We start from the raw sequence: 72,089 nt of genomic DNA, 5'->3' as shown, positions 1-72,089 counted from the left end.
ATAGTCTGTGTCAGTTTATCTACAATGTGTCACACTGGGGGTAAATACCAGCTGGTACATGAAAAAGGTCCAGGCAAATGTAAGCCAACAGAAGTAAGCATGGACAGCTTGAGGAATAGAGTCTGAGAAAATAAGTGGAGTTTGCAGCAGCCACAGCTCTCAACTTTCCTGGTGGCATTTGTTGGGTAGAATATGATTAATCTGTCTCTTCAAGAAAAGATCTCAATGATTGTTAGAAGCCAGTCCCTCTCTGCCTTTACTATAAACTAGAAAGAATAGTTTCATGAGCCTTTGATCTTGCCAACTCTTACTCCTGACTTGCTTTACTCATACGAGCAGTCCTGTTGAGCTGCTGGGTACAATTAAACATGAATGAGCTTTGTCAGAGTCTTTGCAATTATACATGACCTTAGCATATGAGGATTTCAAAGTAGTATTTTGCAGGGTTTACAAGACTTTTTGTCAAAGAATATTTTCTCTGTGTTTCATAAAGATGAAAATTTAGGCAATAAGCAGCTTGAGGACAACTTGAAGTACTACGAAGTCCAGGGCAGAGCACATATAATTGTACAGACTGAGCCCATTAGGTGGGACAGAGCAGGATGCTGTAAGCCTGCGTGAAGCAACAGTCACAGTCAGCACCTGGCTTAATTTCGAGTGGCCTGTTTACAGAATGTCATGCTGATAGGAAGATACAGTACTATGGCTATGAGCCCTAAATGTCTGTCACAAGCTCTGTGGTCCTCCCTCTACAACTCTGGGGAAATTCCTGAGCTGTATTTAATTAAAGCATGATAAATGGTGCATATGAACAAATAAGTCTCTATCCCCCTTTCTGTCTCTCCCCTCAAGTTCTGGCCAAAGCCTGAGGTCACTTCATATCTCTTCTATTCTGCAAAAGTAATATGAAGAAGAGGGCAACCAAGTTGGCGAGGGCCCTGGAGCACAAGTCTTATGAGGAGCGGCTGAGGGAGCTGGGGCTGTTTAGGCTGGAGAAAATGAGGCTGAGGGGGAGACCTTATCGCTCTCTACAACTACCTGAAAGGAGGTCGTAGTGAGGTGGGTGCTGGTCTCTTCTATCAAGTAACTAGTGATAGGATGAGAGGAAATGGCCTCAAGTTGCAGCAGGGGAGGTTTAGATTGGATATTAGAAAAAATTTCTTTACCAAAACAGTTGTTAGGCATTGGAACAGGCTGCCTGGGGAAGTGGTGGAGTCACCATCCCTGGAGGTGTTCAAAAAACACCTAGATGAGGCACTTCAGGACATGGTTTAGTGGGCATGGTTGATGGTTGGACTCAATGATCTTAAAGGTCTTTTCCAACCTAAATGATTCTATGATAAGAGCTAGCTAGCAGGACTTATGACCGTTTAATTTGAGTGTCTTACATTTTAGCTAAGAGGCAAATCAAATTTGTAGCTACTCTGGATTTTTTTTTTTTTAATAATTCCAGTTTGAACTTACTTGTGTTTTGTGCAAATACGGTACTGTTGAACATAGTTCATCTTAAAAAGGCTGAGCTTTGAGGCAGCACTTTACAAAGTTTTCCAGAGGGACCTGTTCCCTCTGGGAATCTGACAACATGCAGCACGGTGGCAATAAGGAGAGCACTTGCAGAGGAGCAGAGGTTCTGCTCCCTCCTGAGAGTGAAGCAAAGAAGTAGCTCTCACATCCAGCGCATACACCTGCACCTACCTGACCTGAATGAACAACCCTCTCAAATGACGCATGCCTGTAGTTGGAATGTGGCATGTTCGGAGAGCTGCACAAACAGAACTGTTTTTATTTGACATTATGGTAATTAAATAAACATTTAAAATATACTTTTCTGACTCACTTGACAAAATATGTCTTTCTGAGCAGAAGGTTGAGACCTGACAATTGGCTTTTAGCATACATGTGAAGAAATCTGGTTTTTCTATTTAATCTGTATGAGATTCAACTGTTTGTGAAACGTGAAGATAATGTGTCAATGTATTATATAGACCACTAAGTCAGAAGTCACAACAGTGCATTGGCACAACTGCCCTGTCACTTATGCACAAAAATACTGAGCTCTGCAAACATACCTGCCTGACTTCTGCCCTTGTTTAGTAGCTGCCAGAATAGACAGGCTTAAACTTCTCTCCCGTACCCTCGCCTCGCAATCATTATCCTCCCTTTTCTTAGCTCCTCCTGCAGCCAACTACCAAAACATGTTGGACAAGGTCAAACTCTCAAAGGGTGCTTCTAACTCACAGAAAACACATTTATTCAACCAGAGTCCCAAATGAAAAATCTTTAGTTAATCTACCTCCTGGTGTTTCTATGCTTTCCATCTTTTAGATTTTTCAGTACAATATTCTGCGCCAAACTTAGGCAGACCCAGTCTGGCAAAGCCTTTCTTGTGTGAGTGGTTATTAAGCTGAAGTTAATGAGAATAATCATGTAAGAACTTTCACCTAAGGCAAATTATTTTTTTATTGCTATTTTTTAAGTTAAGTATATTCTATAGGACTTTGACAAACAAAATCCATTTTGGGAACCTATTTAGACTTAAGAAAAGATTACAAGAGCTCCTCTTCTTTCAACTTATACATAGCTAATATACATAATTTGTATTTGGCACATCCTTAACCTTTTCAGAACATGATTTCTGTTGTGATGATAATCAAAGAGAGTCAACGTATTTTTTTCAGTATTAGAAAATATTTTTTAATTCGATTAGGACAGGAGAACAATTTACCACAGTATCAGGCAAGTCAGGAAATCAAAGCATTGATTTTTTTATACAGTCTGATGTCTTCCAGAAGTAAAGCAAGCTGTGCGCAAGCTTATAACAAACACAAGACAGGAAGGCACAAATGGGATTGTCATTCTTCCTCGTACACTGGAAGTAAGAAAGTTTTTGAAGAGATAGATTTGAATTAGGTAACTCAGGCATTTTTTTGTGGGTTTCAACATTTGATTTCCACTTTCTGTGTATGTAATTCTTTCTGTAACTGATGTCATAGGTCCTCTCTGGCATTTTCCTTTTTTCCATAACAGTGAAGCCTATTCAGTTTAAATATATGGTCATAAAGGTATGTGGAGCTGAGAGAACATAGCAAATATGTTAGTAATTTTACTAAATTTGAATATTTTGTCAATTTTTTCTCTCTCACCCCCTATCTTGTGTAGAAAATTACTATTTTCTTACATTTGAATGTCAAAGGACTGCATTTTCTAACTCGGACAATATCACATATGTGCATTCAGACCTTTTTGGCCCCTTTTAAAGCTGTTTTCCGCTGTCCTGAGAGTATTAAGTGCTAAGGGCAGGATGTTTTGATCGACCACACTACTGAGACACAGACAAGAATCAGTACATTAAGGCAGCTTTTTCTCACTCTCTGTTCTTAGTATGTAAACTTTTCCAATCTCAGAATGGAGCTGAAGGGTATAACTTTTGCAAAATCAGAGCTGTGTAAACTTTTCATAACAATAGAAGAATTTGGTTAGCCTTGCAGAGTATTAGGAGCCAGAAGTGTTTTCTGAGACTCACTTGGAGTGAGTATTAGCACTGCTTCCACTTCTGCTCATCTAACAGAAGACTACCATCCCTGACAGTGTTGATGATAATTAATTTAATTAAATCATCAATGGCATCACTTGTTAGATTGCCTTTGAAAATCAGGTGTGAGTAGTACTACTTCATAGACATTTAGAAAGTTAAAATGAAAAATTAATTCTCAAGATTATTCCTTCTTCATTTCCCTTATGGTTTTCTAATTTAAACATTTCTAAAGAAACATGGGAGACAAAAGCATTCATAATGTTATGTGTATTCTGTTTTTGTTACTCCCATGATAATGCAGCCTAATGCTCAGAAGCAGAACTTTCCATCTTAGTTCAGTAGGGATTTCAGAGCTATTTCTGTATTTGTCATACTGATAACTAGTCATTATTTGATTGTGCTAGGTAGTGTACAAACAGAAAAAAAGAAGATTACTGCTTTAAAACTTTTACATCTTTTTTTCCCTCTGGTACTTGTCTAAGTTTTGTGATTGATATGATGCTTGTGGCAAATTCACATCGTATTCCCTGGTGATCACGATTTTGACTGATTCTTCCTCTTATGTGTATAGGCGAAGAAACTAATTTAGTTTGTCTGACTAGCTCACTCAATCCTTTGTGGAAGTAGATGGCATGGGCATGGAGGTGGTAGGAGTTAATTAAGAAATGTAAGTTGGAGGTGTCTAGCACCACTGCAACCACGTCTGTTGTCAGCTGCTGCCAACAGATCTTTGCAGGTTACCTATTTAAGGGAAAATGTTCTCTGCTTTGTATCCCAGGGTCTTGGTTCCCAGTTGTATGTCTTGCAGGCTTACTGCTTGTCATGACCATAATCCTGGCAGACCCTGCTTTTCTTCCGATGAAAACCCTGGGCACACAAGTGGAGAGGGAGCTGCAGAGCACATCAGCAGTGTTCCTCGGGCTTGGATGATCAGGAAACTAGAGCTGTCCCTTAATATGGAAAGGGTGTATGAGACTGACCAACTACGTCTAGGAGTGTTGCTTATGTTTTTCAGTCTCAGCACTGCTGCTTTTTGGCAGCTAAGGCTCTTGGAGGGTGACTCTCTTGCTGAATGTCATCAGGCTTGCTTTGTCCTGAAGTTAAGGCTTTCACTGTTAGGAGAAGGAAGCACTTATTTCCGGAGCCATAGTAAGGGCATCATCTATTTTTCTCAGTAGTTCTGGAATGACAGTTTATTCTCATGTGTTTGCATGTAATGTCCTCATGTACATATGTACACACCTTTGGACAATATCCATAAATAAACCATTATTGGTCATGGACCTTTGACCACGTAGCTGGTTCATCAATACATGATCTCTGGAAGAGCTTTCATAATCTCTTCTAGTAACTTAAAGCTACTCTTTACAAGACATGCATGCATACACACACATATATCTCCACCAGGGAGCTATTTCATTTTTCCCCTCCCTTGCATATGTGGAATTTCTGCCCCAAATTATTTTGGCCCGGTGCCCAGGAGTCCACAACAGTCAATGGCTTAGTGGCATGTTTAAGATCTGCATGAAACAAGTCTTTATGCTGTTGGAAAGGAGAAAGTCACAGTTTTTGGGACACATGGCACTTGTTACTAGTACTGTCTAGAGAAACAGTCTTGAAATTATGAGTTTTGCACATTTAAAAAAACTATACTTGGATGATAGTTAGTGATTTTTTTATATATTATTTCTATTTTTCCTTTCACCTCTGAGGGTTTTAGAGGCAGACATACTTTATTGTAGGAAAAGAGAAAAAATAACAACGTTCATGATATTTTCATTGTATATGCAGAAGATATGATGATGTCGTGTGTGGTGTTAATGTTTTATCAGCATTCATTTCTGATGATCTTTATTGCTCTTGGCTTTACAGTTTAGGGGTCTTGTGGTTAGCAGGATAATAGAGATAAAGCTGCTATACCACAGCATTTCCATTCTGTGTAACTTCTGCAGTGTATTTACAGTGTGTGGATAGAACTTACTGTATAAATTACATCTCTTCCATCTTTAAGCACAAAGAGCAATGAAAAAGATTTATTTATAAACTGGATTATAAATATGCATAACATTTTTCATGAAGGCAGCTTTTTTTACCCTCTTGATTGGAAGTAAAGGGATAAAAATTAATAATTGAAATATGGATGACAATCCAGTGCAGATGGTGATTGTTTTCCTAAATGCTTTAACTAAGAAGTCAATTGTATGTGGAGTTTTATACTAAGAAGGCAAGAATGAGAAAGCTTTTCTTTTAAGTGTCTGTGTCTTGTAGCAGCTTTTCTTCGTGCTACACAGCAGAGGATTTTGGCCCATGAAACTCTTTAGAAATGCACTGGAAGCTATCCCAAAGTTTTAATGGACAGTAAAACACTCAGAAATCTCTACCTTGAAATTACAATCATATGGCACAAGGGCTACACAAAGGTGATCTATATGAAAGAAACTGCCACTAGAGAAGTAACAAAATTGTCATTTTATTATATTTAGCGAACTCAGCCTGTAGTGCAATAATCCTGTGTTAAATCCTGTATTAAACTAGGAAGGCTGTGAAACTAACTTTTCATTAAAGATAATGTGAAACAGTGTTTTCCCCTATCCTCCAATATCTGTGTGTTAAAACTGGCGAGGAAAACCCAAGAAGTATAAGTGAATGTACTGACATTTAAGAAGTGGCTGCTCAAGTCAAGTATCAGAATACAATGTATGTGATATAAACACTAGAGTACATATACTGTGCCAGATGAACTTGGATACCCTTTGTATATGAATTATTTCATAAGAGGCAACTTCAGAGGAATAAATGTGAATAATTTGTCTTTTCTTGTAAGAGGACATCTTCTTTCTTTTTTCAAGACTCCACAAGTACTTGTACTATCTAAATTCTCTTATGTTTCCTTACTGTTGGCCTGAACAGAACTTCCATGGAAGTACTGAATAACCCACCATGCATCAAATGTTTTTGGCATTTGATGGTGTCTTTTACAAAGCATTTTAAATGTTAGAAGTGTTTCAGTTATGAGATTTCTTCTCCAAGTCAAAACAAATTTCAGTAAGTTCCAATGACAGTCTGTTAAATACGTTAATGCATGTTACTTAAATATAGTGCAGGTATTTGTTGTGGCTGCTTACGAAAACTGGAACAGGAGTCACGGATTAATACAGATCCTTGAAATCTGCTTTATGACTTATGAAAAAAATACTTTTTTTGTATGAGAGTAATAAATACAAAGAAATGTGTGGCTAAGAAGGCTGTTGTTATATTTAATACAGTATTCCCCTTTGCATCAGGCAAGGAAGAAGTTGTCCTTGGGCAATTTTACAAAACTGGTAAATCATTTGTGCCACTACAAATATAGTTTGTGTCTTTCAATGTGATATATCTGTATTCTTTAAATAAATCTGGGATGTATGCTCATCTGATAGTAATGGCTATACTTTTGACACTTCAGCTCGGCAAGGGCTAGGTTCCTCAGTTTTTTTCCACTAGTGTGTTTAGTCCCACATGATTGGCCTTCATCTACATTAGAGCTTTCTGAAATTGATGGTATTTGTATGCTAAAGCCAAAAAAACTAGAGCTAAGTATCTACAGTATTCAAAACCTGGAGCTGGAGCAAGATTTGCGAAACAGATCCAACACCCAGAAGCTCAATTCTTTTAAAAATTTGGCCACTGTGTTTCATGTGTGTGAGAGCTGGGTGCTTCTGCAAAGCAGGCCTTGACTAAGAAAGATGATCTCCTTCAAAAAATGTGACCCTAAAGGGCTTGGCAATATCAATTCCACTTATAGCATAGAGCTCCAAATTCTTGAGTTGTCTGTTCTTGTGTTGGGAAACAGCCCCTCCTACCCAAGGGAGTGTAGCCTGACAAAAAGAGCATTGAGATAATAAAAATAAAGTGCATTCCATGATCCAGAAAAGGGCAGATAGAAATATTTCTAGGATAAATTAATGCTGGTTTTTGCTGGAAGAAACTATGCTGTAGAAGGATGTTAGACATTTACCTTGTTTGTGTTGCCTTTTCTCATCTGTTTTAGACCCAAGAATGAAGTTCACAAATAGCATGAGAGATATAGATAAGTAATATAGGGCTATTATAATGACTTCAGACTGAACCTGTAATTCACAAATACAATATAATGAAATCATATTTGCCCTGTGACACACCTACTCTAATATTCTTATATGAGGTAAAGTTAACCATCCTTCTTTCTCTCAGATCAATACCATGAGCATTGCAACACAAAGGATACCGCTATGCACTAATGAAGGTAGAATGTTGTGGCAGTTTTTTATAAACACTCTTACTTTCACAGTGAACAGAATTAATTTTTCTTTCTGTAGGCTTTCACTATTAAACTGTTGTTATCTGGGTATCTGATACACAGTCTAGGTAAGTGAGAGAGACTACATCTGGAAAACTCTTACCAGCATGCACGGACCTGATATCCATATGCAGTGGACCTGGTACCTATATGCAGTGATTTCAGATACATAAACAAAGAGTCTGGTCTAAAGCCCATTTTGATGTTCCTGAAACACATTGTCTCGTATATCCGTGTGCTTTTTATATTTCTGCTAGAAATGAAAACATGACAAAACATAAACGTAATAGTATGAAATCAATCCACAAAAAGCAGAATCGATAGTTAAAATAACCAGCCCTCAGAAAGAAAGCAACACTGTGTTGCTATTATGTTGCACAAAAAATAAGCAAAGAGAGGATGAATAAACTTTCTAGAACAGAAAGTTATTGAAGAGGATATGTTCACATCAAGGTAGAATGATTTTTGAGACTACTGGACTTTTGGAGAGCACTGGATTGTTTAACATAGAAGATCTCTGATCATTCCTGTAGTTCCCAGTTTAGGTAATGTCTTTTTAAAAATGGTCTTAGTGCAGTACACAGAAATACTAATTTAAAAGGTAGGTAGAAGAAGTCAGCAGTTAAAACCATCCGGAAGATTGTCTACAGCAAGACCATACCATTGTTTTAGTTTCCCATTTAGTTTCCCAAATAAAGGAAATACGTAGGTAGATTCATTTTTGGAATAAATAAGGGTATGAATGTCTGCGAGTTTGAATGTAAAACAATAAGATTGGAGCATGAGCATCTTACTGTGCTAGCTCTTCACAGTGATGGCAATAACTAAATAAATTCATTCTTGGAATAAGTAAGGGTGGAATTCCGTGTATTTACTCTGGGATTCAATTTGAGACAGTATGCAAATCCTTCTTCTTTTCTCCTGATTCAGTTGTTTCTAGTGTGGTCTGCCACAGTCTCAGAGAAAGTAACTTAAATTTATTCTACATTATCATCTGTGAGTGAACAGCCTAAAAGTGAAAATGCTTCTCTTAAATGTGAGATTAATTTACAGTATTTTACTAATGGCCATCTCTGTCAGGGAAATGAGGCATATCAAATGCACCGCTCCCTCCCCCCTCTCCCATCATGACATCTACAGTACACTGTGACAAACTGTAAGCTCACAAGGATGTGGAACAACCTAGGTGATTTACCGCAGCCTAAAGCAGGCGTGGGAAATGCCTCCCACTTCACAGGCATGCTACAAACTGCCTCAATGCAGAACAATTGATGTAATTGTATTGCTTGGCTGTTCAGTTCAGCATTTGGAGACTTCCTAATGATCCATTCCAAATGTTTTGGCCAGGCAACCCTTTTGTAGAACTAGGTATATAATTCTGTGTTGCTTCCCATTTTGTGGTATTACAGATAGTATTCTTGTACTCTGGTTTTGACACTATTTCTAAAAATAAGAGGGAGCAGTCTTTTACCTCAGTCATGAACTTACTTATGGGAATTTTAGAGAAAATATCTGAACACAAGAAAGCATCTTAAATTAACAGAATGAATAATCAGAAAGACTCATCTCCCTAGTCACACATATGTGAGTCTCATGCTAATTGTGCAAATCTCTTAACATTTACCCGTAAGTTCCTAAAGCTCTGATCTATAATTCATGACAACAACCTGATTTATAGCAAAGACCAGAAATTAAGAGGGTGAATCCTACTTTCATCGAAGGCAACAGCAAAACTTGAACCAACTTCACTGTAGTAGAACAGCATGCTATTCCTCAAGATCCATCAGTATTTTCAGCATAAACTATTTTTCTTATCTTCTCTCTCAACATTATGTGATTCAAGTAGTGAACTGTAGCAATGGTGGCACCAGTGTTATATTAATAGTTAAGTACGTTTTGGTAAGTTATTGTAATAGGTCTGGGGCCTGCATGGATCCTAGGTTCAGCACTCACAAGTCTACTCTGCAGCACCATTCCCAAAATTGCCCTTTGGGTTGTCTAATGAAGGATGCTTGCATTATATTTGGAGTGGAAGAAAGTACAGTCAAGAGGAAGATCCTTTAGATCTTTTGTGAACTGACTGAAGTGGCATAGGACTTCTGTGTGCTGCTGTGTTGAAAATAAGAAAACGAGCTGTAAAATTGTTCTGGGGAGATGCAGAAATTCTTTTTTCCGAAGAATTGTATTGTCCCCTTTGCCTTACAAAGTAAGAACAAACAGCCCAAGGGAAACACTGTGTATAATACTATGAAGAATAAACATATTCTTAAAAATATTAGCAAATGTAATTGGGAAAAGTGTTTCCTGGAAATTAATACACTAAAGTGAACCAAAAATTGACCAATTTAATTTTTCTTCAAAGAAAATACTGACTATGACACAGCAAAAGCCATAGAAGTTGCATCAAATGCAAAACAAAAAGAAGTCCAAACCAGACTTTTTACTAAAATGTGTTAGAACTATCAAAGGTTTAAATTTTGATGATCTGATCATTACTGTTACCATTAATTTTTCCCCTGTAAGTTTTATTGTTTTAATTAATGGGAAATTATTGCTTTTAAGTCAGCTGTACCTGATAAACATCTATTTTTTATATCTAGGTCCATGTTTTTATGTCTATAACTGTGTGACTTGATCTGACAGAACTTCACTGACACTGCTTGCTCCAGAATGCCCGCGCATCCCAAATCCTGTAGCAAAAGTCTTCTGTGGCACTAATATCCTGAGAACCATAGAGTCAATATGAGTTCTCCCTTTTATGCAAAAGATTTACCAAATATATACAATTTTATATGGGGAAGTGACCACTCTCCAGGATGAATTTGTACAAATAGCCTACAGTTTTTTGACTGGGAAATGAAACCAAACCATGTTAGTGCTAACAACCCAATCAAAAGCATTCTCTCCAAATTCTGGGCGATTTCTGGGGCTGAGTTTGGATTAAATCCTCTCTACGGTCCTTATTTATTTTACTTGTTCTTTACACCTTGTCTCAACAAGCCTGTCTGCATAGACTTAGATGCAGAATTCAAATCTTGTTTGAACTTATTATTTAAATTTTCTATCCTGGAACAAAATACTGTGTTGAGAGCAAGATTTGCTTCTTCTCTCCCAATGTGGGGTAACACTCCTCTGTTCAAGTAAGGATGAGTTAAACTAAAACTGAACAGTGCATGAGAAAATTTGCCAGCTCACAGGAACACGTTATCTAACCAGACATATTTAAACTGTCTAGCAGTGATAACTTCCTTTGTAAAGAAAGGATGCTTCCAAACCCACGGCACAGAAAATTCTAAAAGGAAATATCAGTGCATACCTACCATGTATTAGCTATTACCTTAATGGTGTAAGAAAGGCAAGATAGTAAAATACAAAGACAGGGATGAGGAGGTAGGTTGTTTAAAAGCAAGTTTGTCTATAATCTTTCCTAATTCTGATTATACTAAAGTACAAAAACCTAGTGATGAAAAAAATGTGTAATAAGGGCTAAATTGTATCTGGCTATTTTATGGAAATTATAGAGAAGGTTCTTGCCATTGTATTGTTTATGTGAAATCTGCCTTGGCAACAGAGATCACACAGGTTTCTCCAGCCTTACTGGTACGGATTGTGATTGCCTACAAGAGGTTAAAGACTATAGAGCCATAGAGATCTACAGGCACATCAGGGCTGGCACCCCTGAAGATGTTTACCTGTGCACGCACTCCTCTTGCTTCAGAAAATCTGAAGAAGTGCTCCCACTTGGCAGTACAGTTTGTAGGTCAAGCCCTCCAACTCTGTACTTTGAGCGTCTGACAAATGGGCATTTAACTGGTATATCTGGCTACACAGGAACATCATTTTAGCTCTAATTGTGCAACAGCAGGGCAAACTCTAGTCAGGACCCATTTTGGGTGGTATGGCTATCTATGTACCGAGAATCGTTACGGGCTGGAGTCAGTGTCAATGAACAGGCTTGGAAAATGGAAGCAGCAGCATCTCCATTTTAGATCTTGGGAACAGTTATTTCAGTTTTCAAGGATCATGCTCTCAATCTGAATCAAGGCCGAGAACTAAATTAAGGTCTTGGGGCCCGTTCTATTGTGTTTAACCAAGAAATGGTAGTATTGTAGCTGTGTAAGCCAGGAAAAGAGCTTACATGCCAAAAAGCTTGTGGGTTTGATTTTTTTCGTGTTAACTGTTTGGTATATTAGTCACAATCAATCTTGTCTTGCCTTGCCAACAACAAACTTCATTCTCCACAATTTTTCAAGCCTCTGTCCTTTAGCATTTCTAATATGAAGTGCTTATCAGGAAAGCAGCAACTGATGCTGGTCTAATGATTCTGTGCCCTGTTTCAGCCTTGGAGAACACTGCCCTAGGGAGCTGGCTAAAGCAAACCCTGTGCCGTTTTCATATAGCTATGGGTGTAAAATCTGTGCTGCTTTTGTGATTAAAAAGGCAACAGCCTCCTAGAAATAGAAAAACACTGGCCAAGAAATTCAGGACAGCAGACCTAAAAGGTAGGCTTTCTGAGTTTGTTCTTAAGCTTACAGAAGCTCACCTTCTATGCAAGTGTCCTTCTGCAAGAGCTCTATTTTTGCTTTTGTCTCATCTGTGGCCTTCTTAGCTTGCTGAGGTTTTAATAGCAAAGCATTCTGATTAATACCTTTTTATGCTGTGTCTAATCTCTGCTGTTGATGATTTCCCCATCTGATATGAAGACATGTATTTAAAGAACACTTGGACTGAAAAGGCCATTTAGTCTGGATTCAAAGTTACATTGACTGAAATACCTACTCAAGTATTTTTCTTGCAGAAGGGCAAATGGGATCCCTGAAAAAATCTGCTGTTTCCAAAAATGCTACAAAACTCTTTTTTTCCCCTTTCTTGACCTTCATGTAAGACATGACATATGTGTGAAGTGTCATGTAAGTTATTCTCCTCTGGCTGGGTGTTCTTAGCATCCACTGTGAGTGCACAAGTATATCTTATTACCACTCATGAAAGCCTAAATGGATGTGTCATATCTTTCTTTGCCAGCAGTAAGAACTTTCAGTGCTTTTTAAAAAGAACAAGGGTGGGAAAAATAGAGTGAAGAGTATTACGTTGTTTACAACTACCAAATTAGCAGTTTTAGTTGTAATTAGCTGGCTGATGGAGCTGTTAAGTGTAGCAGACCTTTTGGAAAATACATTGTATGTTACAGTTTATAGTAAACTATAATATGAATAAATAGCTGGAGGTTATGTGAGCTTAAAACCATTAGGCTGTATGTTACATTAACTGAGCAGTACCCTGAACCAAGGAAGACTAAGGCAGGTTTTTCTGCATCCGATTTGATTGTTTTGGATAGAGAGAGTCTGTGTATTTACGATAGGCGTTTAACAAATGTGTGAGACATCATACAGCCCTGTGTACCAGGGCAGTATCATACCTAGAGACCAGAGTTGGGAGCTCAGCTTTCAGTTATGTACATGTTTTTCCTACTTTAATATTTTCAGAGTTTAACAGGATAAGATGGAAGTTTTAGAGAAGTTACATGCTTTTAAAACCCATCTGAACTTTAGCAGGAAAAGACTTCAAAAAGCCCCACTGTTGTTTTTCACATTGAAATAAATCCATAAAATTTATCTCTGTGCATTTTAATGTGCACTTTAAAGGTAAACTTCTTTTAATCTGTAGAATAAAATTGTTGCATTACATTAAATCTAACAAGAGACTTTTTACGCACCTTTATGATTCTGCAGAACTGCTAGTTATTTCTAAGCTAGAATATTGGTAATTTGGCTGCATTCTTCATCCTTGATTTCTTCACATGGCAGAATATTGCCGACCCTCTGCAACACTAACACCCTCAGCAAACGTTGATCTAGGAAAGTCAAAGGAAGATAGTCGGTGTCTTTCCTATTTGCCTTTCTACATGCTTTAGCCCTGCAATGACTATAAACACTGCAAATCCAGACAAATTAGAATCAATACTAATGCCACTGAAAAAGTATTTAAAAACAAAATTAGGCAATATAAAATTTATGCAGAAGTGCAATGAAGAGGTGAATATTTAATTTATTTTTGGGATGCATTGTTGCTTTATAACAGAAGACTAAGGATAGAAAACTTCAGCCTCCAGTTGTTAAATGTCTTGTCTTTTGAGATCATCAGGGATCCTCTTGTAATAACTGTAGGGGTAGAGAAAGCTTTCTGTCACCTCAGAAGACAATTCCTATCGTCTTGCCTTGTTCTTCTGGCTGTACAGGCAGCCCAAAAGGCAAGTCATGCTTAGTACCTAACAGAGGCAGCTGCAACTCATGGGATGAATTCCAGCCTAAGTACCCTGTAGGCTGCTGTAGGCCCAGATCTCCCAAATGTCTAAGAGAGTTGAGGATATGTACCTCCTTTCTTAAAGAACATGGCACAATGGCAGATTTTTAGTTCATCACTGGGAATTCCTCACAGATATGTTACTTTTTTTGGACATGTTTTGCATCTGTCACTGCATATAGATCAGTTACTCTGAAGTGATTCTACATGTAGCTAAACTCCATTTTAAACCTCCTAGTGTACGCTTACATAGCAGTTTGGTCCAGAAGGGACTTCCCTCTTCCGTTCAAATTCAGTAGCCTCTTACAAGGGTTATGCCTTACCTTTTGCTGTTAGGTGATAGAAATGTGAACTTCTCTTTTTGTGCTCTCTTTTAAGCTATTCTGGGTGCTAGTTGCCTCTGCAGTTTTTACGAACATGGGTGAGTGTTTATGAAATGGTGGTATATCATACCCGCTTTAGTGGAAACTTGAGACAAATCTTCTCAACTTTCCTTAACGCTCTGTTCTTAAAGGCCAGATGTTGAAAAGGTTTCAAAAATGTATCTGCTGTGCTCAAAATCTAAGAACTTATGCACAATCAATTTTATACACACAAGTAGTTTGCTGAATGCAAAAAGACTAACGGCAGCTGCTTGTAGGACTAGTGCTCTGGCCTGGATTCTTTCAGCTTTAGGGAGATTAGATTTGGGGACTAAATTAAAGTTCCAGATTAGGAGTTTGCTCAGACTAGGCTTCCAGCACAGTCATTCGGTGATCTGAGTGCTCATCAGGAGGTGCCCCTTTTTCTTCATTACTTACATACGCAGCTTCAGAAAATTAGATATCTGGATACCTGAATTTAGGTGGGATAAATTAGATACCTGAATTTATCTGATAGTGTTACAAAGAAAATGATATGGCTTACCTAATGAATGTTCAAGCAGTGCAAGCACAGGATGAAGTCTAGGGTCAGCCTTAATCACTAATGATTCTACCTAACAAACAGCAGGAGCACTGAGATAGCACCACATTTTCCCCTGTGTTACTTTGCTCTTGTTCATCCCTTTCTTTCTGCACGGGGAGTGAGGCTGCTTTAATTGGCCTTTGATGGAAGCAGACCAAGGCATAGCTACTTGGGCCCATTCAATCACAGGCCTATGCAGCGTCAAATAAAAGGATAGCGAGGGCATGCAGATACTCAGGGAAAGAGCCATCCACTTTCCTGTTTTAACTCCCTCACAAAAAAATTATTTGTTTCACTGAATAAATGCCCTACAGTGGTGCCTTATTTCCTTTCTCTGATGGAAGAGGATTTTGCTGAATTACCGTATGAGTTTGATCTTCCTCATCTTGTAGCTATTTTGAGGGCCACATGAAAGCTGGAGAGGTCAATACCTTCAGATATCTCCCTTCCCCGGGTAAAAATGCAAGAATAATGATCATTCAAAGAGAAATGTTATCCAGGGACTTTTGTAGTTGAGCCAGACCTTTTACTCTGGATACACTCTTTCCCAAAGTGTAATTTAGTTCAGTGCTAGTGTGTAATTCGTTAGCACGCAACCATTTTTCAGACTTTGTAATTTACTGTAGGTTTGCTTTTAGGGCATGAAATTTGATGGCTGAAGCCTGATCTGACTTCAGACAACGCAGTCCCTGATTTTTTCAGTTGCTAATTCCCAGCCTGTTTTTAAAATGGTGCACTCTTCATTTTAATAGTTAGGTAATTTTACTCCCAATTACTTTTTTATTATGGCATTTTAGGTGAAGAAGTATGAAGAAAGATGGCTTTTTTTTCTGGCGTGGTCTCCGTTTTATGTCTCCGTCAAGTGCTTTTCTAAAGCTGTTTTTCCCAGACTGTGTGTTTTGCATGGGTGGGACAGTGGGTTATTGTTAGCCTGTTAGACACAACTCGGTTTGAATACCCTTCAGTAGTTTGTGAGGCAAGTCAGCTCTATTTGCATTTGTTCCAGTCACAAAGGTTTATAGGTCAGCAAAGGCTGGCTGGAAAAATTCAACATGCCAATGCACTATTCTTCTATGGTTGTCAGGAATTCAAACGTGCTGGTTTTTATATTTCTTCTTGGTCATGAATATATGATAGCACAGTCTGAAGTCGCTTTGTTTCTTTGGAGCTTGGTACCAGCTGGGACTAAGATGGAGGACGTGACTTGATGCCAGCTTTCCCGCCCCCCCCTTCTTCTTTTGCCCATACTAATCAGCAGCAAATCAAATGTCAGTACATCTGGAGGCAGTGAGAGGGCAGTGCTCACCAGTGCACTGTATTGCTGCTATTTTTTTCTCTTCTATGAAAAGGAGTCCAGCTCAATAAAAGATGACATTTGTCCTTTCATAGAAAACATTGCATTAGCTTAATCTCCCTTCTGGTTTGAGTTTGGGTTTTCTTTTCTTCCTGTTTTTATTTAGATACGTTTGGGTCGCATCCTGAAATGTTTCCTGCTTAGCTACATGCAAAGACTATGTGGAGATCTTCATTTATGCATGGACTGACAAAGAATAGGCATCTTTTAGAATTCAAGACTTCAGAAGCCATTCCTATAGCTTTAACGGTCACACATAAAGGTATCTAATGCAAGCCATCTTGGGATATCACCGATAACCTGATCTTTTGACAACTTGTATGCAAAGCTTAAAATATATATAAAAAAGAACGACTTCCCCAAAGAAAGCATTTCCTTAGCTTTGTTTTTCATCTTCCAGTTTTAGAAGAGGTTTGGCCTTTTGCAATTCTTGAAATATAGATTTATCCACTGTAATTTGATTCCTTCCAAACTGCATTTTGAATTTTAAATGGTGTGTCTGAATACATTGTGAGGGATACTATTGCAGGTTTGTTAGGGGCTGACATCTCATTTCCAGGCTAGCTTACTGTAGCCCCATTACTCTGAAACCAGTAAGTCCATCTTGAGTTTGATTTATTTAAAACTCAGTTACTAAAACTGTTTGTCTTTATAGTTGTATCTTGAGAGCCGAAATTTTTCTTACAGAAGTAATAAAATATGCCAGATCTCCTTTTAATATGCTCATTGAAATGCAGACTGTGACCTTTCTTGGTCTGTTTTAAAGAGACTTTCTGCAAAATATGGACTGTTTTGACTAAAAGGCGACATAGGCAAGGAAGGTTGCATCTGTAAACTAGAGAGGCAGCAGCTAAACCTCATATTGATGCCTCCATTTGAAGCAGCCAGGGAGACCCGTTTACTTTTGAATGCACGATTCGCTGCCAAGTTGGCACCATCTTTCATGTTTATAGATTTAAATTCAGCACATGGCTTTAACTCTTCAGCTGCACTAGCTGCAAACAATTACCACAAAACAAATGCTTAGGTATAATCAGTTCATTGTCTTACCCATGCCAAGTTGCATATGACCCTTAGAAATACAGTTGAGAACGTTATTTTAAAATGCCATATTGGGTAAGACACATGCAAATAGCAAAAGCATGTTTTACATGGAAATGTTTACAAATATTAAACCTCACTGTGAAAAAGCACCTCATAAAGTAAACATTTGAAAAATCATGTAATGTGTTAATGGGAAGATACAGGGTTTAACAGATGAATCACTGAAAAAGATTCCACAGAATAATACTAATAAGCACCAAAAAAGTGTTGTTTATGAACTTAGCCTTCACAACTACTAATCTGGTGCAAACAGCATAAAATTGTCAGTAGTTGGAAATTCATCTGGGAAGAACATTTCATAATTTTTTTTTTTATTTTTAACTCTTAAAAAATCAGTTTTGTCCCAAAATTGCTTTAGTAAATAAATATTTCAGTCAGTTTTGACTATTTTAATAGGCTAAATATTTTACCATACATAGAAATTAATTTTTAAAACACAACTGTGATTGATTTATTAAGATTTTTTTCAGCAATTAGATACATACTGCTTCGTGGCTTTAGTATTTAGTAAAGGAGCAGTAATAAGCTAGCTGCAAATGTAGTCATGCTCTGAAATCAAATTTGAATCTTAGCTTCAAAATGGACAAATAAACATTTAACACAGTGATGTGGGTGACTACTGTCCACACAGTGAAAGCATAGGCTGAATCCCATCAACTTTAGTCACTGCCAAGGTTTGGGTATGGACAAAGAAGCAAGTACATGCAATTCTGAAGTTTTTATCTGCAGCCCTTTATCTTGATCAAACGTTTTTTCTAACTTGATCGTATGCTTCATACTTAGAAGCATCTCAGTTATGTCTATTGGATACATAGATAACCTTTGTTAGTAGCTGTCTTAAATCATATTGTAATCATAACAGTGATTTTGTTTGTTTGTTTGTTTGTTTGGGGGGTGGGTATTGTTTTTTGTTACTGCACATTTTTCTCCCAGCAATTTGCAGAGCATAAAGCACTTTGCATGTGACAGAACAGTTCTTTCATTCACTAGTTATTTCATTTAGCGTTAACTTCTGGATGCACGCAAGTAGTGACCTATCTGTAAAGCATTCAGTATAATCAAAAGGTAATTTGATAAGTCAGAAGGCATGTCTGCACAGTCATATATCCTTTCTGTGGTTTTAAATATTTTCGTAATCATGGATGCAATTGAGCACGTGGGAAGCTCCTTGTAGCTAGCTCTGAAAACAAACAGAGATCAACAAAACGTCCAGACTACATTACAAACGTGAATATATTCTGATTTTGGATTAAAAAAAAATTTCTCTCAAGTCCTGTTGAGTGTACTGGTACAGTATGCACTTTCAGAATAGCTTTCTTTTTGGCAGTTATTTTACTCTCAAAACTCAGTAATTCTTTCATAGTGCATCAGATTTACCAAATTAATAATTTCTTGGCATTATTCTTTTAATTCACACATGTGTCTGTGTGTGTGTACATACATGTGTGCTTTTTCGTTGTTTTTGGAATTTTAAGAAGGTGAGAAGCACACAGACTGAATAGCTTTATATTCTGTAATGGTTCACTCACTGTAGAATCGAGATTTATTTTTATAAAAATACTGCTGCTTTCTGACTTAGTGTGAAAGATACTTTATTTGTACAAATGCTAGTGTAGGAGAAGCAGCCGTTGCGTTAGTTCATGCTTTTATTCAGGTGGGTTCCGCCAGCTCCTAAACCCCTTAGCTTACTCGTAAGTGAAAGCAAAAGTTGCAGGCACAGTTTGGATGCTGTTGGGTATCCTGGACTGTGGTGGGTTCTTTGAGGGTTGCAGCCCTGACCAGTAGAGGGATTTTTTTGTTTGTTGGTTTGTTTTTAAGGAATTGGTTTTGAATAGGAGAGGAAAAGACAGAAGTTGCTTATTGAGATTTCTGTGCCACAGAAAAGGAGTGAGAAGACTACTGACATACTGCAGTAATTTTGGGTGAAGACAAATCCTTTAATTAGGTGTGTGCAGTGTGAGGACATTTGCAGAGATGCCATAGTTAAGGTTGTTGTGAGCTTTCAGTTTCCCAGAGAGAAAAATTTAAAAAAATCTTAGTAAATCAACCTTTGAGAGTTGCTTTATTTTAAGGTGGGAAAAGAAAGGAAGATGGGATTTTCTTATCTGTTTCTTCAGTTTTCTTCTGCTTGTTGTCTCTCTCTTTTTTTTTTTTTTTTAATACTGATTTTATCCCTGAGAATCTCTCACCTTGTGGGTTTTTCTCTCCTGTTAGCTCTGCAGTGAGATTGATAGCTGTGTTCAGACTCCAGAAATACGCATACCCTTGCTTTGAAGAGGTAGGATGCTTTTGATATTTTACCATTAGAACAAATGGCTATTTTCCTCCCTGTGTCATTATGCAATTTATAGACATTAAGAAAAGCCAGTGAACATGACAAGTATTTACATGCCCTGAAACTGCCAACAGCCTCCTGAGCTTCATTTTCCGCAGGCGCGTTACCCCTGTCTCAGGAGAGGCCCTCATCCCCACCACAGCTTGTCCTTCTTCCTCAGCTGTGTATGCGGCCCCTCCCCAGTTTCCCTATAGAGCTGTGACAGCCCGTCATTGTCTGCCTCTCTGGATATTACAGTGGCAATTTGCTCACATGGATGCTGGCTGATCCCAAGATCTCTTTTTTACTCTGTTTTCTTTGTACTTCCTCCCCAGCTCAAGTCCAAAACTGAACAGTGTGGGTCATGACCAGGAACTAGAGCTTGCAAAGGCTGGTCATGGCTAGAATTTTTTTCTCCGGTGGATGGTAGAGGAGGAGCTAATGACAGATTTTAGCTGTCAATTCTTAGACGAATTGTCAGGAAATCTCATCTTCTCCATTCACCTCTTGCTATGACTAAGGCACAGTGGGAAACTTAAAGGACAAATTCAGTTGACAAACAGAACTTGGATCCCTGCAAAGGAGACATATTCTCCTCCTGTCAAATCTTTGAAAGATCAGAACATACTCTTGCTCTGATTAACTTTAGTGCACCCTCTTACATCCCCTGCTCCGGGACATGCTGAAAGTAATCCTTTTCGCTCATACTGGGAAATTATGTTGAATAAGCAAGGAACATGCCTGAAGTTAATGAATATTCTAGTTTTAATGGTGACCTTTTTATTATCATGAAAAGTTTTGGTTATGCTTTCTGTGCATGTGGGCCTCAGCACAAAAATGTACTGTACAGCTAAGCGTAGTTTTACTCCTCATCTTACCCCCACGCTATTATTTTATCTCAGTATTTTTTCATTCCTCTATTAAAGTAGGAAAAACTCTTGAAGACTTGCTCTCATTGAATTCAAATGCTTAAGAAAGTGGATACCGATTTTAGTTTTTTGCAATTAAAGTTTTAAAGAACATAATCAATTAAGTTAAAAATAAAATTATTTTTAGAAAGCGTTTATCTCAATTTTTAGCAATCTAATACCTAAACTTTTATAGAATTTTTCATAGTACTTTGCTGTTTGGTGCATGTCTATGTGGCCAACTTGCATAATGAAATGCAACCTCTAAGTAGATAGGGTACTTTACAGATCTCAACACTACTTTAAATATACTTAATTATGTTAAAGCAGTAATCATGGCACTGCCTGATCATCATTTTTTATTTCTGCTACATACAGTAGAAGCTTAAGGATTTTTCTTGTGTACAAGATACAAGTAATTAAATGCAAGGGTTCTTTGAGGAATTGGTGTGGAGAACAGTCTCCTTTTGATTGCCCATATGCAAGACCTCCATTGTTTGTCCATTTTGATGAAGTTCAAGTAAAGCATATACAATAACAGTTAAATCTGAAAAAGGACACCTTGAATTACCTGGCCACAACAGAGGTAATAAAAGGGAGCACAGGATCGCACAGAATCCCTGAGCCTATCCCATAGAAGAAGTTCCTCCCTTGCTAATATTATCGCTGTGCAGTATTTCACACCAAATTTCCTCCTGTAATAAGGAAATGTGTTGTATACTTCACCCCCCCCCCAAAAAAAAAAAAGTTAAATATAATGAGTTTTAATTGTGAAGATGGTCCTCCTGCCCCAGTGCACTGTTTTGTGGCACTCGGATCTGAACAGGCACAGAGTGTGTGCAAGAGCTGGAAGCCACTGGGGAGTGGCTGGGATGGTCTGCCAGGGGCTGAGTCAATGGCAGGGCCTGGAGGAGAACCCAGGGTAGAAAACTGGGGAGGCAGAGGAGGAAAATTGTTGCTTTCCTTGGATCAAGTTCTGTATTGGCCTGATCCTTCCTTGTCCTTCCTGTTGTCACCATGTTAATACCAGCTTCAATACTTTTAACTAGCCTGTGAGAAGGTGCAAGCACAGACTGAGAATGAGTAAATTAACAATGCGGTGTAGAAGTAGGATGAAAAGTCAGTGAGGGAGTTGCCAGCCATGTAAATTTTATTTCTTTTTCTTACAAAAAGAGGGATTTGCACTTGTTGCATTTAGCAGACTTGTATTTGCCAGACATGAAACTGAGTTAGGTATTGTATATAGTACCTCTGGGATTTTGTTTGACATAACCAAAGGATTTTCACTTTACAGGGAATGTTGGCCTGGAATGTGGCCAGTTCTGACCACTTTGTGTAAATTTTGGGTGTCTGTGAAAGGGAAGATGCAATGCTTGGTTGGGGCACCTTCTGGCACGCCTCACAAGGACTGCTTTTTTTCCCGTGGTGGGGTTAGAGTGCTGTTGCTGGAGGGAAAGCTCTAGCTATCCGCTTCTTATAATTTAGAGGGGCTATTAAAAGAATAATTACCATTAAAGATTAATACTGCATTTTAATTACTTTAATGATGGTGAGTCTAATTCTGCAGCCATTTTCTTTGTTTCTGCATACACATGCATTGCTGGAAAATTTTAAGTTGCATGAGACATACAGGTGAACAGTTTACTCTCAAAGGCATTTTACAATGCTTCATCTAAAAAAAGCGGACTCCTAAAAAAAGTGGACTTCTAAACAAAGTGGAAATGAACAAAAAACCCCAGAACCAAATGTAGTTGGGTCTTCCCTGCCAAACGTGATTTTTTATGTATAAATGATAATAAGCTTCCAGGTATGCATATTGGTGTTATATGCATGCCATGGATTTATTGTGTACTATCCTGTCTAGCAGTATGGTGATAGAGACCAGATAAACTTTTCATGCATTTTTATTATTAATCCAGCTCTTTCATGACTTTCTCTAACATGCAAAATTTTTTGGTATCTCAGAAGGGCAGAAATCTAACAGAAAAATCAACATCTACCACAAATCTGTTTTATTGCCCAAATAAAGAAGGTACCTAAATAAAGAATTATAGTAGTTGCAGTAGTCTCAGATCAGTGGAATAGTTTTAGGATCTGATAATTTGGTGGAATAGAAACAGGGAGTTTTATTCCTTAAGTGGCACTCACTTGAGTGCAAATTACGACTTCAAGCCTATAAAAGTCTTGAGATATCAGACTTTGGAAAATTGTAGCATTCCATTGCATAAGAAACATTTAAAATATTTTTAGGGTGTTCAACACTTACTAGCACTCTGATCATTGCGCAGCAAAACTTTTGGTAACTAAAGTAACTGGTTTTAAAATGCAGAGACTAAAGTAGTACCCAGTAAAAATGCCGAATGCTGTAATAGATTCTTAAAATAGGTTTCTTTTTGCACCTTAGGAAGATTGTGGTTTATGTTAGTTTGTATCAGCATTTCTGTCAGCATTGCAGGACTCGGGGAGACTCGTATCCATATATTTGGTTATGCCACAAATGTCTTGTAGTTAAATGTACTGTGGTTTTAAGTATCTGAAAGATTATTTCACAGGTATAACTCCCACTGATAGTGAGGGCCAGTTGGCTGGTGCCCCCCAGTTACACACCTGGAATTCCTCTGTTTGATGTGCATTCCTGGTGTCAGTAGGGGAAAACTGTAAGGACTCTGTGATTCTGTTTCTGTGAGGAAGTTCTTTGCCTGCCTCTACAGCACAGTGTTTTAATCTGACGCAGTTCCTGATTGCAGGGAAATGCTGTATAATTGTACAGCATCGGCTGATGATAGATGCTATCACACTTCACTCTAGCGTGTCAGATGTCCAAACATTTGTCTGAGTAATATTGTTAAAGATTCTATTGTTATAGTAGTTTATTCGTTTCTTGAAAGGATTTTAAAACAGAAAAATGAATTCACTTACTAACTGCTAACACATTCTCTGAGCGCTTCTGAATAGCTGCTGGCTACTGTCTTTGCATATAATAATATATTGCAGTTCAGGCAAAATCACCAACAACTGTATTGGAAATGTTTGTACAATAAATCTTTATGGATTTATAAAGGTGATCTTTATAGAAGTGGGCTGGACTCTGTTGATGGTGTGTACTGGCCTTTGCAGCCTTCTAAAGGCAGAGGATGCTCTAGTATGTCATTTTATAGATAACGCACACAATAAAACATCCTTTGGCACTTCAAAATTGGTAAGTCAACCCCCTAAATGAGAAGTTTAAATATGCTTTTAGCCTTCCAGTGTGCCTTAAAACTTCTATATCTTGGCTAATTTCTGCCATCCAACTAATAGTTGGCAGGGAGGACTCAGAGCCACTAAGCCTCTTCAGCGGGAACGCTTGGCGGATACTTCCCTAGCAGGCTGCTCTGCAAAAACTCCGTGCGAATCGGGCATGCAGGACGCCATCCTTCACTATGGTTGAGTTCTGCTTAGCAAGGACAAGTGGAAAATGAGTTTAAGATGGCTTGACTGTAGAGGCATCACCCCTGGTTCAGCCTCCAAATAAGTTAAAGAAACCTGAGACTTGCCAAAGTCTGTTTTGTGGAGTTTAGGGCCATCTCAGCAGGGGCTCTTCTGCTGTAACATTATACAAATAGACACTGTAGATAAGTTGTAACCCAGACAAGATGTAACACATGTTAAGGTAATGGGTGACAGTATTTGAACAGAAGGACCAGCATAAAAGTCACTTAAGTTTCATAGTTTGGGGTGCATCGGACAGCAAAGAGAGTGAGTCTCAATTGACCAAAAAAGTGAGATGGGAGGAAAGCTTAATTAGTATCCAGGTGGTGTAGGAGAAAACCAGACTTTTCCAGAGCAAACATCATATAACATTATTATCAGGGTAAAGCATTTTATACTGACAGCCCAGTTCTTCTGGCTGAAGATACTGTTAGGCAAGGCCTCCTGGGCTGTCATGGTCCCGAGGAGGTAGGGAAGCTTTGGGATAGATCTTCTACAGAGTGTATTTATAAGCAGAAGATGAAGGTGTGTGAAATAGTGTTATTTATTTACTGTCTTGTATTTTGGAGAGGGGACATTTGAGGCATAATGCGTTTTTTCAGAGACATTCCGTCACTTGGAAAATACTGTAGTATCTTTCAAAAGCTATCTTTGTCCATTTATAAATTGTTATATTCAGCCCTTATTGATAAGGAAATGGTCTGATACATGGAAGAAAACACTGTACTGCATTTTCCTTTCTAAATAATAGATGAACATTTCTAGATGAACAGCCCCTCCCATTAGTTAAATAATAAATAAAGAGTTGCATGAGTTTTCTTTCAAACGAAGCCTTTTTAGTTGCTCCTGATCATCCCAAGCAAACTCAGTTGTTGTGGGGGTGGTTGCAAATCTCAACACTGATATCACTTCACCTCAAACAATCAATGTGAAAGGGCATTATTTGCCCCACTGTGCTGAAAGGGCCATATGTCATGGTCTCATGATTAGTTTTGACTTAAATTTTATAAAGAAAAAGCTTCATATTTGGGGGGAGCACTCTTTGATTAGCTGCATATTTTTATAGCTCTGCTCTCCCTCCTCCCGCATTTTTATTTATATTTACCAATATTTGGATACCTTAAGGTTGAAATAACAACAGATGACACTAAAAAGTAACATACAGCTCTGGAATTAAAGGGACCTCTGAAGTCAGAGACACTACTGTATTTCCATGTTGTATTGCTGGACTACTGAGCTTATTTTAAAGATAGTATTTTAATTTTTTTACTTCTTAGTCTCTCCTTCTTCCCCATTTTGCCCATGCAAAATGATTGAATCTGTATGATCACACCAGCCCTTAGTCACATCCCTAATTCAGTCTTGTCATCATTAATCAGGCTGTCATCCCTGGTATTTACTAGTGTAAGCATGAAAAAATAGGGATGAAGAACAGCTGCAGTAACACAGACAAATAAATACAATAAATTGAGTCTATGTATAAACATTAACCTAACCGGACAGGTATCGCTCTATTAGAGCAAAGGCAGTTGTACCCCTCTGCCCTATTATCTCTGTTGGCATTAAAGACTTTCTGAGAAAACAAGAGGAAAGATGACTACCTGTCTGCAAAGTTCAGTGTGGTACTCAGCAAGTAGGCAGGTAGGTAGCACTGGATAACGATGTTCTTAATCTGATAGACATAATTACTGATAATATATGGGCAAGTTTTCCAGTTTGCCCTCGACCTGTGAATTTAAATCTCTGATCTAGGACAAACAGGTCTCCCACCCTCCCATCAGCTCCTACACAGATGTGGTAAAGCCACAGCAAATTATGATTGTGCTTTTTAGTATCTACATGAACAGCTTTTACATGAGTCCTACTTTGAGAATGAATGGATTACTTTCTTTGACCTGATGCACAATGGCAATCCAATTTTCCCCTCCTCTTTTCACTCCTGGCCCGTACTCCCGAGGGACAGGGTTCTAGTCCCATGTACGGCTGTTGGTGCATCCCGGGACCGAGCACGAACTGCAACACATCCTCAAACCACTGTTCTTGCTCCCAGCCTTTCCCTGCACTGTATTTCTCCTCATTAATATCTATATTCCTGTAGGTTTTCCAAAGCATACTCTACCATATCAGTGCCCTAAAATTAAGAAGGGATCTGAAGTACTCCTGTAGTGCTAATTGGTATTAATAGTAAATTCTGGAGAGTGGGTAACAGATAATTAATGCCAACTAAACCTATTTTTGTTTCAAAAGGTGACCAGAAGTTGAAAAGGTGTATAATGTACTGCACTTTGCAGTATGACTGTCCGTCATACCTTGACCACTATCTTTGCCAGGTTTTTGTTTATAAATGGAGAGACACAATCTGAAAATGGTTAACCCACAATTGATCCACACAGACATTTTTTCATTAAACAGTTCCCTTTCTTTTGCACAAAGTCTGTGTAAGTGTTCAAACATTCATCATGGCGCTTGAATCTAGGTATTAGTCGAAGATGACTTAGAAACAAGTATGAGCTTGCATTCCTGAACCGCATGCTCTGCTCTTCCACGCCAGATGACTAAACTGAATGACATCTCGAGCCCAGACACTGTCTTTCTCCAGTAAGGTAACTGAACTACATCAAACCTGCCCTCACTGTGATATTTGCCTCCAGCCTTGTCCGTGCACAGCCCAGGTCCCAGGCTGGTTGGAAACAGTCTTACTCTAGTTGAGTTACAGGTGTTTACACCAGCCAAGCAAGGGATCTCCTCTGAAGTCTGGGAAGAGAAGAGCAGGGAAGCTGTTTCTGTAGTTTGCTTCATATGGGTTCTGCTTTGTCATTTTAGAGGCCTTTCCCTTTGCAGCTGAACAAGGGTTTCATTGTGTGAAATCCTGAGTCCTTTCACGTCCTAAGGAGTAAGGCCATTGACTGGAGAGGAGAATCAGACCTGTGACAAATCCCGATGTACATTTGCTTTGTATCCCGTTTGCAACGTTCAATATTCTTCTGGGCCTCAGCAGATAAATGGTCCGTGCGGTGCCCGCTAAGGTTAGCTACTTGTGGCTGAGCGTTTGGGCTGTTTTGGCCGGAGGCTCCTCGCGGAGAGCTCGGTGCCAGCACCTCTCTCTCCTCTCTGCCGGGAAGCCTGAGCTTTCACACCCCCACTCCCTGGCGCGGGAGTGGTGGAGCAGAGCAATTTCTCAAGTGCTGCTTAAGCCATTTAGCTCACTTCAGGTGAAAGAAAACATCTTAAACAACATCCATACACCATGCGGTAGCTAGTATCGGTGAGGGAGAGAATCCCAGGGAGGTCTGCAGTAGAAGAGGAAGCTATATGAAGCTCCCATGTGAGTCACACACTCATCATCTACAGGAGGTTTTTTCATGCATTTTACTGTGGAGGGGGCTGCGGGGGGAATGGAAAATGTTTGAGAGACCTTTTTTATTTTAAATGTCTTTATGCCTGTTTTTTCCCCATGTATAACTTTCCACCTTTTTGTAATAAAGCGTACATGAAGAGCAGATCAGATGAAAAAGTGATTACACCCTGTTGTAATGTCAAAAATATGCTTATTCAGCTAAACATGTTTTGAACTACTGGCAAAAAAGCAGCCTGCTAAGTTCAGGCTGGAAGCAGTTTACATCGTTTCTGAGACTATTTCCTCTACTGTTCAATATATCAAGAACTCATAGTGCTGCAGCAACTACTGTTTTTCTGCCTCTAAAATATATCTCAAGAACAAAAGCTATTGTTTCAAAGTAATATGAACTTGCTCCCCATCTACATGTATAAAGAGTAACTGAGCAATAACTGCATTATTTTTTGTAAACAAACCTCACACGTGGAATTTTTTTAAATCTTAAGTTCTTCTATTTAAAAAATGCTGAACTGAAGGTGGTGAGTGTGAGAATACAAAATACAAGCACCAAATTAAAGTATCGTGTTCTTTTTTTTATTTTCTGCAGTTACCAATGTAAGAAAACCTACTTTTAAAGAATTTTATCTTTCAAACATTTTTGCTGCAGAAAAGCCGTATTGAGATTTTCCATTTAAAAGTAATCATGCACTAACTCAGTCAGAATTTGGGTGGAAAATTTCAGAGTAAACTGTTATATATGTTTTAAAAAAGGAAAATGGTTAATTTAGTCAATAAGGTGCTGAAGTTAGAGTGGGTTTTTTTTAACTAATACTTAATTGTTTGTAGCTGCTGCTAGGTACTCTAAACTGCAGAGGAATACCCTTAAAGTGTTATTTCTTCAACTAAAAATTGAGATTGTATATTACAAATATGTAAGATTGCTTTTTTACTTATTTTATAAAAAGGGCCATTGCCCTAAAGGCTTGATAATCACAGTCTTTGTCTTTGCTCAGCACTCAACACAGTTGGGCCCAAAGTTATAGTCCCTGTACACTACTGCAATATGAACGTTCGATGATTCTGATAACTTCAAACTGCATAGTATGCTCCAGTTTCCCTTAAAGGACAAGGGAAATAACTTCTTAGAGTTTTTAAATGGGGAGTGGTGTTGCATCTTAAGTGAACAGAAAGTACTGGATATAAAAGCTTCAACTTACTTTTTTAAATAATTGCCCTGGTCTTCCCCAAATAATTGCAATTTTCTGTTCATTTTCTGCTAATTGCATGTGCAGGCAGATTCAGACAAAATATCTGTGGTGACTCTACATAGGAGAATTTCCTACAAAGCAGTCAAGTTCCAGATGAGTTTTGTCCTGTTTTAAGCTCCCTTCCACTCTGAGATTTGAATCCCTGTTAGCACCTTTCTACGGAAACAACACACCATTCCATAGGTTCTGCCCATAGTACAAATAATACATGAATATATGAAAGCTGTGAGGCTTTCTGCTATGAAGAGCTGAACATAAATCAGTGTGTCTTCTATTATTTTTGCTCAGCGAAGAAAAAAATCCCTCATATTTTGTAGCTTTAAATCTTGATATTATAAAATTTAAAGGTGGCTAAGGCATTTCTGGATTATGCTGTGCTGTGGTTAGTATGTTCCCAGACTGCACAGTGAAAGATCCGTAATTCTCTCTAATCTTTGTTCAATGAGATTTCATCATAGAAAATTCTAAGTAGGTTTAGGTAGGATGGCAGGTTTTGGATTAAAGATAATACATCTTAAAATAGTGAGGCGGAAATATAAAAGCAAATCTAGAAATGCCAATAAGGCATGAATCATTCAATAAAATAAGATCTAATGGTAGAATTGTATTATGGTAAAGTAATCTTTGATTTTTTTTTTTCATCACCTGTTAGGCTTTGTATATAAATGCAGTAAGTTACAGCTCCTGGAAACAGATTTTGATTTGCTAGATTTATATCTGCATGTGAGAGCTTTAGTCAAAAGTATATTTGGATTGGGAGCAGACCAATACAGATTTATTTTACAACACACACAATACTAGGAGTCCCATACAAGCTTGTGCGTGAATTTCTGACAGATGTATCTGTATAAAAACAAGCAGGCAGAATGTGCTTGGCCACTTTTTCACATATCGGAATAACCTTAAAAATGCAATTGAATTAACATTGATTTCAATACTCCACCCCATTTTTAATTACTTATTTTATTTTAAAATAATTTTAAAATTCATCTATTTAGACTAAAAAAATGTGGAAGGTATCTTTTAGTGTCTGCATGCATGTGGAAGAAACTAATGACATATGACAAAATGCATAAACATTGCTTGTCAAGCAGTCCTATGCTAGAAGTAAATTCATAAACAAAAAGCCATGTTTCAATAACAATGAATGTTGTGAGAAAAAGAAACAAAAGCTAGGAAATAAGTTAACACTTAACTAGATCAGTTTAAATTTCTGGTTGGTTGATTTTGGCTTTTTTAATTCATTGAACAGATGGCTGTTCGGGGGGTTTTTTCCACTTCTTCCACTATTTTTCTAGTTAGGTATCAGCCTTACTTCCCAGGAGTGTATGTATTGTTCCAGAATATGTGAATGCTGCTCGTAGATGGTTTAGATAAGAATAATATGACTTTTATTCAGAGTATATACCGCAGTTGAGTGTTCGGGAGCCACATTAAGGAGGAAGCTCCAGTACTTTCTCATCTCCTACACGCTTTTTTTTCACTTGCCTTTTTACCTTTAAAAATTAACAGTGTGCATTTTAAACATAGCAACTTTAACTCTCAGTTTTCCTACTTTTTCTTCATTAGATCACTTACCAGATTAATTTTTCCCTAATTATGAGAGTACAGGGAGGTGAGTTGTACCTTTTCTAAAGAACCAAATTTTTAAAAATGAAAAATTTTATCAGAAGTAACCTAAAATTCTTTAAGAAAATGGAAGAGCTGCTTTCCCATTCAGGTTGTTTGGGTTTTTTTTTTCATTGAAAATGTTCACACACTAGCCAACAATTCGAGTTGGGACGTTTCTTCCATGTAGGTCAGTTAGGATTCCAGAATGTGATCTTAGCATAGTTTTTTTTGAGTGCATTTCTTGAGAAGTTGTATAGGAGTCCTGAGGTGAGGCAAGAATGAAAAAATTGTTTTGTAGGGAAGAACTTGAATTTTCATTTCTCCAGATCAGAAGAGTGTCTTCAAAATTATACTTGAGTCCTTTACAAATTCTGTTTGAACTATTTGAACTGCTTCTCTCCTGGAATCTTTTTCAGCCTTGGTCAAGCTTGCCCTTAGCAAGGTTGGTTTCAGATTATAGCATTGTATTAAGAACATTTCACCCTAAATGGTCATCACTATTCCGTTGAGAAGATGCTAGTCCTTGTATCGGAAACCATGTTATCAACACTTTGCCCATTATCATCATAGTTTGAGAGTAATTTGTCTCTAGCATATCTTCAGGCAACTGCTTGCTGCTTCGCTAAAGTATATTGCGTCTCCTACTGGAAACTGTAATCTGATCACATTTTAGTTCAAGATCTTTGCTGTTTGCATCATTATGCTATGGTGTAGAGGCTTATTCTTCCAAAGGCACAGCCTGCCTTTTGGTGCTCAAGGTTTCCTCTTGCTATGAAAAAGGTATTTATGGTTGGATCTCTTTGCAGTGAGTTCTTACAAAATCATTCATCTTGAAAAACAATTTTCTTTTCCAATACCCTCACATTTAACTTCACAAGTCATGTTTCCTGTGATTTTTGGATTTATCCCACTCAAGAGTTTTGCTTCCGTAGCTAGGTTAAAGCAGTACTGTAATTGGAGTGTCTCAAAGATGCCTGTAAAAGTTAACGTTAGCATTCATGTTAATACAGGTTTCTTTCAGTAATGATTTTCAGCTCTAGGCACTCTTCAAAACACTTAAGATATTCAAGAAACAAGGATGAAAATTCAGAAGATGCAGAACAAATTGAACAAAGTGCTACTAGAATAATAGTCATCCAAAATAACAACAAACTCTGGTATTGATAGACTTTCCAGTAAGAGCAGTATGGCCCTCCCCCTGCTGCCCTGACCACGTATCCTCCCACCTCTGGTAGCGTAAAAGAAATGTGCATTCTCTGCGGTCTTTCAGTCTTCCTTTTGTGCAAAATGACGAGGGAAGTTGATGGCGCTTTGGCCTGGCAAGTATTTTTGATGGTCACTTGGTAGTGTGAGCACTTGCCCTCTGTTCAGAACACCTGAGTCAGTCCATGTGGACCACTGAGCAGTCATCAGTTCCAGCAACTGTGAATCATAACCCATGCGTACTGTATTCTGCTCAAACAAAAAAGGGAAGGCTCAGCAACCCATTACACCTCCCCCTAAGGCCTTACTGGTGTTGCCAGCTCCACAGTTCAAAACTTATGAGTCAAACTTCCCCCAAATCTTAGTATTTGCTCAAAGCGAAGATATTAAAGGATCAAAAATAGGTTTTAAAACTGATTTTATTTTATATTGTGTTCCGAGACTATAATGCTAAGAAAAGAAGTTTTATTAAACTGGGATAATGGGAAATGTTACATAACCCCTTAATGCATGGTAGTACTTGCTTTAAAACTTTGCCCTGTAAAGAAGGAGGTGTGTGTACTTGGCAGAAATACATTAGGTCAGGTATTTTACTTTTGTTTTTTAACACACTCAAATTATAAGTCTGTTAATTTTGGTTCCTTCTATTCTCATTTGGTTGTGAACTGTGGCAAGCGTTTGCCGCTGCCAGTGAAATCTAGGGGAAAGGTGCTTTCAACATACAATGCCAATGTATGTGGTACTTTCTAAAGCCGAGTAACCTGAAAAGCCAGGTTCTTCATCTCTCAATTTGGGCACCCAGAATGGATGGGATACTTGTGCCAAATTCTTACTCTTTAAAATGTGGGTAGTATCACTCCTTCAGCTCACAGGATTTCTGGGAAGATAAATTAGTGGATCTCTGAGAAGCATTCAAGGACCACAATGGTAAGAAGTGCCACAGGAAAACCTTGTAATTCAGGCTCCGGTGGGTAGTTTGAGAAGTATCCAGTAAATAAGACATGGGGCTGCACCTTGTTCAGTGAGGAGAATGTAAGATGGAATAGCTGCTACTATTGGAATTGGTTTGTTCCATCCATTTAATGAAGCTGGGACCCAGCAGAAAAGATGGAATGCAGGCCTGTGAGCGAGAATTGTATCATACAAGGGCTGTATACAAGAAATGCTGCTGCACAGTAGATTTCATCCCTATTTTTTCTGTTTGATTCTCTGCTCTTTAATCCTGTTTGAACAAGATTAACCCTTGGTTTAATACAGTTTTAACACTTGAATGCATGTGTATGTGTGTGTGAATGCACATGCTTGTGCATGTCATTTTTTGCAAGTTGGGGGGGGTTAAAAGCAAATTGCATAAACAGAGATTTTATCTTGTAGCAGTCTACTAACATCCAAATGAGTCATCAGGAGTGGAATATTCTGAGCTATCCCACAGTGCCCTGCTACTTGAGCCAAATGATGGCAATAAGAAGATAAATCTCTATTTAAAGCACTTCAGTGGAGAAACAGCAGAGAGTTGTTGGTGATTCCCGGTTTTCTCTTGACAATGTCCTGGCTTCTCAGCACTGTTCTATCTACTCCCATTTGCTTCCCCAGCCAAGAAGTCCAGTTTCTTTTTGCAAATAGTTTTAGCTTCCCGCTCAGACTGAAAGCCTACTCCCACCTTCTGCACCCAGCCTGCCTCCCTTGCTCTGCCAGGCTCTGTCAGTTTACTGATGTCCTTCTCCCTTCTTTTTCTTCTATTCTGGCTTGATTTCTTTAGTTCTTCCATATGGAAATCAAGCAACTTCTACTAGGCTGTCTGGATGCAAGCGGGAGAAGTATTAAGAGCCAAAGATGCTTGTTTTGTGGCACCCGGATTGATGCTTCTGATTGAGCCCAGTTTCAGCCATTACAGGGGTGAATTACATAGTTCTAGTGTAGAGCATGTGGTGGGTCTATATGCCATCTCATCAACCTGGACAGCTGTGAGAGGAAGCAGCATGTTTACCGAAGGTGGGATCTTTGGGAATTTTTCCTATTAAACTTCAGCAAGTCCCTAGCAAGTGAAGTTTCCAAACGTTTATAGCCTGGCTAGAATGAAGTGGCAAAATCCACTTCCTTAACAGGCTACCTCCCATCCTAATCTCTGCTCCAAACATGGGGATGCAGGAGCTTCTCAAAGAAAAGGTTTCTGTAATTTGGCAGCATGGACCAAACAAGTGATGTTTCGATAGGCTCATTCTTGGAGAGGTGAAAGCTGTTTGGCTGCAGATTTTCAAATAAGTTATCCCTGAGGCACACACCTGGTGAGGGCAATTTTCAGCCAAACAGTTTAAGTTTGGCAAAGTTTTTAAGCAACTGAAAATGCAGTCTTATAATAGGAGGTATCTGGCAATCGTAACAGTTGGCAGTTGTGCTAGCCCCACCTATAATATTTTTGGATCATTTAATAATGTAGCAAAGATTTTTAAGGGAGTATTTTTTCCATTAGAATTTAGTAAGATACAACTGTGCAGCTTCTTCATACTCCTTTGACCTACAGAGCATGGAGGGATCGTTTTAAGCATGTCGAGTTTGGAATCACTAGCCAATTCCCATAAGCTTCATAACACTGGGAATTCTGTAACTGAACATGTATGTAAGAAATGAGAAAAAAAAAAATCTATTAAAAGCACTACTGACTTTTCCAGGTTTAACACCCTCAGTATACCTTTAATTATTTTAAAAATGTATTTTTACAAGTTCTAAAAATTATTTTAGAAATGGGAAATTAAAGTCTTACTGATATGTTTCATGCGTGCATGTTTGACTAGTTGGTTAGTATTAACTCTGACAATGTCATGCTACTTTAAACAAGAGAAAAGCAGTAAATATACAAGGACACTGATAATAGAGAACATTTTGGTATATGCAACTTCCACTTGTAACAAAATACTTGGTATTTGCCCTTGTGACTACACTTAGCAAACTTCATAAGAGAGAACAGCAAGCTTTTTATTCATTTGAACCAAGTATTTATCAACATTTTTATAGCTAAAAGATTATATCCTCCGAAGAATTCTGCAGCCTCTAAAACTAAATACATTTCTAAATAGTTCGGGCCTGCCTTCGTAAGTCTTTATGGGCTGGGATTTGCTCAGTATGTATTTTGTTTGTTTGTTTACTTTTGGATGCCAACTCAAATGCAAAACACTTGGGTCTAACAAGTTGCTCTTCATACTGCATGGCAGCATATACTTTATTCTGATCCGTGAAGGGGATGAAAATTTTCTTGACGGTGGTAGTTATAGAATGATTTTGGTAAGTTGCCCAGTGTGGCTTCATGTATTACAAGGATAAACAGAGTACACCCAGTAAAAACTTTTATAGAATGTTGGTAGCAGGAAGGAAAACACAAAAAATTGCCATCCCTGATCAGACCATGGGTGTTTCAGCTCTTTCCCTAATCTCTGTCATTGGAGCAGTTACCAAATGCTTTGGAGGAAACTGAGGGACTCTGGTAGACAACGCGTGTTTGAATACGTAGAGGGGAGAAATTTCTTTCTCATACCAAGCATCTAGTAGGTGGTCTTAGGGTCCTAAAACTGGGGCCCTGTAAATGAATTTGTTTCATTTTGCAGCCTTTCCTTTCTGTCCTTGCTCAGAACATTAATTCATGTGCCGAATTTACGGCTCCTCAGGACAAACTTGGTACCAGGTTGCGAACTGACCACACTATGGAGATAGAGCATAACCAGCCTCATTCATAGCTGGGTAAACTCAGCTTGTTGGAGCTGCCTGGCAAGTAATATCCGGAATTCGTACTCTGCAGAAAAAGCCTTTTAATAAGTCAAAGGATTATGTCCTCGGCTTAACAAAAAAGACAGCTTTAGTTGGGTGCACGATCCACCTATTTTGCACGTCCCCCAGCCAAATAAAGTGCTCATCTGCAGAAAAAAACCTGTAGGTCTTTGCTTCTGCTGTGTAATACTAAATATTAACCAAGGAAACTGAAGATCAAATGAGGATAAATAACCGAACAGTCACAGACGAAATTCTGGAATAACTGGATTTAAAACACGGGAAGGATTGCAAACCCGAAAGGGTTAAAGCCGGGAGCCCGGGATGGGCAGGCCAAGGAACCAGGATAGCGGCAGCACCTCCACAGCAGCCAGAGAGCCGAGGAGATTTTGGGTTTCTCCCCCCCCCCCCCCCCCCCTTTTTTCCCCTTTCCATGATGACTGCAGACTGCTGAATCACACCGGTCACGTGAGCGCGGGGCCGGACCCCCGCCCGCGCCGGGCCCCGTGGGGGCGCGCGCGTGTGGCGGGCGGGAGCGCGCCCACGGTCACAGGCCCCCCCCTGCGCTCCGAGACCCCCCGTCCGGGCCCTGAGGGGGCAGATGCTGGAAGGACCCACGCGGCAGACCCCCAAGTGCCCCCCCCTGGAGCCCCGAAGGAGCTCATGACCCGCCGTCCCCTTCCTCGCTCCCCCACGGGCGGGGGGGGGGGGTGTCGCTGTACGTGGGTTTTCGCAGCTTGGATTTCCAGAGAGTAAATATTTCAGTAACTAAAGAGGAGTCAGAAATACAGCCTTTCCCTTTGGGACCAAAAAAAAGAAAAAAAGATCCAGCATCTGTGACAGTTAGATCTGAAAACTACGTACTTAGGAGAAACAGAATAATCTGAAGTTTAAGCTCTCTGATAAATTATTGTTAAATATTTTGATTACTGTACACAGCATATTTATTGCTTGTCTTCATTTATGTTTGAGGATCTGAGATTCTGTGTGCCAGTTAATCACAGCGTTTCAAAGTGAAATATTTTCATAGTTTGGAGCACTCAGATGAGTTTAAATTACACATTTTACTGGATTTTAATTGCAATATTTCTTTATATAAATAACTTTGTAAATATTCTTTTAACCTCGCTGCATGAAAATACATTAATTTACAATCACGCTAAAATTTATAAGCGATTTTTTTCTTTTTTTTTTTTTTTTTCCCCAAATGAAAAGCTAATGATGAGTGGATTGCAGCAAATTCTCTTCATTAGTTCGTGGCTATTCAGAGCCTTGCAAAAGAACTCACGTGGTCGCCTAACTGCACAAAAATAGCAGAATTAATATTCCCTCCGAGTTCCCAGGCACCAGCCGGGGGGGGGGGGGCACCCTGCGAGCCCCCGGCGGACCCCGAATCGCGTGGGAAAGAAGGAGTTAAAGCGGGCAGGCGGCTTGGACAGCGAGCGCAGGCCTTTCCTCCTTCGCCTTTTTTTTTTTTTTTTTTTCCTTCTTAATTAATCATACGCTGCTTCACAATTTAAATATGGAAATGGCGAGCCATTCGCAATTATTAATGAGCCTCCAGGCTGTCCTGTGGCGTTTCGAGACAAGCTGTGTCAGCCCGCGGAAAGCAGCATGGCATCTCCTTTCTGATGTGTGTGAAATTTATGTGCACAAAGGCTCCTCCTTATCTATGCGCGAGCTAAATAAATAAATAAAGGCTTTTGTTTGCCAGGCTACTTGCACATGACTGTTTTGACTAAACCGCTCCACGTTATTTCGTACTTTACGGTGCCTAGAGAGAAAAAAGCGGGGGGAGTGTGTGTGTGTGTGTGTGTGTGTGTGTGTGTGTGTGTGTGAGGGGGGGTGGCCGAGTCCCCGGCCCTGCGCTACCTGGACCCGTGTGGCCGCTGCTCGGCCGCTGCACCGGGCTGCTGGTGGCCGGGGAAGGGGGTACGGGGAGGGGAAGGGGGGGGGCATAAAAAAAAACCCAAAAACAAAAACACCCAACAAAATCCCGCAGGCACCCAGCGTAGGAGCTAGAAATAAAGAGCGCCGAGCGATCAACTTTGCCCTCGGCTGACACCCGCCCTGCGACAGGCGGCTTGGCACGCTGCCACCGCCCCCCCGGCCCCCCCGGTAAGCGGGGGCAGGAGGTGGCGGGCGGCGCGGACAACATGGCCGATGGTCGGGCTCCGCTCCCCGGCCCCGAGCGGGACGGAGCGGCTCCGGTTCTCCTCTCCTCTCCTCCCCGGCATCCAGCCGGAGGGGATGGCTCGGGGGATTCGAGCGGCAGCATCCCCTCTCTCGTTATTGATTCATTTTTGCCCCCCCTCCTTTTATTTATCTGGGGTTTTTTTAATCTTTTCGTGCCGGTATGTCGACTATCCATTCAATGCAGTGTACGACTAGGTAAAAACCAGTAACGGGCAACTAGTTTAATTAGTCTGAGCTGGTGTTTTTTTGCTGTTTGGTGTTTTTTTTTTTTTTTTAGAGCCTTTACAAATGAGGAGCAGCCCAAGGTGGGAGGAGGAAGCGAGGAGCGGAAGGGCCAGGGAATGGGGCTGGATGGAGAGGGATAACAAAGAGTCAGGTGCAGCGCTGGGGCTGCGTCCTCGCGGCCGCTCCGAGATCCATCGGTGTGTTCAAACACTCCCGTAGCAACTAAACGGGAGAACGGAAAAGCTGTGGAAGCGAAAGCCAGGTTCCTAACGGCAGCTAGAGGCTCTGAAAGAAGCGTGTGCATTGTATGGGGAAGAGCCCGTTCCTGTAGTGATGGAGAAGAACGTAGCACGCAGTTCTGTGGGACGGCAGTACCTAAAGATACGTCTGACTTTGGTTTTCCCGCTCCAAAATAGTCTGCTGCTTCACTGGGTGAAGGTAAAATCCCTCTAACGCGTTTTTGCGAGTTTGCCATGTTAGATAAGAGCGTGACTTTGATGTCTTGATGTAGTTGCAAAGCGAAACAAACCGGGGCAAAGAGAGATTTCAGCTACACCGGGGGGGGGGGGGCGGGGGGAGATCAGGATATGATAAACACCACTGAAAAAAGGCAGGAGAATAATGTTTACTTTTGAATATATGGCCTGCTGCCAGGTTGGCGCTGGTTTTTAGGTTAGCAGAGGTTGGAGGAAGGGCCAGACTGAGGCGTGGCTAGCTGCTGTCAAGGAAAAAAAAGGGCTGCAAATTGCTGTTCTCAGCTTTTTTTCTCTCCTCTCCTCTCCTCCACCCCCCCCCCCCCCCCCCCGAAAAAAGGCAGTGCTTTCTCTTAAGGCTATTAAAAATGATGCAGAATTTTAACCATCTGCTGTACCGGGTACTCTTCGCTGGTGCTGCAAAGCTGTTTTTTTGTAAAGGGGAGAAATTGCAAAGCTTTCCAAACAGAAAACTTACTTTTTTAAAGCATTTAAATATTTAGGGAAACAGCGTCTTTAAAGAAAGGTTCTTTTTAACTGCGAATTGAGAAATGGGTATTAACGTTTTTAGCCTATTTGTGGTGGGGTTTTTTTGCTAAAAGGGACACAGGTGTACTGCTACAGCACAGCACGCTGCTTTAGATACCTTGTGTGAGCAATGTAAGGCTCGAGAAATGTGCAGTGATAGAAGCTGGTGATTTTTGTGGCCTTGTGATATTTTTTTCAAGGCTCGCTGTGGAAGTGCGTGAGATGTAGCTGAATGCAGCAAAGTCATTTCTTGCACTTGACCAGCTGCGTGTGTGTGTATGGGAGTAAAATTATTTAAATGAGTAGCATGGAGACTGGCAAAGGAATCGGGTCGCTGATACGGCCTCCTGAACTATAGTAGTATGTCCAATGCACAAAGGAAGAATATTTCTAAATAATAGTAGATGGGAAAAATGCTTTTGAAGTGGTGAAGCTTAAAGGAGAAAATAGAAGGAATCTGTAATGTGGTGTTCTTACTTCTCATAAATTAGATTAACTGTTGAAGTGCCACGAACAGCAAATTAAATATTTCAGATATTCATAAATCAGAACATAATGTTTGTCTAGAGTAAGAGCTAAGAAAATTGGAGGTTATTACCTCATAATTCATCTACATGTTTAAGATCAATTAGCAAGTTATTGGTAAAAGAGATTGTAGTGAAGTATTTGAGGCACGCAGTTCCTTTGAAGATGCAGTTTGGGTTTTCTCTTTTAAGATCTGTCAATACTGGATTGTTACCTAAAGCCACCGGCTACTGTTTGTATCAGGGAGGGCTGTATATTCTTTAAATGAAACATCTACATATGAATGTTAAGAAGGGCATTTACTTTCTGAAGCCAATGTAGAGGCCCAGTTAAACCTTTTCATTAAATTTTAATTAAAAAAACAAAACAACTATATTATAGATGTCTTGTAGACTAAGTAAATTTTCTTATTTTTAAACCCAAAGATTGGGGGCTGTATTTTGTCACCTGTTGCCTACCACAGAAAGAAAAGGGGGGGGGGGGGGAACCCATTTACTGTTCATGCAAGCTTTTGCATGGAACTTGCTGTTCATCATTTCATTAGTGTTTGGTAGAAAAAATACCCTCTTTTTTCCCTCCGCTTTTAGGTGCCATGTAAAATTGTACAATATGTTTGCTTCAGATAGTGCCAGAGAAGCATAATGAGGTGTTTAGTCACAGTTTGGATGTGGTATTGGTAGAAAACAGTGCAGGAACTGTGGGCTAGATTTTCAAGGGAATAGTCCTTGTAATCCAAGGCTGCCTAAATCTCAAGCTGGTATCCAGGCAATACTGAGACACTAAATTCGCTATTCGCTTTTTGTTAGGCCATTATCTGCTGAACGTTTTCCTTTTCTTGCGAGGTCTTCAGTATGGCTGGGGACTTTGGTGTTGTGACTTGTTGGGTTTTTTTCTTCTGTTAACCCTTGGATTTCTGTTTGCTCCCTTTCTTGCAGAGCACCTTCGTAAATATGAATGCAAACAGTCTGGAGTAAGTGTGCTTTTCTGATATAGAATCTGTGGATGGGAGGGCTTTGTGGGGTGAATCTTTACAGACCAGTAAAATACTAATGTGCTAACATTTTTCCCTACTATGTATTTGGATTTAAAAGTCAGTGTTGTGCATCGGAGCACTCCCGTATGATGAGAGGTACACGTATCGCCTAATATTCTGCAGTTTAGAGAAAAAAGATTTTTGCGTGAATAAACGTGTCTACAAATACTATAGTACTGATATTATTCTGCAAGTTAATTGTATTTTTCTAAATGTGCAAAATACAGCATTATGCAGGGTTTGAGATTTCAAAATTGTATATTGGAAACCTATTAGGATGCAGGACTATAAGAAACTGTGAAAACCTCTGCTAACAGTGAAAGTGTATCACTTGTTTGTAAGAGTGTTTTTCTGTGGGTATGGAATCATACATGAATAAATATGTAGTAGGTGCTGGGATTACAAAATTATTTTGGCTTTGGTATTATTTAATATACTACCTGTCATCCCCTAACACACATCTCAATATAATCTTAATGTTTTTATTTTAATATCAGTTTGCTCTTTCAGCAAACCTAATAGCGTGAAGCTGTGGATTCAGGTTACATATATAGTTCTAAATTTAAATAAACAAGGAGCTTATTTTAATATTAGTTTCACAGTTCTAATGATAGCTGAACAATAATATCTTTGTGCAGTTGTCTGCAAAAAATTGAGCTTAAGTTGCTAAACCCCAAATACTGTATTTTTGCTTTGTTGTTGAATGCTGGAGCTGATTATTTGAGAATAAGTGGGTGGTTTTTGAGATACTGGAAAAAGTTGGGTTTTTTGCATTGTATTCGTATTGAATATTCTCTGGTTAAATAGAATATGAAATGTAGTATAATTACAGTGTCGTTTAAATAATGAATTAAAGCCAGCAGATGATACAATATGCAAAGCAGTTTATAGCAACAATCAATTTCCATACAGTTCTTTGTACTGCCGAATTATTGATAAAATAAATCGTATAAAATATAATAAGAGTAAGGACATGTTGGGTGATACTCGCTATGCAGTATCATTATTAACTGTGCTAAAGAGACTGTGATCCAGATCATTTGATAATCTGGGTGAGGTGATGAGTGATACATAAGATGGGAAAGTTTTACTCAAATATTATTTTTTTTATTTTTTTTTTTTAAATAGAGTTAAACAGATCTGCCTGAGTTTCAAATCCATAGAACCCCACGGACTGAAGAGACAACCTCTGGAACGTCTTTCTAAGCTTGTCTCGTGTTGGCATCTATTACTATTACAAAATACACAGGGTTGTCTGAAGATACCCTGAAAAGCCTCTGATTTGTGAATTTTTCCAGTACCAGTGGGAAATGTGTTATATTAAATTCTAAAAGGAGATAGAGAGCTTGATTCTGCTGTCAAGATAGAACACTTTTTAATTACGTTTCCTGTGATTTGAACAGAGTGCCAAATCAGGCCTACCAGATTTGTTTGAAATGAAACAGAAAATACAAATATACGTGTGCAGATATATTTACTTGTTTCTACCCTGCCTAATTAAATCCGCAATGTGGTATCTGGTGTCCATTAAAAATGGTGTTTTTTTGTTGGTTTTTTTGTTTGTTTTTTTCAGGGCCTGGCTTAGAAAGTATTTCATGGTCAGTGGAAAAAAATGAGGAAGAGGAGGGTGTGGCTGCCACTTGGAGGATCTGGCCCTGCAAACGGGCGCTAGCTTGTGGAGTTGTGGTCCTTCATCATGACAAAATGAAGACTTCTTTTAGGTAAAACAAAAATTTTCTTTTTTTAATCAGAAATCAAGTGAGCATGTAATCCTAATATTTCTTAATGCATATTTCTGAAGGAGGGTCAGTTGTCCTCACTTCAGTTCGGTAGCTTTAGTTGCATCTTGTTTTGCCCCAGGTTTCTCAACTCTTTCACTAATCATGACAAAACCAACAAAACCGAGTTCCAACTTTATAGAGTAATAAGGAAAGTGGTTTGATGTTTTGTTTATTCTGAATATCCAAAAAGGGACTGATCCTGTAGACTGCAGAATGTATTTGTACCCACTTCTTAATTTTTATTTCCGTGCAATATGCTGCACCATTAGCCCCTGAACTGGCACATATACACACAGATATTTTTATCTATAGTTCTTTACATTATGACGGCAATTACAGCATCACAAAAGCTTGGAATGAAACTTTGAGAATATTTTCAGGTAACAATTCTTGCGGGATGAGGTTTTGACATACGTGTATATTTTAAGATATAGTTCATGCTTGTAAAAAGGGCTACTTGTTAATAATGCTTATTTAGAATCTGAGTTCTGTATAATTGATGTTAAAGCTATTTTTCTGCAGTGGCATGGTTTTATCACTCATTTTTTTTCCTCCACTGCTGTAAATGTTGCTGCTGCAAATGTATTTTGAAAAGGTGTCACTTTTACTGATACCGTGAGTAAAGATGGAGCTGAAGAAAGTTCTTCAGTAGTATAACCACTCACAGGTGTGGTTACAGAATCTGCTCCCTCATCTCCATGTCTTATATTTGAGCTCATCATCTCTTAATTATGTATCCTTGTTTTCCTTTGAAGAGCAGCAGTGTGTGGGTTGTGGTGAGGTATTATCACAGTCTGGGTGAATTGTTAGCCACAAGACTGAAGGCTAAGTGTAGCAAACCACCATGCGAGTGGCAATATCCCAGGATCTGACACACATCTTGGAATCTCTTATAATTATTAAATGGTTTTTGCAAATAATGATGTGTGGATGGGGAAAAAGATAATAAAATAAACAAGGAAACGTATTTGTGTAGCAAAGCAATGTCTTATAATTTAGGTTCTTGCTAATTATTTGCGGGGAGTGGAAGAGCAGGTGGCAAAGTAAACTTACGTGTTTTTGTGAAGTTTGAGTCGTGCATGGATAGCATTGTATCAGGCCCAGTCCTTAGCTTAAAGGATGAATGATTTTGCTTTAGTTTAAGTGAACTTGTCTATTTTTTTGCCATTGCTTTTGGCCATAGAAAACAAAAGTAGAAATTACTGCATTGGATCGGATCCACAGTCTAATTAATGCTAAGTCTATCCTGACAGTTCTTACAAAGGGTTGATTGGTAAGAGAATGGAGGGTGAAGATGACCAACATTTGATCCTTTTGGAAAACCCTGTCTTGTCAGAAAGTGGGCCAGCTAGATCCCTTGGCCAATGGCTTTATCATGGCTTTGCGCAAAGGTCTTTATGGTCGTTCCAGGAAGCAATCCCATTTAACACTATATTTTTGTAGGCTATGAATAGAACCGTATTCTTTCAGAATCCCACTGATGTCCCTTAATGGTGGACCGTGACGCTGATTTTCACGTGCTTAGCCTGCACTTTGTAAAATAATGTATTCCCATAGTCTGAATTTACTGCTTGCTTAATTTAACTGGATAATCTCCCATTCAAGACTGGAAGTAGGTGAGAAAGTCAGACTACAATTCCTGACTTTCAAAGCATGTATGTCTGCCGTGTTCCCCATTGCTTGTGTGCTCGCTAACATAAATAGTTTAATCACTTTCTGTCTTTGTATATGGCAGTCTTTTTGTAAGTCAGATCATTTTAGTTGCCTGCACTTGCACTCCTGTTACTTCACTAGCTTTAATGAGGCAAAGTAAAAAGAACTGTAGATAGCATTCGCTGTGAAAGTATTTCCCTGGCCGGTATATATTAGAAGGGTAATGTTTTCAATACAGTATTCTGTGCTTTTTTGCATGCATTGTAAAACTTGGCTTATTTGACGTTGCTGCATATACATGAAAGCTTTCGTTGACTTGTTATGATGGCACCCAGGTCTCTTCCCTTTGCCGAGAATGCTGCAATATGATTTCCTTAGCAATTATAAAAAAAAAAATATGTATCATGTTTCACATTCACTCAACTACGTTAGACCCTTCAGTAATCCAAATATGCTCCCCTCACTTGTCAGTTTTGCCACTCCGTTTTACAGCTGATCTTTCCAGACCGCTAACTAAAGTTAAAAGCTGATACCAGCACGGCCTCTGCATGCAACAACTATTAACCTTTTTCTTCTTAAAATGTCTTTTTATTCCTACATTTTACTTTTGGCTGCTTAGCTCATTCTTAATCATGACTCCAACTTTCAGTCATGATTACTCTGTTTTCTGTATGGTCTTTGAGTCACATTATCAAAGCCCTTTTGAAAGGCCAAATAAATAATAATTTCTGCGGATGCACTCCAAGTTAAAAAAGACATATTTTTCATTATGTTAGCAATGTTATTTTTCTCTCCATTGTGTAATCTCTGCTTAGGCATTAAAGTTATAATCTTTTAAAGTAGCCTTCCAGACGGTTTACTAAATGCTAGAATTCATTGGCATGTAATCTGGATCATCATTTGTGGCTATTTTTAAGGAGTGCTACCCTTTCATTCCTGATAGGAGGGTGCATTTTTTTTTTTTGTTGGAAACCCTGCCTCCAACCTTGAGCTGCTTCAGAACTCCTGCACGTGTATCTAGTCCTCAGAATAGCTTGCCTTTTAATTTATCCAGTTATTTCAACACTTTGTGTTTTGGTGTCTGCTGCTCTTTCACCCTTTACTTGCAAAAGAATTGATTAATGGGATTTGCTGCCTGGAGGGACCAGAGGAGACAATTTGATCACTTGAATATCATAGATTTTTCCACCTGTATCAAGCCTGATAATTTCTTTTTAAGATAAAAGGTACCTTTGGGTGTGTCCAGATTTCCGGGCATCAGGAGATAGAGCTGTTTCCAGGAACGTGAGGTAGGGTCTGTATTGCTCCACCCCCCCGAAAAAATGGACTGCGCAAGAATTTTATGTCACAAAGTCACGTTTCCTCTGCCTTTCTGTTCAAGAGAAGGGACATCTTATTTCATAACTTTCTAGAGCGTGGCTTTTACTTCCCATCTTGGAGGGAGGCTGCTGTTTGCTGGTGTGAAGGTGAAAGAGAACTGGAAAATGAAAGACTAGGAGGTATAATCTGGAGCTTCCACTGGAAGAAGTAGTGGATATACCGTGGGGTTTTTTTTCCTTTTCTTTTTTATACCCCAGATCAGGAACCCAGCAAACAAGAAATGCTAGCATGGTCATAACAGGGTGAGAAAGGGTGAGTTTACTTTTTTGCATGACTAAATATCTCAAGGTCATAATCAGCCATTACCTTTTCTGCAGTGTTTTTTGTCCTCTTTATTCACTCCCTTTGTTTCCCAGTACTATTTCAGACTTGCCAGACAACTGTTGTGCAGTCTTCCTGCTTCTGATGTATGTCAATAAATTGTCCTTACGTCTTTGGTTCAGTCCTTATGCTCCTAATCTCCATTTTTAAATATTACTTTTAAAATATATTCTTTGTTCTAGTTGTTTCAGTTCAATGCTCTTGTTTTTCAGAAAAGGTACCTCTTTGCCTCAACCTATTACAAAGCTTTTCTCAGGACTCAGATTGCCCTTGTCCATCTACTTCTTCTGTGTCTCGAGATTTTGTTACGCTTTTTTTTTTTTTCTGACGGATATGCTATGCCTGCATAATCTTTCATGCATAAAAGCAGAGTGTTCCCATTGAAGTCAATGGGAAGATCTGATAAACATACAACGTGCCAATATGGTACTGTATTTCCAGGTAGCTTATTTTAAATACCTGCTGTACATTTTTGTTTTTCACTGGGTGCTTGTTTTGCTCTGGACACAGGCTTTTCTAGACTTGTTTTCTGTCGAGGCTTTCTGACTCCGCTGTTCTTTCTTTGACTCCTGGTATATAATAAAACCCCCGATACTTTTATATTAGATTTTGGGGAACAGCAATAACTGGAAACAGTATTACTATATTCGATTGTCCCAGGCACAGAAGTGGACGGGTAAAACACACAAGAGAGTTGTATTGAGTGCCAGTCTTTCACCCACCTGCAGTGGGAATACCACCTATCAAGGTACAAACACGTGGTTTGGAAGTTTCTTCTTTACACTTGGCCATGTTGGAATCTGTTGTGAGCCATCTGGGCTGAACCCTGTGCTCCCCAGTGGGACGTGTATGCTAAGAAGGCTTTCTCCTTTTGGTTTTCCTGATGACAGTAAGTTTTCCTCTTTTTCTGCGGGGGTGAGGAAAGATCAGAAACCATAGGAGCAAGGAACAGCAGTGGTGAAGAAGGAAGTGATTCTTTTCACTAAAAGAGAGACCATAATAAGGCAAATGTAATGTTATTTTTATTGGATTCTTGATTTCATTTATCTGTTCACATCCTTTTGAAAACATTTGAAATGCATGGGTTCCTGCTATGAAGAAGCCTGCAGACAGGGCAAGTGACTTCTCGAATGTCCTGCAGAGGAGTGCAAAGAATCTTCCTTCCTCGTCCTGCCTGATGCATGAGGATGCAGGGCTAGCAGAAGAGACGGGAAGGGGCAGAATGTACCAGTGTGAATGCAGGCTGGGTATAATGACACCCCAGCTTGCCACACTTTATGCATCAATTTATGTTGCTAGAGACTAGAAAGCTGCATGTATTGTGGATTCAAAAATAGCTATTTTTCACAAAGTATCTGAGAATTAAAGGACACACTGTCCCCCTTCCCCCTACATAATCCACGCAGTGAACTCCTGTACTGTGCTGCTCTAGGACCTTGGTTTTTTGGAGTCTGGCACTCCTCGGTCCTCCTTTCAAAGTCAGCTGCCATGGTGGGTGATCTAGTGCTGATTTCAACTGCATTTAGCCCCTGTGGGGTTTGTCTGTGGTGCTGAGCTCCCTGCGCCAAAGACTTTGATCAGCTTGGACCCCCTGCCTGGCCTTATTCCTATTATTTTCTTCTGGAACCTCTCGCAACGTTCAGCTTCATCAGAAGTGCTTCTGCCTGAGGGAAGAGAGGGGGAAAATATCTTAGTCTACACCACTCCCTTCCACATGCTCTTTTTCTCCCATCCTGGCGCAGTAACTGATGGTAACATCTGCATCCCAGTGAGCGATATCACCACAGATGAGGAAACCAAGGCACAAAGCAAAAGTTGGGATCATCCAGCAGCTTAGAGGCAGGAATGGAAAGGAGGCAATCCAGCATGCCGTCTAATTGGCCACGTCGCCTTGCGTATGTTACCAATGCAGCATTAATTTAGCCTTTTCAAGAGATGCTTCTGCTAATATATTTCATAATAATAGTGGTGTTCTAAGATATTATAAAAATGTTGATACAGAAAGCTTAACAGACAAAAGAAGCGCTTATTTAGCCTGATTAAGCCTAGCTATTGGCATACGTGAATTCTCGTAGGCAGCATATTTTCACTTTATTTTCCTTGGTTTCTTTTTTGCAAGTGAACCATCCTGGAGTTAGAAATTGTCTACAGCAACAGGCAACTTTTCTGCCTATCCACATACTACAGGATGTTTTAAGATTCACATGTATAATAGCTACAAAAGATGACATTTTTTAATAACCATTTTAAGACCCAAAATATTTTATAAATCAACTTGGAACTTTTCAAAAGGAGATAAAAAAGAAAAAAAAAATTGTACCGAGGTGCTAGTTTTCTCTTGAAATATTTTTATAACTTTAAAAATACCTTCAAAACAACTGGCTATCTGTGCAGAAATTAACCTGGTTTTAGAAGAAGACCACATGAAGTTCATACGTACTTTTGCTCAGGAATTAATGTGCCATTGAGCCTTGGCAGCTTAAGGTGTCTCTATTTTGAAGGGGGGGTTAGGAGGGAAGTCAAATGATTTAGTGACTGAAGAGAGTTGCCACTTGCGTGAGCTCCATCCCTAGGGATATGACCTTTTTAATCCTCTTTAGTTAATGTATTGGTGATCTTTACTTAGGCAGAGTAAACAGTGCTGTTCGGAACAAAGGGGAGGTCATGCTTCCTGCATTACACTCTGACCCCGGGGTCGCGGCCTTTGTTCACTTCTCAATGGGAATTGCTCTCAGAGGGCCACCACAAAATGGAGAACTAATTTAGGCACGTGCTGGCAGAGAATGGCAGAGTATCAGGTTTGCCTCACCCCAACCTCCGAGCGTGCGGCAGTCCCGGCGAGAGTAAAAGTCAAACTATTTCAAAGAGGACGTATTAGCGCTTTACTTACCAATGGCTGTGGCACTTAATCCCTCGTTGAACTAAATATATTGCTTGGGTCTTCCCCTCGTGCTGCCAGTAATTCAATTGCTCTGTTTTCAGCCTTTAAACTGGTGGTTTGGTTTTTTTTTTTTCCCCTTCCCCCCGCTGGACTGTTCCAAATGAAGAAGCATTAGACTAGTGAAAATTAGAGAATTTTTCTCTTAGAAGAAAGAGAGAAACCTCGTGGCAATTGCAGCATTAAACCTGGGCCTCTGAGGTCTCAGATTAAGCATTGTTTCTCAGCCTGTAAGGAAACGTGATGCTGTGTCCCAGCAGATTGTATTCATCACCTTTTTCATAACATTTTCTTTGTGTTGCACCAAGTAAATATACACACACGCACACACACACAGAGCCCTGTGAAGCCAGGCGTGGTAAGCATGGGGTACTAAGCCAAAGTGAACTAGGACATCCTCACATTTATCACTAATTTTATGCAAAAATGCTGATTTTTCTTTTCTTTTTTTTTTTTTTTTGGCTTCAGAAGTAACTGGTGGCAGAATGTGATGCATCTCATTTTTAATTGCTGTGACCAGGGAACATAGATAAACCTGGTAGCTGAGATAAATTACCTGGAAGACTTGCGTATAGAAAACCATCACCTTTCACTGAAGGATGTTTATTATTTTTCATCTGTATGCTGTTCTTTGCTCAGTGGTAAAATCTGTGAAATACAATGATAGATCATAAAATAGTTAAACTGTAAACACCTATCTTGAGTCAAAATACTGCTTTTCCACATTTCTTCCTTCTGTCAAAAAAAGAAAAAAAAGCCCTTAATTGCTGATGACAGCAAAGTTGTGTAAAACACAGCAGGGTTAAAATTGAGCACAAGGGATGTGCGCATATTGGGGGGAACTTAAAATGTTGCCATCGCAAAAATAAGTAATACTACAATAGTAAGCTTTGAGGCTTCTGTGGCTGTCAACACGAATAGGATCAAGGTAAAAATGTGTATGACAGTAAATTTTAGCTCTCAGACTTGGGTGTCTCTGGGCTTACTGGGCTTTTTTCGCATTTTACACCACTATAAATCCCTGGAAGACCCTACCGTATTGGCATAATGGAGCGCAGGGTGGGTTCAGCTGATGTTCCCGCTGGTTTAGGGTACAATCCTGCAGATGCTGGCTGCTGTGCTGTTGGCAGTTGTGTTTCTCTGGACTTCTCATAGACTGCTCTGGTGATGAGCCATCGGTCTGTGTCTTCTGTTTGGTTGTGGGCACCTCTCGTGTTCAGTCCACCCGTCTGGAGCGGGAGGCTTCACCGTGCTGGAAGTGGCTCCATCCTGCCGGGGGGCTGGGAGGAGCGCGCGGGCAGGATCCAGGCCTCTGCCTCGTCCAGCGCATCCTTCTGCCCGGCTTTCCCAGGGCGCGAGGCAGGGCGGGACAGGCAGCCTGGGGTGGCCCGTCTGCGTTTGCCTTCTGCACCAGACTCTCCTCTCTGCAGAAGAGAGCGTGCCACGTTTTTTTAACTGTTGCTGAATTCCAAGCCTGTTTGTTTTTTCTCCTTTGGATTATGTGCCGCAATACATATTTGCCTGATACAGAGTACTCTCACTCTCTTTTGTGTAAGACAGCAAAATTTACTGTTTCTCTCTTTCTTTCTCTCTCCTCGTTTTTATTTGTTTTCTTTACATTCCAGTCATTTCAAGTAAAATGTTACGTCTTTCCCTTAGTTTTCTTGAAGTTGTGTTATTTAAACAAACATTCCCAATAACCTACTCTTAGATTTAAAAGTGCGTTCTGTAATACAGCAAAACAAGCTCTTTAAACAAAAGAAGTGGCCAAGCAACTGAAACATTGTGCCCTTTTTAATGAAAAGTTGCATTCAAAGCTGAGCCGAAGGTGAACAGCAGAATTAGTACGTGAGCAGCAAGTGACGCTGACTACAGCAATACTGAAACTAACCCTTCTGTGTCTTTTATTCGTTACTTGAAATTCCCAAAGTCCACTAGCTTTAGATTTTAGTGGAAGCCAGAGGGGAAAGGTATATTTACTATACCCATTATCCAATAAAAATAATATTGTCAGGTTAGCACAGGTATTTTCCCTCCCTTGTGTTACTTAGTTGTATTTTCATTAGTAAACATATTAATTATGAGGTCCATCCCCCTTTGCCATGTGTTCTTCAGTACTAATATTGCTTTTCTGTTGTCTGCAGGATTCAAAAGACTAAAGAGAGTGTCAAGGCAATGTCAGTTCCATTTATTTTTGGGGTGTTTTTTGCCTTAAAGCATTCATACAGTTGTGCTTTGTTTGGAGGTAATGAGCTGTAGGAGAATCTTAAAATGTGGATAGCTGCTTAGAGAAAAAAAAAAAAGAAAATATTCAGCCGATATTAAAATTTTAAAATATTTATTTTTCCTCAAAAAGATATTGGAACCTTACAATAACTATAGTAATACCTGCTTGAAAGGAAAACTAATTTTTCTCAGTGTGTGTTAAATATTTCAACATGCAATATGATAATCAAAGATGTCATAGTAGCAGTGCCTCTTCTGAAAGCTTCTTATTGAGTGGAGCCTTTTGGAAATTTTGTGCTTTGAATGTTTCTGACTCAAACCTCTCAGGATTTTTTTTTTCTTTTTATTTGTTTTGCTGTTTATAAAGGAGCTTTATCCCTGGCAAAGTTTGGGTTAATAGAATGGGCAGAGAATACTCTATTTTACTGTGCGAGCTTGATTCCTCAGCATTACTATTTCTGGCAGTGATTTCTCCGGCTAGTGTACCTGGTAAAGCTGAGTTGTGGTTAAGACTTTTCTCATTTCCTAGTCAAAGACATTACTGAAATTAGAAATACAAACTTCTGTTTTATTTTTCTAAATATGCTCGATCAAAATTGTTTCCAAATGTGACCCCTGCAGTGAAAACTAACAACCATTCGTATTTAACAGCCTCCTCTGTTAAGCAACTGTTGTACACCTGTGTATTCCGCTTTTAATATTAAGCCATTTCTATTAGCCCGTTGATTTCCTTGATCCTTTGGACAATAATTTGCAATGTATCAGTTTATCTAAGGAGAGAAAAAATGGAAACTTAAAAAATAGTCTTGTAGAACATGGGTTTGGTCAGGCTTCAGATGTACTATGGAAATGACTGAGTCTATTCTTCACTGTTGGAAGATAAACATTTTTCTAAACACCAGGCTGCTGGATATATATTTAGGCCCAGGGTAACTCAGCAAAATTCATTTGAAGTAAATGCTTATTTGCCCAATTTGTCTTCTGGTGAGATCTCTTCTTCTGCCTCTTTCCATTGAATACTTGAATAAAAAGAAATATATGAAAATTTCAAAATGCTACATGGATACAGAAAGCTGCATATCGTACATCTATGTGTGTCTGCTTTTTAAATTAATATTAGGGTGAGCAGAAAATACAAGACAGACTGAAGTTGCACCTGTAAAAATAAAAATGCTACTTCTCTGTGAAACTGCGTTGCTGTATTTCTCTGCAGTACAAGGATACCATCCTTATGTTTTCCACTGGCATTATCCGCTTTGGAAAGAAAAATGCATGACAGCATCAAAATGGCGTTCTCTGTTAGGGAAAAGCAAAGACGAAAGCTGGAATAACATAGTAGTTCCAGCACAAAATGGCCTTTTCCAATAGATTTCCAATACATTGCTTAGACTGATTAAGGTTTTGGCCATTAGCTGGCCAGTAATAGCTGAACAATAATACAGTAAGTCTGATATTCCTATAAAAATCTTCCCCTGTATGTATGGGATACCCATTTGCTATACAAGTGTGTGTGTAAGTACAGTATTAAAGCAGAATTGTGTTTTGCAAGGCCCCACAATGAATCTTAAGTATCTATTTTGCTTTCCCCTCTGTGCTGAAAACTCAGAGCACTGCCAGCCGAGTGCTGGAACAACAGTTTGGTCTATGTGTACAGTGCTTTATTAGACAAAATCCCTGATCTTTACGTCAGTCTCCCCAGTTGTTTCAGGTCTAGTACAGGAACGAGGTCTTACGTTCAGGTAGTCACGGAGCAGTTAGTGTTCGTGTTCTCTGAATGTGGTGATGAGTTGTTACGATAATGTGGAAGGGATAAAATTGCTGGTGATGTAGTGCTGTTATTATCGACTTCTTTTGTATAGTTCTTGCACTGTATTTTAGATATATTAACATTTTTTAAATGATGTGTTTATTTGTATAACTAGGGAAAAAAATTAGTCCTGAGCCATGTCTTTTATGGTTTTCCTGTTATAATTCAAATGTAACCCTTTGTTAGTAATCTTTAGGCTGCATTATTAAAATATTGTGATTTCTATTATGCAGTATTATATAAACTGAATGTTAATGTACAGTCTTTCTTGAATAGTATTCATACTTACTGGGCTGTTGTAACATAAGACCATAAATGCATAGACTCATACATATCTATCTCGTGTATAGGCCTACCATATTGCACACAGCACACACGTATGTGTGTGGGCACACACATGCAGAAGAGATGAAGTATGTGATTTTGTTAAAACGGTTGTTGGGGGAAGGGGGGATTGTTTAATTTTCTTACAAATAAATGACGGAAGTAATGTGGGCTTTAGATGACAACTCTGACTTTGGTATTTGGCTTCAAAAGTTTTTGAAAAGCAGATGTATTTCTAATTGAGTCAGGGAGAGTTCTCTATTTCGAACCAACTCTCACTGTCCTGTTGCCAAGAGGCAAAAAGTCTCTCTGTCTTCTTTTCCCCGCACAATTTTCTTATTAAGTTACTTGTCTGCATTGGAAAAAACACTGTGCAGTTTTCTTGAAATTTTTGGTGGACCAAGAAAAATTCATTGCATTACACTTCTGTCGATAACATTTTGTGGGAATATGAATTTTAAGAGTTGACCTTTTAACATTTCAGTGCTTTTATCATCTATCTAAAATCTCCAGTGAAACACACTTACGCCCCAGGAAAAAATGGTTGAATTTGAAACTTGAAATTTCCATGGATTAGTCACTGATATCCCCTGGGAATTTTCAGTATTCTGAAAAGGAAGTGTTTTTAAACAGCTGAAAAACATAGTTCACTGAATAAGTCTGGAAGCAGCTTTTCAGTTCTCCCCCCCCCCCCCCCTTTTTTTTTTTTTTTGGTGATGCCAGTGTTATCATTCATACTGTACATTTTTAGTGTAGACAGTGCAAAGTAAAAACTCCACTGAATGTTTTCCTTGTAAGAGTGTTTGTATTTGTTTTGTCAGGTTGTAATAAACTTCATTAAAATAACCTTTATTAGATTATGGCACACATTTAATCTGCATAGATGCTGATTTATCTTTTAAAAAGCAAAATGGGAAATTATTAAAAAAAGATATTTGCAATAAACTTCTGGTCTGCTGGCAACACCGAAATTACCCTCTCTTTTTAAAAACCATTTTACATGCAATGTAATGTAATTTAGTGAAACATAAAGGTCTTTTCTTCCTACACGGACAGAAACGGTTCCTTTCAGAGCGTGATGCTCTGAGTTGAGGCCTTGCTGCTGCTGCTGCATCTGCTTTGGAGTCCCAGAGCCGTCACTCCACCACTGCAGCTGCTGGTAGTGGACCCAGTTCGAACTTCTACTGGTGCACCCTGCCTAATGCCGTGCCTTGCTCACAGGCTGTATTTGGGAGCCGGGCAGTTGTCCCTTCGCATTCGCTAACGTCCTTTCTGCGTGTTCTGTCGTTTTTGTCAAACGTGAACTGCGTGTGTACAGATCACGGAATGCTTAAATGCATCTCTCTGTAGGAATATGTCTTTCTGGACAAAGGAAATACAGAATCCCGTGCGTGTGTGACATTTTGTTTACTAAAACTGAGAAGTAGCAAAATACTGTTAAAGCTGAATATGTAGATTTAGGCACCCCTTCAAAATATAAGAAATTTAATAATGCAAGTGTGACAACTTTAGTAAGTATAACATGACAGATGGGAAGAAAAACAGTTCATGAAACACAAATTCTATGAAGTATTGAATTGAAGATGGTGTTCTTTTTTCACAACTGTAATTTATACCTGCAACTGGTACAAAGAATGTAGAAGACTGTATTATCTGTCCAGATAAATACATGAATACTTTCAGTAGGTTCATTATTCTCTTGATGTTATATTTTATGATAATAACAATAATGTGTCAATATTGTTCATGTTAGGAATTCTGGTTTTGGTGGGTTTTAATTTTTTTTTTCCAAGAAGAGGGATTTAAATTTACCAGTGCCAATATGCTCTGTTACATTGTGAGGTTCCAGTGGTATTTTAGATAGCCAAGCTAGATAGATCAATGTAAGATGCACCTTATGTACCATATATTTTATCTTTAATGGGCTAAAGAGAAATATTAACTTGAACTGTAAAACTGAAGTTGGATACATAAAACAGATATGATGCTAATATTCAGCTCATTAAACAGGTCCCATCCCTGTGAATTCTGTATCTACAACCATTTTGGATTAAGTGTCTCTGCGTGTACTAAATAATTGCAACTATACTATGAATATGTTACCATAATGCACATCCCTTTTTATTTTCTTACGATTTATACAAACTTTTCATCTTTACTAACATTTCACTACTAAAAAAACACTAAGGAATTTCTGTTGTACGTCATTTTTCTTGCCATTTCAATTCACTTTGTTTGGGATTGTAGCACTCTGTTGTAATTAAAAAATAGATACTCTTAATATCAGAGAACTTGGTCACTGGACGACTTCGACTAATTTAAAAGCCTCTAAGTAATTTACAATATGAAGGTATTTTAATCCCCTTTTAGACCTAAGAAATTTCAAGTTTTCATTGCAGTTTTCATCATGTACATTTGCTTGCTTTTTGCAGCTTATCGTTCTCTAAAAATTAACATTTTCTTTTTTTACAATGTGTTATTTACCATTCTTTCTCTTTTTTTTTTTTTTAAGTTATCTCACTGGGGTTTTTTCCGCCTCCAGTGAGGCATCCACTTTTAAGCAGTTGCGTCCATTTAAATAAACAGAGGGCTGTGTTTTAAAATCCAATAGCTTGTTTTAACTCTACTCCTAGTGATAACCAGGAGAAGAGTGTTACCAGGACAGAGCCTTTACGGCGGGAGACCTAGACCTGTCAGTCACTGCTGAAGGTACAGAAATGCCGGATGGTAAAAACCTCCTAGTATTTGGGCTTGCCAGCTTTTTGCCAGCGCAGTGCAGCCTTCACGCTGCCGTGTGTCCCCCCCCGAGCCCTGTCTCCAGGCAGAGGTAGAACCGCTGCAGCTTTTTGCTGTGCTCACCGTGGAGCGGTTCGGAGCCTTCCTGGCCCCCGGGACCTGGAAAGGTGCTGGATGGAGCCCGGAGGACCGAGGCCGGCAGGGCAGCCCCTCACCGGCCGGGGTCCGGGGGGGGGTAGCGGCGTGGCGCGGTGTGGCGTGGGCTAGCGGGAAAGGACAAGAGTGAGTGATCCGGAGCGTGGAGCTGTATTGTCTGCTCTCTGCGTGAAGAATAAATTACAGTCTGTCAGAGCATGACTTAACAGCGCCAGGGGAAGCTGGGCGTATTGTAAAGTTTAGTTACTTTTTCAGTAAAATAAAATTGTGGTATTTTACAGCTGAGGAGCTTGCTGCTTAGCTGGCCATAAAACTAGACATGAAAACTATGCCATGGCTTGGTTTCCAGCTTGCGCCTCCTTTGCAAAGAGGTATCTGCAGGATCCAGGAGCTGTGCAGCGTATTTGGGATAAATAGGTAGAAGCCAGTAAATAAAATCTTGTCTGGGGCTTTGATTTGCTGCCGCTGATGTAAATTTTCATCAGTAAGAATGGGATATAAGCAAAATATTAATACCATCAGTTTCAAGTGTACAGCTCTGTACAGTAAAAAAAGAAAAAAAAATAGTCGCAATATAAACAAAATCATGTCGGTAACACCATTAAAGAAACTGCTAATGCAATGCACTGTTTAATGCCTCCTTTCTTTAAAAAAAAAAAAAATTAAAAAACAAAACACTTGTCCTACTGCCAGAGTTTCATTTACGTTGATACCAGTTCAATGCCAAGTTTGCTATAAAACATTACTGTTAAAATACAGCGTACTGAAATAAGTGTTTTTTCAAAATGCTTCATTATGTTTCGAAGGGGAGAATGTGGAAATACATCCTTGTTCAGCTTGCCTTTACAGTTCAAATCACTTCAAAATCGTCTTTATTTGGTATTTAAATGTTTTTCTCCCATAATTTAATACACCACTGATCCATTGGAGTTAATGTGAGTTATTCAGCAGTAGAATAGAACTTTCCCAAGTAACATGTACAATGTGTAATTACTGTCCTTTCTATGAAGCGTACACCAGCTATAATCTCACAGAGCACCTTCAGTTCCTTTAGGGAACGATGGACAAGACTGCTTTGCTTTTATGTTTGGGGGTTTTTTTAATTATTATTTTTAATCCCTGGAGTGTGTCTTTAAAAAGAAAAGCTCTCTAAATGTTAAATAAGGCTATTCTTGGTGATGTTTTTTATAACAGGTACTGGAATTACTTTAATGATACGATAAAAAAAATCCAAAAATGTGAATTCACACTTTTCTGAATAGCTTAGTCCTAAAAAAAGAAATATGTCTGATTGGATTATTTTTTTAAAAATCATGTACCTGATCATTTTTTATTAAACATTTCTGGAGGTTGTTAGATTAGAAACCACCCCATATTGAAAATGAGCTGTATTATTTAGAAAGAAGAAAAATGACGATCCATTTAGAGCTGACCTTAGTGTTGATGTCTGTATCACACAAAACTGAGATGAAAGAACAAGAGAGACCACTCTGAGTTAAAATGTAAGCAAATGAATTAGTGTATAGTAGGAGTATCTATAATGAGTTTCCAATAGACATAATTTGTGATAAGGGGAGAGAGAGAGGTTATAAAGTTACGTAACGGTATAAACTGCAGTTGAAAATTTTGGCTTATGACTATTTACATAATTTGAATTTGTTCAGGCATGATCAATCTTAAAATAATTCCTCCACTTCCCTTTTTGGAATTCCATTTCTGTTAAGTGAAGCTTACAAGTTGGACTTCACGTAATTGTTTTCCTCTTTCCTGAATCCTTATTTTTTAGTACTGTCGTAACCTAAAGTCAGATGACTTTCAATCATATTTTACAACTCTGGTGACAGATATAATGGATTTATATATTTCCTTGAAGAAGGATAACATTCAATGAATGAATCTGAGCTGTAATTGTGTAAAGGCGATGCACTTTTAACCCTCCAAATACACAAGAATTATCCCAGTTATGAGACAGGCAAAAGTAGAGATGAAACTCAGCTGTTTCCACATTTATACAAAAGGTGAGAAAGGAATGGATAGGTATGGAGGGTAAAGAACAAGGAGATCTGTATTTTTATATAGAAAGTACAAAAATAAATAAGGAGCTAAACATAGTGTCTGAGGGAAAAAAAAGGAGAGTCATTCAGAAAACTGATTAAATGCAAGCAAAACACTATCAGCTAAGCTATTCATATACTTGAGTCTGATCCTTCCCTAAAAAACAGGTCTGTCTTTTATATTACACTGGCATTAAAAATTGTTGAATGCACTATTGCATATAATGTCTTTTTTTCTGTGTAGGGTTAACATTCTCATCTGTGCGTGTTCTGTTAAAATAAATACTATCATGAATGTCATGCCATTATTTTTAAACAAAATTGATAACAGTTTTAGCTGGACATTAAGGCTGGCTGCTGCTAAGTCTCTTATCCAGAAATTTTGCTTGCTTTTACTTTTTAACCACCCAGAATTTATGCATACACATCCTCTGCATCCGCAGTCTGTATGCAATAGATACCAAAGTTATTAGAATAGGTCAGAATTACTAGGTGTCATTTTACTGAAATAAAAGTTTGTGGGAAAGTAACTGTTTAAATATCTTGTCAGCTATGTCCTGATAATGTCTAGTATGCTTTTATTATAATTCCCTAAAAATAAATATTAAAAAAATTTTGTGGTTTCACACCATTAAAAAAAAAAGTTGGTAAGGGTAAACCATAAAACATATATTTGGCTTACAAAAGAAATGTTTATTCTCCTCAGAGTGCCAGTGGTTGAGCATTTTCTTGAGATTTGAGGGTGGATAAAAATGTGTAACAGAGGTTCCTTAAATATTCCACTGCAGTAGTCGTTCAAGATGTGGCACAGCCAGCCGGTTCCGAGAAAGCCACATGTGCCACCCTGTACTTTTTAGACTTGGCTAATACTCTGCATTTTAATAGAGCAAATGTGATTGAAGTCAGGCCTGAAAACAATGAGATGGGTTTTCATATACTTGATGATGTATAGGTAGAAAGTATGTTCCATCACAGACAATACGTACTATTCTTAGTGGTGCTTGCTTTTGCCAGTCTTCCCAGTCAGGCAGAGTACATACAGCTCTTGGAATGGCTGTATTACAAGCTATAGTATATTGTAAATAGTATTAACTCTTTGTCACTATCATCACCACAGCTGATCATTTAAATACTGCATTTTTAAAAAATCATGTGAGTTTGTGTAAGAAGGAAATGCATCTTGGAAAAACCCTCTATGATTCTAAAGAGCTCCGCTCCATTTTGCAGGATAGTGCGTTTTTAAGCAGAGGTTGGAGAGCAGCCTCTTTGGATGGGATCTGAGAGTTGCAAGGGACAGAAACTCACATCTACCCGTTTTCTTTTTCCATTGCATTTTTTTCTATCACGTTATGATCAATATTTAGAGGAATAAAACATCAATTAGTATCTTTTTTCCTGAAGAATATTGTACAAAGTCTTAGAAACGCATGCTATTGACTTTTCCAATTAGTTGAAACTGCCTAGCTGTTTTAAAAGTCCATCAGGAAAGTAATGATAGCATAAGCAAAATAAATATTAAATGAGAGGGACAACTATGACTTCCCTTAAGTAGCCATGTAATCCCTTTTTTCTTATGGTAACATATTTTCCACAAAGACGACTCTTCAAGGTTGAATCCTGTACAGCCGCCCCCCCCCGCCCCCCCCCCCCCCCCCCCCCCGGGCAAATCAAATGCTTGACAACGTTTTTTGTTAGGAAAGCACATAAAAAATTTTTTTGAATATACCAATAACAGAAAAAGTATATATATTTTTATTGCAACAAGGAGATTTCATTGGTTGAGTGAAATGGCGAGATGTGACGCAAAAGGACACTTGGACGGGTAGAACTGCTGATGTATGCCAAAGCAGGCGTACCAAGAAATGCTGTTGCTATGAGAGAAACAGAGGGAGAGAGAGGGAGAAGGAGAGAGAGATCGTGAGAGAGCAAGTTGTGGAGGCCTTATTTTTTCCTTTTTGGCTTACAGCAGAGAGACTGCAACATCTCCCCTTTCTAGCAGGGAGGATTTAGAAGCTTTCGGTGGGTATTTTCAGTAGACTGAGCATTTAGAGGAGGGGAGGAAGACGAGCGAGATGCGGGTCACCTTAGAGTACAAAAGCAATTGGGAAGTAGGAGGCTGTATATACTGAGCCAATGATCTGTGCTATGATAGATACACAAATTAGTACGACAGATGAAGCAGCTTAGCTCATTATCCACCTGATGGTATTAAGACTTACGATTCGAAATTACAAAATTAAAATGCACGCACACACGGACACAGACAGACATATATTTATAATGACCCCACCTTTTCAGCTTATGAATTATCCAGCTGGGATACCGACGTCTCTTGTGTAACATTCTTAAAGAGCTGCAATCAATTCACCTCGTGAGTCCATTAGCCAGAAAAGGGGGAAAATAATTTGCAGGAAATTTTTTTTTGTCTTTCTTCTTCGGCAAGGGGGAAAAAAGTTTGTGCTATGAACTTAGCCTAGCAGCTTCTGGAACGTGAGCCAAAAGGGGCAGGAAGTTGTTTTACAATAGCGTTACAGTGATCTGCCACAAATGGAAAAAGCCAAATGTTGGACTCGGCAAAGAGAAAAAACATCCTTCTCCCCCTCGTTTCCCTCCTTTTGCCCCTTAAGAGAGAAAAAGAGAAAGGAACGTGGAGCTAGGAGTTCTTTTTCTTTTTTAATTACTTCTTGTAAGTAATGGAAAGATTATCTTACTTGCATATTCCATGGCAAGCACGAGGGAAAGAAGTATCAAAGGGACGTTTAAAAAAATGCACTTGGTAACTAGCAACGGGACTTTTGGCACAATTCCTTGAGTTTGCTTGAGGTTATGGAGGGGGGATGGGAAGAAGAAAAGCAAGTCAACGCAGTACGTTTTCTTTAAAAAAGGGGAGGAGGAATGGAGGAGAAACTATATAAAACTTCTTTTTTTTTTTAAAGGAAATGTGTGTTGATCCTCTGAAGCTGAATCCTCAGGCATTTGTGGCCCGTCTTTGCAGTCCGATATGTTTTTTTGTGAGTGTGTGTAAGCGCTCTCAATCAAACAGCAATCATGGCAGCTGTTTTTCTTCCAGCACAGCAGTTGAGCTGTCTCGCCCAAATGCTTATCAGCTTTTGACTCGGTGCCAAGATAGTTATAAGGGCCAAGCAGCCTGAGCTTGGCTGTGCAGCTGGTTTAGAAGTAAGGGCATGAGAAAACAAAATCACGAAGTTTTTTTGTCACATGCAGTATTTACTTTTTCAAATATCCATTTTCAGCTCTGTGGGTTTGGGTTTTTTGTGTGTGTGTGTGCGTGCTGCAGTTTTGTGGTCCTTGCGGGCTGCTTTGCTACAGAGAGACGTCTAGGTATGTGTAAATACAAAGAGGAGCCCTCTTCTCTCCGTTTTAATCCCGGAAGATGTTTCCGTAGGACCTTCCTTCTCCCCCCCCCCCCCCAGTTAAAACCTTCATTAGCCGCCCTGCACTGTCAAGCAATATTGCCACAGCGTGGGTGCATTTACATTCCAGCGCAGCGCCTTTCCTCCCTGTTGCTCTTTTTTTCCTGCCTCCGGGTCCCCTCCCGGCAGGACCGTCCCCATCCTCACCCCCGGCCGGAGACCGAGCCCCCCCTTCCCGGGCCGGGGGCCGGGCGGTGTGTGCCGGGCAGGGCGGTGGGTTCATTGCGGTGTGCGGGGTGCCCGGCTCTGTACGTGTGTGTGTGTGTGTGTGTCTGCGTATGATGAAAACGAGCCTGCTCACGCAGGGCCGTGCCTCTCTTTCATCATCAGCTCTAGCCCTCTGCGTTTCGCTAGCTCACGTCCTCCTCCTCCTCCTCCTCCTCCTCTTCCTTAGCCAGATTGCTCCAGTCGCTCACAAGGGGGAGGCTGGACTCTGGAAAAAAAAAAGGTTGCTGCTGCTGCTGCCGCTGCTCGCATTCCTGCTGCAAGGGCCTCCCCTTCAGACGGCCTTTGCCAGAGCAGAACTTTTAAAAATGCTGCAAATAGGATCTTCTTTTTTCCTCTGCTTTATTTAACCCTCCTCTTCCAGCGTTTAAGAACCGGGCTCTTTTTCCGTCTCTCCTGCGCTGTGCTTGGATGTACTGTATATCGCAATGTTGAGGTTCAAGCTCCAAGTATTTTCCCCTCCGCTGATCCTTTTTTTCTCTCTCTCTCCTCTCTCTCTCTTTTTCCTCCGTTAAAGAAATTGATTTCTTTGACTGAGCAATGAATCGGGCTTTGCTAGTTTGTATGCTGGGAGAATGAAGGCTTTTATTTGTGATTTTTCTCCCCCGAGTATCAGTGCACAGTGCTGCTTATGGAACAAGCCTCTTGCTCTCGCGGCTTTCTCTTTCTCTTTAATAGAAATATATTTTTAATGGCTCTAGGTATCTGCGCCATGTGAAATAGGGCGGATGATAGCACTCCAAACCCCATGTAATTTGACCATGGCTGAAATGGAAATATTGGGGGGGGACGGACGGACAGGGGGCTGGGGGTGGGGTAGGGGCTGCACAGGCTGTTTCCTCCTTGCAAACCTCTCCCCCCTCTTTCTCTGCTGAGGAGGGAAAAGGGGATGTGCAGTAAAATGCCGTCTCTGGGACAGGTGCCAGCTCCTAGACAAAAGAAGTAAAATAGGCGGTAAAGGGGGGGGGGGGGGGGAATTAATAGCCAACAAAAATAGGAATCGAAAATCTCCGAGAGGCAGCACTGGTGAAAGCGATGGTGCCTAACCGGCCTTTTTGCTGAATATTTTCTTAGCGATGGGTGGAAAGGAGAAAGTTGCGGCATACTTTTTATTCTCGTCTTCTCTGCAGACGTTTGAAAGCGTGAAGGGAGGGTGGAGGGTGCCTTCCCCCCCCCCCCCCTTCTTTTCCCTCCTTTCTACTGAATTATTCATAGTGTCAGTGATGAAGCCAGGACTATTAGCATGCATCAGACATGCTGTTTGTCTGTTTGCTAACATTCTTCATTCAAGACTTGTTAACTACCAGACAAGCTTAACACGCTTCTCTTTTTCCCCTCCCCTCCTCTCCTCTGTCCCTCCGTCTCTCTTCCCTCTCTCTCTCCCCCTCGCCTTGCCTTCCCTCCCTCCCTCCTTGCCTTGCCTTGCCTTCCCTCCCCTCGCCCCTTCCCTTCCCTTCCCTTCCCTTCCCTTCCCTCCCTGCCACCCCTCGCAGCCGCCCATTGTTGCCGCCGGGCGCTGGCAGCCGGGGGCAGTTGTGGCAGGGGAGCGGGCGGAGGAGCAGCCGGCGCCGGTTGCTAGGTAAGGACCGCCTTCCCTCCTCTCCCAGGCCTGCATGCACTTGCAAGGGCGAGAAATGCCACAGAGCTCTCGCTCAGTGCCTTCTGCCTGCTTTTCCAGGAGACTGCAGAGCTGCAAGGTGAACCACCACCACCACCACCACCACCACATCGGCGGCTCCCCGAGGCTGTGGCTCCCCACCCCGCGCAGGGTAAGCTGCTCTCCCTGCTCCCCCCTTTCGGGTTTGTGCACCGCGACGATGGCACGGGCGGCGAGTGATTGCCAAGTAGGAAAATTAAGTTTCAGAAAACTACCCGGGTATCGGCAAATTGGCTCGCGTCTGCCTGTTAATTTGTTATTAACCAGTAGTACGTTAGTAGCCCGGCGAGGTTTAGGCTCCTTCAGGATGGTCGCTTGCTGGCTATTAGGGATGGGATATACTAATATTTGCCATTGTTGCTATTTTTTAGGTTCTCTTCTCCCTCTCTATCAAGTCTGCCCCTCCCTTCGCTAGTCTGTTTAAAACCAGCAAGCTTCATTTTCTTAGCAGACAAAGGTCGATCACAGCTTTTATTTCTGAATGCAAATGTTCTAGGACTTGTGCCAGTCTTGCCTTCATTGATTACAATATAGCTCCTTTCTTGAATGGCATTCCCCCCTTCCCTTTTTTTTTTTAAATAAATAGAAGCAAGCTCAAGAAAAGAACAAAGTTGGGTGGTGCAAGTTTTCGTATTTATTTAATATTTCAGTACGTTTGAAACATTATTAAACATCCATGTGCAGAGCAGTTCTAACGCAGCTGCTAACAAGTACGTAGGGTTTTATGCCATTTGTGTGTGTATGCACGAGGGTACGTGTTCACGTTTCTGGACTAATATTTTTTAAGGTAACTATGTGATGATCTTCAGTAATTGTATCTCATTGCAATTACGTTTCCTGATTGTCTTAGCAACGTGAATTTGGACATAAATATTTCCAGGCTTCGTATTTAAATTTTATAATACCTGGAATTCATCAGGATTAGTTTATAATTACCATTTTTATCATTTATCTTAAAAATAGTATTTTTTGTGGCCTTTAAAGGTCCATAAGTGCCGTAAGTGTATTTTCTTCTTTATCTTTTACGTGCACGCACCGGCACATGCTCACGCACACTCCCACTCTCTTTCTCTTGCTCTTCGGGTGTTAATGAAGGAATTTATTTTAAGTGTAATACTTAAATATTAGAGTAATGCCATTTATAGATCAAAGTAGCCTGTGGATATAGATGTACCGAGTTAGGCACGATTTGGCAGACTGTTAATACACTTAAGATTTACTACTACTATGGAACTGCCAGACCTATTATAATACTTACTTTGTATTCTTTATATAGACAAGTGCATGTGCAAATTAAAGTATCTGGAAATAAATATATTTTAAAGACACTTTATGAGGAAACTAGTCCTTTCATATATTTTTTTAAAACAAAATGTTTTCCTCTACACTGAAAAAAAAAGGGATGCTTATGTAAAATATTTTAATCTTTTCCCTTTGATTTTATTTATATCCAGGAATTAAATAACAAAACAAATCCAAACAGGTTTGGGTTTTTTTTTTCTCAACACCCCCCCCCCCCCATAAAATAATTAGAAAATACCTAGTGACTTGTACAAAAATAGTTTTATATTCATGCCATTGACAGCATTGTATCAAAACCATCTCCGTATTGGCATTGCATTTGAACTGTTTTATGGCAACATAAACTGAAAAACAACTCATAACTTTAAGTAGTAAAGCAGTATTTATTGGCCGATCAAGCTTAAAGTAAGTAGAGAGTGTTTTAGTGAACTGTGTAGACTAAGGAAGGAATTTAGGAACGTATGGCTTGGTGATAGTTAAAATTAATTTCTTCAAACTACTTTTTAGAGGCCTGTAGTAGCTGCATGGTACAATGCAAATACAATATTAGTTGAGGGGTTTAACTTGGAGTTGTTGTTATAAAATCACAAACTGCTAAACACTCCTCACTGAGAAATGTCAGAGCACTCAATGATACTGCTCCTAATGATGCTGTTTATCTAAAGAGGATTTTTTTTCTTAGGTTGTAATACTTGTTGGGGTTGGTTTGTTGCTGAGGACTAGCACTTAAAGGAATATAAAATTGCTTCTGGTGTATTAGTTCATTATTTTGTGGTGGCTTGCCAGAAACGATCTCTGTGAAAGTAAAAGAAGCAGAATTGCCTTATTACTGGTTTATTTCACAGTGAGGATTTCTATAAGCATGCTGAAAATGAACATAGCAGTGCATAAATATCACGTGTATGTTAATTGAAGAAGGATTAAAATCTGTTCATTAGATTGGTGAATTCCAGGTTTTGGATTTAAAATTATTTTTAGTCTGTAACTTGAAATATAACTGCTGATAGAAGTATTCAGCCCCTCAGATGAATGCCTTCAGGAATTATGCACATGAGCTAGGGCATTTACATTTTGAAAGTGTTTTGTGTTGGACTGCCAAGATTCTCGTACAAAATGTTTGGTGCGTGGAATGAAAAATTAAAAGCGTAGATGATACTTTGCTTAATTAAAAGAATTCTTTTAAAGCTGGCTAGGATGAAGTTTTCTGTATTTTCAGATAATAATAATAGAGTGAAACACAGTGAAAATAATCTGAGATGCACTGGTTTTGCTCCAAACTCCCTCTCCCCCCCCCACCCCCCCTCCTCCAAATGGATTTTTATCCTCCAAAAGGATATGTTAGGCATTGCTGATAAATGAACAGTCTATTCTTAAACCCCCACCTGTCTCGACTAAAAATATGGGTTTTACCAAATGATACTACCGCCGAGAAAGCGGGGAACACGAGGGAAAGGTACATATGTCCTAGGCCCGTGAGTAATACGAAGTGCTCAACAGAGAGCACTGTTACGTGCAAGGCAGGAGCAGCCTGCGGTGAAACGAGGAGCGTAGTCCACAGCCTTGTACACGGGGAGGTGGGTTACGCTGGGGTGGTTGCTTTCAGGGATAATAAATGGGGTGCGTGGCGTCCCTAATCCAGGCTAAACTTTTTGAAAGGAAGTGGAATTTTTCCTGGATGAAAGCTGCCAGGTTTGGATCAGGTGAAGGGAGATTTTATTGTGGGTAAAGAAGAGGGAGGAGGTGGAGAGAAGAAAGGGGAAGGGAATGGAGCAGGAGTCACCACTTTCGGATGTGGGTGCAGTCCGGAGTTCTTGTCTTCACTGAATGTAGGAGATAACGTAGGACTCTGAGGCTGGATTATATTTTGTGTGGCTGTATTGGTACAGCACTGCCTTCTTGTAGTGTGTGCCAAGTATCCACAAACATTTTGTAGCAGCTAAGGAGAAATAAAAGGAGGAGTGGAAGGAATTCCTTGTTTCATCCAGTTTTCTTTTGCAAAAAAATTTTTTTGGCGGGGGGGGGAAGGCGGCTGTAATTCATCTCCACCCAGTGTTGCAGTAGCTCCCTTGCAGGCAGAATGGTTTCCCTGTAATCGGCCTCCGTCCATGTGCCACATATTCCTGTGGCACGATAACCCGCGGCAGGGCCTTGCACCTCGCACGGCAGCGTTCAAAGTCTCCTGTGCACACGGGTGCTCGGGGCACGGGCAGGCCTGCGATCGTGACACCTTCCCTCAAGAAAATGGAAATGTGCTCTAATTAGGCATTTTTCCTACTAACTGCATCAGTTGCTCTCAGCTTGAAACAGGTGCAGGTAATCAGCCCTCCCTCCTCCTCCCCCCGCAATGGTGGTTGTTGTGGAGGTCTAATCTATATAACAAAGCAATACTGCCATACAGTTTTAATTTTGATTTATGGTGCCCATACCTGTCTGAGAAGGAAAAAAAAAAATTTAGAAATATGATTGCACGTCTTTGTTTTTCAAATAAGACATGCTGTAGAATCTTTCTTCATAGCTACATACACGTTCATACAGTGTGTGTGCTTCTGCAGTGCATTTGATTTTTGCAAAGATAGGTATTCATTTATTCAGTATGCATGCAGCTAGCTAGATTTATGATTGCAGCCAGAAGACAAAAAGTTGAAATCCCTGTAGCCAGCACAATAGACATTCATAAGTAGAGTGATCCCAGTAGATATAAAATGGCGGGGTAGATGTTTTCAAGTGCACGCACACTTTTGCAAGTCCTGAGTTTATACTACTGTAAACTGTACTGGCTGTGCAAATCTGTACTTGTTTATTCATTTGACTCTGTGCCTGATCCACGATAGGGTGAATTCTGTTGCCTTTGATAGGCTTTGGAGCAATCCCCCTCTACCCAGATATGCACTAACGTAGTATGTATACATATTTGTGGAATCTCTGATAAATCTGGCCTATAACTTCTCACTGGTGAGCAAACCAATTTGTGATTTTCCTAGGAACGATGCAGAAATTTGTCCACAGGTATTCCTGCACTCACATAGAATATTTTAAATCTCCTAGTGACCCCAGTACAAATAGGATTTCATTAAAATTTGACTCACGATCTCCAAACCAGAACGTAATTCTGTTTAAGATGCCTTGATTTGTAGGTGGATAGGCAGGAATAAAATGCCCAGAATCAGGCCCTTTGCAGCTTGTCTTTTAATAATGTATACCATCAAATGTAAGAGCTCGTGATTTTGAGTTGCCCTTTGTAAAAACAGTCTTTTTCCACAGAAGATTAGCATTACCAGTTGTTTAGTAGTTGTACACTCTTCCCTCTTGCATACATTTGAAATTTGCTATGCCGTACCTCTGGAAACAAAGGATCTGATCCAAAGGCCTCCGAAGGCGACGGGGCTTTTTCCATCGACTTCAATTGGCATTTGGATTAAGCCTATATACATAATAGTTTGCAATAATGATCTGACTGCTATAGTGGTTTTCAGGGTCTTCCACAAAACTTTTCAAAACTCTCATGAAAATTGTCCAGGCATGATAGTCCAAAATACATGTCTAAGTATTGATCATGTTTTGTTGTTTTGTTTTAAAAAAAGGAGGGAGTCTCCAAAGAGCTTCATCTCACTGATGCTCCAAATGAGGGTTTTATGAATAAAAAAAGAGTGAATGTTGGTTCCGTATTTGCTATATAGTTGATGCATTACCTTATGCATTCTTTTTTTAAATTAGGGCAATCTTTTTGGAGGGAGTCTATAGATTTAAGATGGCAATGTACTTATTTATCTTTACACATGTAAATTTAAATTAACCTCACCATTGTATCCTGTTATCTGTCAAGGAAAACATTTAGCTCCTGTCCAATCTCTCTTGAGTTTCAAAGTGATTTGCTCTTTTCAAAGTTGTTAAAACACAAATAGAAAAGTAAATTGCTTTGAATACTGATTGAAGATTTTGCAAAGGGGAAGGAAGAGGAGCTAAGGAAAAATGAATTTATTATTATAATAACCAATATACCTTTATTAAATATTAATTTAGTCATCATTTTCTATAGCCTTTGATTGATTGTGTTTGAATTGCTGACTGATATTTTGCAACACTTCAGATCTGAGGTACACTTAGCATGTTGCCCATGTATTCAGATACCTGCATACAGATACGTTTACTGTGGCATTCATTCAGCTCCTGAAATTCTTTTGTCAATGTAAGTGGACATTTCCAGAAGGAGAAGGCAGCTTCAATTTTAATAATAAAAGAGTGCACGTGGTTTTATAACTACAGACACAAATATTTTTAGAATGCCAAATTAGAAAAAATAGCATTATTTGAAACTGGTCTTGTTTTCTTTATTTTTCTCTATTTTATTTTTGCTTGTTTTAGGTAGTTTCAAATATAGAAAAGTACAGTGGAAACAGTTGATCTCAGGAGCTAGAAAACAAGAAGCAGCACCATCAAGTCTATTTATTTTAATGCTGGGGGAGGCAGGCAGTGGCACTGAGTAGCTTGGAGAAATACGTGATAGCATTTTTGTGTTTTACAACCATGGTAGGCCAAGATACTTCACACTGAAGTTAATTCATCAGAGAGAGAGGTCAGTTTGGGGTTTCTGTAAAGGCAATACACTTAATACTGATTTTTTGACACAAGTTACATTATTCTTTCTAATACATTGCTCACACTAACTGGTCTTACAGAATCGCAGTAGGATAGGTGATAGAAAAGATTTTGTTCTGGCCAGAAGATAAAGCTGTAGAAGAATTAATTTGCATTTTCATCTGCAAGATATAATAACCATAAAGGAGTTACAAATATTTACAGTGGTTTAGATGGACAGTTACTTGTTCCAGTTCGGGAAGTACCGAGTTGGTGAACAAAAAGCTTTGACATGGACTTTTAAATGCATTGGCAATCTTTTCAGAATTAGTCTTGCTTTTTATTGGAATTCAGTGTGCAAAAGGGTAGGAAAGCTGTTTGACTGCATCCAAGAGGTTTTGATCACTGTATTTGTTTTGCTGCCCATACACAAAGGGCTCTGGTATATTTACTTCTACATTTGTATATACACCAAGTATGATTTTCAGAAGATTTTACTCTTTGATAAATCATTCCTTTCTTTTTTCTCTTTTTTTTGATATTTATTTTTCTCTCTGGCTGCAGATTTTTTTATTTTTTTTTTAAAGAAAGGAGAGTTCTCATGATATTCTTGTTACCTTTGGCAGATGAGATGTATTGTCTTATTCATCTATAGGAAACTAAATAGTATATCCAGTCCTGAGTCAGTGGAAAGTCTCGCACAGATAGCAGAAAGTTTTGGATTATACTCTCAAACCAAAGTAACACTAATTTAAAAACCTGATACAGGAAGCCTGAACTCGAATGACTCTTAAAGTGCATTTAAAGAATGCTACATTCTGCATGACCTTATGGACTTAAGCAGTTAGCTTTTTTACCTTCTTACTTTGTCTAATTTAAACCAGAGAGTGTCAGAGTCTTGCTTTCTTGTTTTAAGGGACACAGCATTGGTATTCTTCCTACTCCAGCAGACATTTATGAATTGCAGAGTGCATGGGAAGGAATTGATCACATTATCCCAAAATGGATGGAAGCTCTGTTACAGGCCCAAAGGGCACACACGTATAAATTTTGCTGCCAGGGTTCATCATGGGGTTTGGTTTTGTTTTTAATGCAGTGTGAAATATGGGGGAGGGGGGGTGTTGCTTAGTTATTACGTGAATAAACCATTTACATCTTTAAATCTATTTTTATTAGTAACCATTTTTTAAAATAGTTTTCCAACTCAGTCTGTTATGAAGATAGTTACCAGTTTTTTAATGGAAGGTTATAGATTTCTCATTCTATAATTATTATAGAAGGAGGAATTAACATGATCACATGGAAATTTTGTTTCTTAAATGGAGATTTACATTGATGGATTGAAGGTTTAAGGTGCAGATTTACATTTAAATTACATATTACATGACATTTACATTTTAAATTATACTAAAACAATTATTTCTACTGTCTCCTTGGTGCCTTCTGAATGTCTATGAAGTTATTTCATTTAAAGTATAACCCACTCTACAATAGATAGTTTCACCTATGAGATCAGAGTATTTTCTGTATGGATGCACTCCTATTTGGTGTAAATAAAAATGAAGTTGAACATGTAATATTCATGTGTACACATCGGAGATGCTATTTAGTACTTTCTTTAGAGTGGCAATTACTTTCTTCTCTGTAACATAAAATGCTCTCGGGGGGGTTGTGTTTAACAGGATAAAAATGGTATCCATCAGGTGCTTGTATTTTTTGCCCCAAAATGCTTTCAGGAGTCAAAACTTACAGTGTTGCTTAAGGCAAGCGGGTAAAGAATAGCACTTGGCAGCAAGTAACAGCCAGCAGGCAGCAAGGTGGTCTAGAGTTTCTAGAAAAAGAGGGCTGATTTGGGAGAGAAAAGCAAACTGAAAGGTAGTTGTGCCTGTTGCAAAGAGTGGGCCAGCGTTCAAGTCAGGAGTGACAACAAAATAGTTACAACTTTGTGAAGATACTTCCATGCTTGTGGAAGGTACCGTAGGTGCAGTCCACATCTTGCAATCAGTTTTAGCAAGTTTGAAGGAGCTTAAAGTATGAGCATAATTCTCTTCCCAAAATAGATTTCTTTACACTGTCAGTTGGATATGGCTGTTTTGTACCCATATAAGGTTCTGGGTTGGACACAGAAGCACTAAAATGCCATTATTGTCAAAATAATTGCTGCAAGCCTTTTAACTTTCGATGCCTGCCGAGCTGAACACATGAAAGAGTACACACCCGCCTGGGGGGGGATTGAACTTCAGGGTGGAAAAGGGGGGTGAGTGAGCCAGTATCAAACCCCTGAATTTTGTAACTCTTCTTGTCATCCCTGTGTTCCTCCTGAGACACCATCTAACCTAAAACACCTACTAATTGCAGGTTCAGCAGAAAGAACTAACAGGCTTTCCTGAAGATCAATTTGTGAAAAATCAGGCCTATGCCTTAACTGTGTATATTAGTTTTAAAGTTGCAAATAGTGGAAGAACAAATAGAAAATCTCACAATTCAATGAACATCAAAAGATTAAGCTGAAAAATTGCTTTGGCAGTGCACTTGCAGACTTCATTACAGCTCTGTATGAGTATTTTTGAAAAACGCTTATAATGAAAAGGTTTATCCAGGTAATCAATGGCTGTTCTTCACATCACTGTCTAGTGGGTATTACGTCTAATGGCAATTAAAAAAAGTAAAGGCATTCTTCACAGAGGGAATTTCACCTCTTTGCAGGTGACTAGTTCAAGGCCTGCATAGAGTTTAAGTCCCACTCAAACCACTTCAGATAGCACAAAGCTTTTGTCTGTCCTTTATGTACCGCGAGCTACTACTGTAGAAGCCACTGGCAGAAATGCTGGGTACAAAGAATAGTTTTTATTGTGCCATGAAAATCAATGGGGTTAACTCTTCCTGATTAAAATAATCTGTGGTCCTGAGAGTTTATCTAGTCATTCCTCTACCCTTTAAAATAATATCCTTTAATTTGTAAAATATGCATCTTAGACATGCTATTGTCCAGAAATTAGGCCTTGATGAAGTATTCATATGTGGGAGTCGTGGTGCCCTTGTCTGGAAAAACGAGTAAGAAGTTGGGAGATTCTTTTGCACTCAACCTTGAGTGTAACAGTAAGAGCCTCTTC

The 72,089-nt window shown here is 39.3% G+C and overlaps 2 long non-coding RNA genes across 2 annotated transcripts; one reads left to right on the top strand and one right to left on the bottom strand.

The window, feature by feature from the left end:
• Window positions 1-37,575: 37,575 nt before the first annotated feature.
• Window positions 37,576-41,973, top strand: LOC142042171 (uncharacterized). The gene is made up of 3 exons (XR_012653642.1): window positions 37,576-38,286; window positions 40,310-40,344; window positions 41,536-41,973. It is a non-coding gene; the product is annotated as an uncharacterized LOC142042171 (long non-coding RNA).
• Window positions 41,974-45,965: 3,992 nt separating this feature from the next.
• On the bottom strand, window positions 45,966-60,859 carry LOC142042170 (uncharacterized). The gene is made up of 3 exons (XR_012653641.1): window positions 60,074-60,859; window positions 49,516-49,904; window positions 45,966-49,128 (listed from the first exon to the last, which is right to left on the bottom strand). It is a non-coding gene; the product is annotated as an uncharacterized LOC142042170 (long non-coding RNA).
• Window positions 60,860-72,089: the final 11,230 nt, after the last annotated feature.

Source organism: Buteo buteo, chromosome 19 (genome assembly GCF_964188355.1).
Source record: "Buteo buteo chromosome 19, bButBut1.hap1.1, whole genome shotgun sequence".
In the NCBI taxonomy this organism is placed as follows: domain Eukaryota; kingdom Metazoa; phylum Chordata; class Aves; order Accipitriformes; family Accipitridae; genus Buteo; species Buteo buteo.
This window is presented reverse-complemented; position numbering and strand designations above follow the sequence as displayed.